The sequence below is a fragment of the Apteryx mantelli genome, chromosome 1 (genome assembly GCF_036417845.1).
Source record: "Apteryx mantelli isolate bAptMan1 chromosome 1, bAptMan1.hap1, whole genome shotgun sequence".
Classification (NCBI taxonomy): Eukaryota; Metazoa; Chordata; class Aves; order Apterygiformes; family Apterygidae; genus Apteryx; species Apteryx mantelli.
In genome coordinates this window covers 172012927-172085015 of record NC_089978.1, presented here as the reverse complement: position 1 = coordinate 172085015, position 72089 = coordinate 172012927, and the positions used below count along the sequence as shown (strand labels likewise).

The window sequence follows — 72089 nt, the reverse complement described above, 5'->3', positions numbered from 1 at the left end:
TACTGCTAAGGAAAACAAGTGGGCCTTTGCAGCATGTCCTAGAACTATTTTGGTATTGGGGGAAGTGCAGGTTCCAAAGCAGTGTGGAAAAATGCCCTGCCAGCTGCTCCTCTCTCATACAAATGAAGGCTTAAATGTCTTTCCTGATCAGCTAGTAGAGGAAGAGACTTTCAGAGAAGTTGGTTCTACATCATTACACCCATATCCACAAAGATATTTAGATGTCTGAAGGCTCAGAGGTACAAATACGTTGCTGGAAGGTAGTAAAGGATCACACCTCAGCTGTTCTACACTAATTCACTGTGCATACTCATAGTCTACAAAAAGTGCAAAGTAACACTCTGCTGCTCAGCCCTCCTTCACTATGGAACACAGTCACTCAAATTCCTTGCATTAGATACACATTAAGAGCACAGAGTGTATGAACATATTGAGGCACAGTAACTTCTTACCTCACATGAACTGGCTCTGGTCTGAGTAATATTTGTATTTATAAATCTAAATCTGCTTTCAAAGCTCTGGCACCTGAAAAGTCATCAGTGCTGAAATTTTCACCATTAAAGAGAGCTGGTTGCCAAAAGTTCTACAATTTTGCATACTAAGATCTTGGCCTAGCTGAGTATTTTAAGGGCCTATCTCATGCCTACAGCTACTTAAGATTCACAAGCTATCAGGCCTGTGCTTTGTCTACTGATCAGCCCAATAGAAATGCTTGTAGTACACGTGCCACACCAAGGAGATTAGACTAAAACACTGAGTATAATAAAACACACTTTCACTTAGAAGCACATCCAAGCAGAAGGTGGCATCACCCCCCTTTTACATAGCTATCTAGAGGCTGGAGTACTCAGGGAGGAAGAGGCTTCTCAGTTGATGATATTCAAACCATGGTGGTATTCTTGGAGCCATAAAAGCTTCAGCCTTTTAAGAAAGGATTTTTAATGGAGTCCTTGGCTCCTAAGGAAAAGTTTAAAAATGCAAACCTCCAGTGAGTCAATATGTTTGGAAACAAACAGAAGAAGTCAGGTGCATGAGGATTTATTCCAAATCTCATGATCACCTGCAACCTGATTCACATATGTGGCATTAACAGCAATAATGACAAGTGAGTTGCAAATCTCGCATTACTCTTGATTGCTGGGTGACTGTAGCTGACACAAAGCATGTTGAAACTGGTTTAGTCTGGAGGTTAAAAAGGCAAAGACAACAGTTAGATGGTATACATAAACTGCATATAAACACAGCTTCTTGGTCAAGCTGAGACCAAAAATACCTGGTCTGGCTACTGATGCTTCAACCTTAGTGCTCACCTGTCAAGCAAACAGTCAAAAGATGCAAGCAAGTAGTCATAAGACGCAACATAATCTCTTTCATCTTGGCTGTTTTTTTCTTCCAACAAAACAAATCCTTTTCATTAGTATTAGTATCTTCTCTTTCTTCAGGATGAGTTTCAGGCTACATGTAGGTTGCAATTCAAGGTAGGACTGAGGCTGAGTTATGCCAAAACTCATTAGCTTTAAGCCAAGTAACACTGCAGAGGCTCCAACTACCCAGATAGTACCAGGATACTGCCCAGGTTCATACAGCTGAAGCCAAATTCAGTGCTGTTGTAATTTCACTGCTATGACCTAGGCTAGCTAAGATCAATATTTGCAAAGCAATTTCTATACAGGCTGCAGTCACACCTTTAACTGCAATGTAGATATAGTCACAAGTAGCTGTCATCAAAGTTCTGAACTCACATAGACACTGTAATTGGTGATTTGCCTTCTTGACTATTTGAGACAACAAATTTGGGGGAGTAGACTAGATTTTATTAGAAGTTATGAATCACAGTTGGAAGGATATTGCAAAGGGATAAATGAGAACACAAAGCACAGGAGCAACCCAGGAATTAAATCTACTGTGCCAAAATTTCAAAACACTTTGATAACTAGTATTTCTAAATGAAGAACTTTCGACAAAAGAAGCTAGACATCCACTGTACCACATTTTGATTGCCTGACCTAATGCTCACATGAACTAAAATCACACTTAAATTTGAAGGGAAGGAGTTAAGCCATAAAAAACCACTAGTCTACCAAGATAAACTTTCCCTTTTGACACACACAATAGTCTTGATCTTTTTCTGAAAGTGACATATTCCATGATAGCAAGACACAACATTTTATTTTGCAGTGTAGGTATATATTTAAGGTGAACTATAGCATATTACATACACACCCACTCAGAAATTGTTTTCAAAAATATACGTTCATGATCCAAGCATCCAAGAAGGAACTGATGCTACTAATGCTAACAAAACATTTTAAAATGTCTTAGAATTTCTGGGATTTTCATACTCTACTCAGTTTCAGCTCTGATGCTTTTATAAGTAATAATCAAGAGGCCATATTGTGGACAGAGAGGACAGACACTAAAAGAGCATGGCAGCTCTCCTATCACCTAACCCTGAGCACAAATCCCATGCAGAATGGCACTGTTGGAAGAGCTGCTGCTTCTGTATCATCCCTCATATGTCCACAGCTGTTATAATCCAGATTTGTTTTAAATAAAGTCTGGGCTGTTCTCAAGGCTTTCTTTTCTTTTTTTTTCTGCCAATAAGCAAACTCTGTCCTCAGCTTCCACCTCAGAATAGAAGGTGAAGGCTGGGAGCTTGTCCTACAACTTCTATCTGCAGAACTGCAGATTTTTCTCTTGCAAGAAATTCTTCAAGACAGACTATAATTCTGAAGATATTCATGACCATGTTTGCACAATGGAGTGTGAGTAGATATAAACACTGCTTTAGTATGTTTTAGATTTGATTTCAGAACATTTAAACTATGTGCATCCAGAATCACAGAATCACAGAATGGTTGAGGTTGGAAGGGACCTTTGAGATCATCTAACCCAACCCCCCTGCTCAAGCTCAAGGACAACAGGTTGCCCAGGACCATGTACAGACGGCTTTTGAATATCTCCAAAGAAGGAGACTCCACAACCTCTCTGGGCAACCTCTTCCAGTGCTCTGTCACCCTCACAGTGAAGAAGTTCTTCCTCATGTTCAGATGGAACTTCCTGTGTTTCAGTTTGCATCCATTGCTTCTCATCCTGTCACTGGGCACCACTGAAAAGAGTCTGGCCCCACCCTCTTTACACCCTCTCTTTAAATATTTATGCACATTGATAAGATCCCCCCTCAGACTTCTCTTCTCCAGGCTGAACAGGCCCAGCTCTCGCAGCCTTTCCTCATATGAGAGATGCTCCAGTCCGTTAATCATCTTAGTAGCCCTTCACTGGACTCAGTCTAGTAGCTCTATGTCTCTCTTGTACTGATGAGACCAGAACTGGACACAGTATTCCAGATGTGGCCTCACCAGGGCTGAGTAGAGGGGGAGGATCACCTCCCTCGACCTGCTGGCAATGCTCTGCCTAATGCAACCCAGGATGCCATTGACCTTCTTTGCCACAAGAACACATTGCTGGCTCATGGTTAACTTGGTGCCCACCAGGACTCCCAGGTCCTTCTCCACAGAGTCGCTTTCCAGCAGGTCAGGCCCAAAGAATCACAGAATCACAGAATCGCTGAGGTTGGAAGGGACCTCTGGAGATCATCTAACCCAACCCCCCTGCTCAAGCAGGGTCACCTAGAGCACGTTGCACAGGATCACATCCAGGTGGGTTTTGAATATCTCCAGAGAAGGAGACTCCACAACCTCTCCGGGCAACCTCTTCCAGTGCTCTGTCACCCTCACAGGTGAAAAAGTTCATTCAGCAAAGGGCCCACATTTTCCCTAGTCTTCCTCTTGCTACTGATGTATTTGAAGAAGCCCTTCTTGTTGTCCTTGACATCTCTCGCTAGATTTAATTCCAAACGGGCCTTAGCCTTCCTCGTCACATCCCTGCATACTCTGACAACGTTCCTATATTCCTCCCAAGTGGCCTGTCCCCCTTTCCACTTTCTGTATACTTCCTTCTTCTGGTTGAGTTTTGAGGCTGAGAGGAGCTCTTATTAACGTGTACAAATATCTGAAGGGAGGGTGTCAAGAGGATGGAGCCAGACTCTTTTCAGTGGTGCCCAGAGACAGGACAAGAGGCAATGGGCACAAACTGAAACACAGGCAGTTCCATCTGAACATGAGGAAAAACTTTTTCCCTGTGAGGGTGACAGAGCACTAGAAGAGGTTGCCCGGAGAGGTTGTGGAGTCTCCTTCTCTGGAGATATTCAAAACCTGCCTGGATGTCATCCTGTGCAACATGCTCTAGGTGACCCTGCTTGAGCAGGGGGGTTGGACTAGATGATCTCCAGAGGTCCCTTCCAACCTCAGTGATTCTGTGATTCTGTGCTCAGCTCTGCAATAAAACTGGTAGGAAGTCTTACATCACAGCCCCCCAGCCATATCGCTAATAGGGCTGATGTGTTTTTTCACCCTGCTAACTAAGCTGAAATGATTAGACCAACATCACCCAAGACTCCATCTCTAGTACAAGACTAATAATTGTACTTCCATGTACAATCAAAATCACTGTGCTGTAATGTGTCTGGAAAAAACAGTGGATAAAAGCGGCCACATACATTTGCTATTGTTGGCTAAGGACAACTAGGGCAACAATATAAAATCCAACCATCTCATGAATAGCCACAAGTGCTCACAGACAAATCCAGGATTAGAAGCTTTATTTTCAGGGAGGGGAGGGGGAACATTCAGATTTAAATAGGCATTGCACACAAAAATAAAGTAAAACAAACAAGCAACACAAAGCTCTCCAAATTGTGGAATCCATCCCTTTCTTAAATAGAAATGCATAATATGTGCAATTGGTTGCAGAAAGGACTATCCTTCTAAGTTAAGAAGTGAGAAAACCTACATAACACACTGAGACAGCTGTGGCTGATGCAGGAATCAAAATAAGGAAAGACTACACACAGAAACTAAGGAGTCTTTGCTGTGGGCTACCGTCAATGGAAAGCTCAATCGGATTATCACAAAGAACAAGCTGTCTGCAAACTCATCTCTGATGGTGGTCTGCAGGTTGACCAGCATCGTTCAAACAGTGGGTAGGACTGACACGAGAATGGAAGTGGAACCTAAACATGCTGGTTGATCCTCTCAATGACGTGTAGCCTGGCCAGAAGTCAGACCCGCACTTGCAAGCGCCCTTCAGCACCCAATTCCTATTGATTTCAATGGAAATCAGGCTCCTAAATGCATTTGTCAGTCTGCGCTTTACTGCCTTTGCCCTCCAACAGCAGGGAAAAGCTCTGCTACCATACTGTTTCTGCCTCAATACCTTTCCAGGAGAAAAGGGGGAAAATAATACGTGTCTTAGGCATCAGTCAAGTCCTTTTTGCAAGATGACCATGTCACTACCACAAAAAGACATATCAAGAGACATATCATTGCATATGGGTTTTAATAGTATGTGACAGCACTGGTCGAATACCAGTGCATGAATTTGACTCTTTCAGGAACTATGACAGCATAGCCCAATGCTAAGGAAAGCTCTCGTTCTCCTGTTTCATCTTTCCTTCAGATACCTTTTGAAGACCATCTCTAAGGCTCTGCGTTTGTATTACATTTAGCAAAATGTAATAGGGTAACAAATGTATGGGGTACAGTTACCATGGCTGTCAATCAGTTTGTCTGCATCAGTTTATAATAACACAATGGAAGCTGCGGGAGTGTATTTAAGGCGACTCTTTTTAGAGTTATGTTCTGTTAGTATTCTACTTCCTTTATGAAAGGATATGTTTGAAGAAAAAAAAGAGAAATAGCATATGGCATCTATTACCAAAATGAACAAATAACATGTCTTTTTCTGAAACTCTGAATGCTATTCAAGTTACTGTAAGAGTAAAAAGAATTAAAAAATACATCAGTTCCATTTATTGCCTTCTGGGGTTTGGTTTTCTTTTTTTCTTGTTGCTGTTCTTTTGTCTTTGCCTAGCAATAGGACATCCTTGCTGGCCTTATGAAGATCTGATATTTATGAAGAAAAAATAAATGTGCTATAAATCATGAATGTCAAAGACAATTGAGAACGCTAGCACACTCTGAGGCTTGTCCTACAGCATATCAGCAGAAGTACATTCCAAAACCAGGTTCCAGCCTAAGAAAACTGATTTGGAGGAGTTTCTCATTACAGAGACACAGAGAATTGTGTAAAATGATAGACAGGACTCACATTACTTTTAATCCTTAAAGTCTTAAATCACTTATGGACAAACAACCATAGACACCATTTATTTTTACATGCCACACTGTCATCACAACTTTTCAGCAGAGACAGCTGACTGACTATGTCTCCTTTTGTATAAGGGGACACAGCTAGTGGTTGGACTATCCTGTTCCCATGGGCAAAGAATCAGAAAAATTCTTTCTTTCTAGCACAAGAAGCACTTGGAAAAAGTAGAACTTAAAAGATCATCTGGTCCATTCTAAACTCAAGACAGGACTCTAAGATTCTATACTATATTTTGGCATTTCGAATCTATATCTAAAACACTGTCTATCTGATGACTAAGAGATGCGTTGAAACCAAACCTCCCCCATCCCAGAATAGGTTTGCACCTCACAAACTAATTATGAAAACAATATGAAGCGTGATACTCTAGCAGTTGCACTTAAATTGCACGGTTTGATCTGTGGTAGGTTATTGTAAGCCATAGCGCTGCACTTCAGAAGTGAGGCTCTTAGTGTGAAAATTCCTGAACAAAGGAATGCCTGTGTCTGCAGACCTTGCCACTGGCTTACTGAGTGGAATACTGTAAACAAATCAGGACAGTTAACATTTCTGATAAAACAACACAGAAAAACACCTGCCTTATTTTATGCATCTATTAGAAATGTTGTGCCAGAGTATAGATAACATTAGACATATAAATTAGCTTACAAATAAGTAAAGATTCCTTCTTCAGCAATGGATAATGGGAATTGATATAGTTTAATCAACTAGGTGATAAAAATGTTATCTAAGTAATTGGATGTTTTATGTTCCTCTTGAAGACAATGTGATTTTAAACCTGTTTATATACAATGTGATTTTAAGCCTGTTTATGTACACTTTGCAGAATGAACTTGCTTCCCCTCTGAATAGTTTTATATTTTGTTGTTGCAACTCTACTGATGACTTCTGTGTAAAAAAAAACCCAGAGTGAATAAAAAATTTAAAGTTAAGCACATTTTCCAAGGCGTTCTTCTGTTTAGTCATCACTAGGGACAAAATGTGGGCTCCTTGTTAAGGGAAAATATCACAAATACCATATGTGGCAAAATGGTAGCTAGCAGCAGCAGAAAATATGCTTTCACTGATGCAAAGACCACAAATCTTAAACCAGAGGAGCAAATGAAATGCTGCACCATAAGAGCATCTTGGTTGTCTTACTCTTTTTTTGACCTTCTTACCTATGTTTCTGCTCCATCATACCTTTCTTTCCTTTCCGTTTATTTTCTTGAAGCTAACTCTTGTTAATTTTAGCTTTCAGGAATTCTTTCTACACTTCTACACTTCTGCTTCACCCTACTTTCAGAACACCCCAGAACTCACTGTCTACATACTATCCTCAAACAAGAATCTTTATTTTTTTTTCTGCAAAAGAGCCAAGGAGCAACAGCTAGCTAACTTACAACTATCTGAGCCCTCTTTTGCATAGCAGCAGGGAATTTGAGATGTTCCACTGCTGGAAGAGTTGAGTGGGGAACAGGGAAAGACACCTTATAAAGAAAGTTTAAAAATTAAGTTTTTTGTATACCATTTAAAAATGAAGTAAAAAGGATATTTTTACTTTGCCATTGAAAAATAATTGTTTAAGATTTACACAGGCCAATCTGGCCTGGGTTACTGTTTGAAAAATTTACTCATAAGTAAAATCAGTATCATATTTAATGTGAGTCTACATGATCTGCTAAAGTCATTTTGCAGCTCACTTCTAAGCAAGATTACCATTAAAGCCATAGAAATAAACATACCAGATAAGCCAGTGATTCTTCTGTTCTGTTGTTTCCACAAGCACTTGTAAAAAAAATGCTTCAAAGGAGGTTATAAGAAGCCCTGAAGTGACAAGGTCTAGAATAGTCTGCCCATATGGGAATTTTCTTTTTAATTACAGAGAATACTTTTACATGTATTTTCAGACTTGATTTCCATTATTCTATGTTTCCTCATCTATATCCATGAAGCAAGACATATTCTAGAAGAGATATGTGAGAATGGAAAACTTGATCTTACTTGAACTTTTATAAGTTACCCACTTTTAATTTACTGAGTAAAAACCCTTCTAAAACACAGATGCAGAAACAGTTTGCATAGCATAAAACAGAAAAAAAAATGGAAAAAAAAACCACTATGGGCCTAATCCTCTGGGTTTGTTACAGGTATGCTTCAATGTTGACAACAAAAAATACAGGGAGAGAACTAATTTATTTTGTAGTAGGAGGTGTGGAAGGGAAGGGTGTGACCAAATAGTGAATATTATTTTTAGGTGCAGTTAGAGATAAATTATACTTAGAATTTACATACATACAACATTTCTAGCTACATCCATTTAATTTCATACTTGGAAGACTTTATTCCCTTAAAAGCCACATATAGCCAATACTAAAGTATGTATTAGCACAATACTATCACATAAACATTTCAGTCAGTACTAATAAAGCTGTTGTACAGCCATGTACAGCATGATCATCAAGTTAAGGGTACTAGAAAGTCACAACAAAATACTGTCCCAGAAGTATGCCAAACACTTTTACAATTCACTGTGGGAGAGTTAAAACATTCCAATCAGGACTGATGCTCTTCAGTACAGCTACTGTCATCAATACATATAATTAGAGACCAATGCAAAAAGTAGCTCCTACTTACAACCTCTGGATTGCACACACATACAAAAATTAGCCTGGCTAAAATTTTAGCAGGGAGGACTCAGGCAAGAGTAAGTTTATTAAGCTGTATACCCCATCAAAATGAGCCAGCAAGGAAAGAAAACCATATGATTGCTTCTTCCTTTTTCCATCTAGGATTCAGCCTTCAGTTTTCCCTCCAAAGCTCACCAACATCCTTACACCATCCACTAGAGACATATGTCCTTAAAGATCTCCTAAAGGGGAGTGGACACCCTTTAACTCTGACAACCCTCACTAGGTAAGAGTTGTACTTATCAACATAGGATTGATGAGTCTTTCATAGGTGACACTCAGTAGAGCTCTGTATGTGTTTCTACATCAGAGTAATTTACAAATTAATTACATCAAGTAAATATACGGCAATTCAGTGTGTTAAGAAACTAGCTTGTGAGTGCAGAAAAAGAAAAGTAAAGTGGAAGTTTGCACTAGTAAGTGGCCTACAGAATGGAATCATCCAGTGGTTCACCAGGCAAACCAAAACAAGGCGGCACATCCTGTCTGAGTTTACATTATATTCACGTTTAACAGCTGCTCCACAGCATTCCTACAATGAAATAACATATCCAAATAGTAAATTCATATCCAGCTTGTATCTTCAAGTGAAATGAGTTTAGAAGTTTATTTCCTAGTTCATGTAAAAGAGAACTTAAAGACATGCCACTTTTTTATTAAGTCCTCACTATAAATTGAGTTTGCAGCACACTGGTAGCACAGCAGGGAAAGACTGCTGACCATTATACATATTCCACTGCTAGTTTCTCACAGTGAGTTGTCTTCATGCACATCAAAAATGCTGCTTTTATGGCTGGCTTATGCTCAGCTTCAACTGCTGAGCCATATATTTCTGGTTACTTTTTTCCTAAATATTTATCTCACAAAGCATCGACTCAAAAAGAAAAAACCTGAAAGCACATTTTCTTTATATCATTTTACATTTCAAATTGCTGTTAATATTATAACAATTTATTCCCTCAAATATAATGAGGTAATATACTGTACATCAAGTTACAGCTTGTACAGTGGCAAATGCTTAATAGCTATAGACATGTAAGATCTCTTCAGGTATCTGTAAAAGAGCAATATTATGATTTTATCTGTAAAAGTCCCTAACACAATCATGAATTTTATAGTACCTTTAGAAACGAGACTACTGAAGCAGTTTCTCAGCATGAATAACAGGGAAGTTGGTATACAATAACTACTCCTAATTACCTTAAAATAAACTAATACCTTGGCATGATGTACACATGTTATATTTAAAGACTGTTTAGGACATGCAGCATCAGCATGCTGCAGTGCACAGTGCACTTATGAAATATAAATATGCAGAGTGAAGTATTTGAACCACATGTTCATTCTTTGTAGCTTTGTCTTTATTACATAAGAGGCCTGTACATTGAGTCCAGCTGAGGACAAAGTGGATGACAGACAGCACTTCCAAGTTAAGTGGGACAGCTCCACTGTTGTTGAATCAAGAAACTGTATGACTGGAGTTCACATCATACAGTTAGTATGCCATTTTGCAGTGCTCTGGAATGAATTGGCCTTATGATCTCTAATATTGGGACAACAATTACATATCAAACTCACAGTACTGTTATGAAGCATAACCCTGATTCTATAACTGGATCAGTGCAGCACACTTTCACTTACATGAAGTCCAAGCAACTTCAGCAGATCTTTGTAAAGTCCATATGGCAGTAGCCTAGGTATGACATAAAACCAATACAAAGGGAAGAACACTTCTCAAAGACAAAAGATCAAAAGAAATGTTATTAGGGTAATCAAAGAAAATCAGAAAAGGAAGGAGAAGGTAAAGGCTAAGAAGCATACACTCAGTATTTATATTACTGCATTTTAATTCATGTGTTCAGTTTTAATTTACTTTATTGGACTACATTGGGAGCCACTTATGATGCAGCTTTAGAAAAGATTTAAGCTTAGGCTGTTATTCAACAATTTGGTCCTATTATCAGGGAAAAAACTATTAGTATCTAACTGCAAACTCCAAGGTTCCAATTGCAAATCTGATTCAAACTACATTCTAAGACAAGTATCTTTATTCTAATAGATGATTTCAAAGGACTTGTCATCACTTTGAAGAATGGCAATTTTGCAGGATCAACCAGTGTTTTAGCATTTCCATAAATGAGATATAAGTTGTGAAGCTCATGCCTTCTAACCATCTAAACTTGATTCAACCCCAGTCAAATTCTAAACCCTATTCTAAACTTAATTAAGATCAGAATATCTTCATTTCTTTTAAAACTCAAAATGACAAGATCTGTAGTAAAGCCCTGCCCTAAAGGTAGGTCTTTCTTACAAGTTTCCTGCTAATATTAACAAAATCTTAATAGATATATTTAATCCATGGGATTGTTAGTCTCTCCTTATATTAAGTCTTCATTATACCAGCAGGAAAGCAGTGCAATAAACAATGAATCAGAGATCAGGTCCTTTATTGCCATCAGGGGAAAAAAATGTGGTTGGTGAGTAATTTTGTGTTTCCGGTGATGCACTGCTGTTGTCAGAATTTTCTTTCTTACATACATAAAAGATGTTTTACCTAAACTCTTAAAAATAGTATCATTCAGAATCAGGAAACAATATAAAAATCAATAGAAGCCTCTTTCTTTTACAGTTATGTCTTCTATAGCCTGTGACAAATGTTAAAACTGGCTAAGAAAATAAGAGATAAGAAATAAGGTGCTTTCTAAGCTCTTGTCCCAGAGTTGTACTTTAGTATATAATTTGCATAAATGAATCTTAAGATCCAAGATATATTGGCTTTTAAAAAAAATAGAAGTTTTTTTACCTCACTCTTTGCCCATATTAAACACCCATTCAGAAGGATCAATTTCTTCAGAAATATTACTGATTTATCCCAGTAAAAGCAATACTAAAATCATGCTCCAGGCAAAATGGAAAAGAAAGCTTTCAAAGGCAAATTTTCCTGCCAATAACAAGATGCCTAAATGTTGAAACTTCAAGTTCTCTACACTCCCACTTGATCTGCTGAGAATGAGGTGGACCCAGTGCCATCCCTGAAAATTCACACATACACACACAAATAAAGAAGTCTTCGACTAAAACTGAAAACAATATTTTAGGAAGCCTTACGATAACCACAGAGCTATAGGGTCATAATATTAGTCAACTAAGATTTTATGGACACTTGTAGCTAAACTTATAAAGTCAGTGAGCTAAACTTATAAAGCTTGCACAAGCATGATGGAGTGTAGGAACTTGTTGTACTGTTTAATAAGACAGTAAAGGAAATAGTATAGCAGAAGTTAAAAAAAAAAAGAAGAAAAAGAAGCAATCTTCAAACAGCTGAAGGGACAATTACAATACAATGACAGTCACAAGCTATGCGCTGAAGAGACATACTTAGTCCATCAATGCTAGCAACACAGAGATCAGACAAATTCTAAAAAGATAATAAGACTTTCCTCTTCTTCCTGAGAGAGGCTTAATCTGTGCAGAAGAGAACATTTTTTCTGTGGAGAAGTCTGAATTTTGGATTTGTTCCAAAACTCAGAAATAGCAAACTTCAGTAAAACAATGGGCAGACCAACTCTTACGTGGTTCAGCTTTACAAACTGTAACAATGTACAAGATATTAATTTACACCATACTTACACTAAACACCACTCCCATCAATATTTTACCAGTTGTCATCATAAGAACAGTAAAACCAGAGCCTCATTAAACTAAGTGAAGCTGTTAACGCACATCTCAATAAGGAATTGGATTTCAGAATCAAACGCCCCCAGTCTCAACTTGAAATTGCCCACATTTGTTGGCTCTCAGGACATAGTCCAGGAACTGTTTACTCAGCCTTTGTTGGGAACGAGCAGTATTTTTGATAATGCAGTAATGTCTGACCCACTAACTTTGGGAGGAACTCTGAGAAGAAAGCATATTTTTGTTCTTTACAACTGCATTTTTTCATTTATCTTCCTAAAATTTAGGAGAGATGTTTTAAACGTTCATCTATTATTAAGAAAAAATACACCACTAATAAATGCATTCTAAAGACTGCTTACCTATATATACTGGACTCCTCTCATATTAGTTGTATGAGGAGAAAAAAGCAAATCTTTACTAAAAATAAAGAGGTATTTCCACAGATATGAATCAAAACATGCAATTTAAATAATTAAATATGGATTGTGCCATAAAGAAAAGCACTCACTTGCTGTTCTATATGTGACAGAAACAAGTAAAAGTTTCCCTCTTGGCTGTTCCTAATTTGAAGTTTCACTGGGTCTCAGTGCTCTAACCATTTGTGTATTCTGATGATCTTTTCCAAGCAGAAATTCTGTCTCAGAGGACTGGAAAGTTTTCCAAAGACAGTTTGTCAAAATGAATACATTTCTCAAAAAAAAAAAATTCCTTTTCTGAGGGGAAAAAAAAGTTGAAAGATTCCTAGCTAGCTCTAATAACACATTTTGGTTTGACTCCATCTCCCATATTAATGCCATTTTATTGTAAGCATACAAGGAAAACTTACTGCACCTGCTCAGAAACCTAGTGATTTCCAAGCATATGGAAATCACTAGGCTAAAATCAAGGCCCGCTTTAGTGATTTCCTGCTGCTATCAACATACCGGTTTACATGCAAATCTTCTGATTGCCTTTACACTGTCTTTGCACATTACGTGCAAAAACAAAACAGGTACATATCTGTGACTTTGACCCAAACAGAGCCTTTATGAACAGCTTAAATGCTACCTTGTGTTGGTCTTCTTAACACCAGTAGGTTGGACTGTTCTTAAGTTTCAAAACAGCCCTGATGCATATATTTAGTAACAGTAGCTAAACCACAATTTGAAACAAAGCACTGAAATAGAAGTGATAATACCAGGCCTCACAGTAATTTGGTTCCAAAGCTCATAACATATTCAGTCATCACATATCCTCTTTAAAAACACAGCAATGATCAGCTGTGTTTCTTTGTGTTTTCAGGTAGCCCATAATCAATCTTAAGCTCTTGTAAAAGGTCATAAAGATGATGATGACTAACTGTGATAAAAAAATTGGTGAGATACCAATTATGAGGCTTCTCCACCCACACTGATCTGTAGATCTGATCTTCTTTAAAGTTTGCTTCATATGAGAAAGGTTAAGCCTGACTAAACTAACAGGGTGAAAAGTCAGCATTTTGGAATGAAGCCTTCAGATGAACATAACAGAGAGGAACATTCAGATTTTTTTATTGCACTCTCTGCCACCACACCTTTGCAGTAATCACTTTTTCCAATAACTTGCTTGAAGCCTACAACGTAACAGCACTCAAAACGTCATTTAAATATCTATGAAATCACTGTGCTCTAATACCAAGATTTACCTTTCAAATTCAACTAGACTTACAAGAGTAAAATGTAATCACTGTTTACTTATACAGAATTACCTTCCCCTGTTAAAGAGTAATAGCCTTACACCATAGAGACCACTGCATGCCTCTGATTCTAGTGCTCAGCTACTGGCAAGAAGGTGTGGACAAAAAGAGGAGAGGACAGGGAATCATCACATCACATCACAAAAGTCATTAGGTTAAAAAAACATACAACACTAAATCAATATTTGGTGTCATTGGATTCAACTCAGTGATTTATTTCCTACACAAAATACTTTCACTCCTATTTAGCACAGTTCCTCATGAAGTATAGTTTGGCCAAGCTTCCAATGTTTTTCTGCCACAAATTACTATTTTTTCTACATAATCAGAAAAGAGGTTTGTTATCAGACAGACTCTTCTATTAGATTTATATAGCATCATATCAGAAACAGAGAGGCTCAAATAGTCAGTAACCTGGCTACACAAACATACCAAAATAAACATAATAAATAAATGACCTATTCTGTGGGAACTGAGTGCCAAGTCTAGCCAAGCAGATTTCAGTTAGTTTAGGAAGGAAGATTGCTTAAATAATAGGCTATCATTCCATTTTTAATTTAATAATATATTGCAACTATCACTTTATTATAAACTTGGCTTCTAACAAATAGGCTCTGGCAGAAAGAACTGCATAGTTTTGAGGTAATCCCACTACCAACTGTTTGATTCATCCCTACTGAAGACTACACTCCACAGCAGAATTAGCCAAAGGGAACATGTGCCCATATCTTGGTAACCCTATTTCACAGTCTGATTTCCTCAGTAGCTTAAACCAGGATTCTGGAACAGCTGATGTTTCGCACAGGCTTGCTTCTGATATGGGAGTAATAACATCATAACCACAAGCAGACTTCCAAAAAGATTCAGGTATTTTCTCAACTTCGAGTCAGTGAAGTCCTATTTTTCCAAGAAACTTAGATCTTCAAAACCTGAGCAGATTTTGCCCTATTTAATTCAGGAGACTGAAAGGGGACCAACACAGAGCCTTCTCTTACATGATCTTCATAGAACGTTACTAATGAGCTTAAATGTTTGCAGGTAAGGCAATATTTCAGTGTAATCAGTGCAGGGCATAACCTTTTTACTGAACAAGTCTAGTAGCTCATACAGTTTCCCCAAACCACATGTGCTTACAGCAAAAAAAGTCTACTATTAGAATTAACTCACAAATCTGGAATAATAAGAGTATTACCATGATGAACTCATAACTAAGAAGGAGAAAATACTAAAGACTCAATTGTGAAATACATTGTTCATGGGCAAAATATTTATGGACATAAGGCTAAACAATAGGACATCCCACTGACAATGCCCTGCAGGCTCAGCATCTTAAACCAAGTTTAAGATTACATAATCTCACAGAGAACCTAAAACACAAACCAATGGTCTTAATTCATACTTACGTATTTCACGAAGTCTGTCAAAATCCTTGAAGTTTTAGGTCGTCTCTATTAAAAATAAAAGAATTTTGCATCGTTTAAAAATTCTTCTTCCGGTACTTTTACTGAAGTTGAGTATCAACTTGGCTTTATTTTAGAAGTCCAATAAAATATGCTAAATAGTTCTCAAAAAACCCCACATTCTCTATTTTGCTAAAAGAAGTTCAGTTTTAAACAAATCCAAACCAACCACAATCTACTTTTGCTTTGCCTGAACCCATAAAAGCACACAAAAACATACAATACTTTAAATATATGACAATAAACATGCTCAGATTTGTACATTCAAATAAACACAGCTGTATTTAATTGATCACCATCTTTTTATTCACTAATGACTATCCCTATTTGCAAGTATTTAATGCAAAATCCTGTTTTTACTGGTAGGGTCAATCCTGTCAGGCATCAAAACAATGCTAACTATGCTTTCTCATAAAAGACAAGATTATAAAGCTGGATTGGCAGATAGTTTTAGTATAACTGCATACTGCTCATACAAGTTGTTCAACAGAAACAAATCAACTGAAAAGACATTTTTTGGCAGCTACAATGGTGCTGAAGGTTCACCTGAAAAGAGGGGAGCCCTGCAGACTAGGAATACAACCATTAATGTGGTGACCATGTATATTTATACTCTTTAAAGTTCATTTTCATATAGCAGATTCAGGTGAAGATCTGGCTCTAAGGGAAAACAGAATGGGGGACCTACTATAAAAGTTGCTTTTTGCAGCAATGTGATTTAGAAATAAACAAGTGTTCCATTTTTTAAAGTTAGTTCTCTGTGTTCAGGGTTTACAAAAAGACAGAGTGTGCATGTGAATGATTTGCCAAGCTTTTTGCATAGTTTTGGCACTTAAAAGTACTGTAAGACTAATGTTGGCATTTTCATAACTGCTAAATCACTAGATGACATTTTATGTTTGCAGGGAAGTTAGCTTGGCATTACTCTCATTTGCTTCCTTACAGCTAACCACAAAGTAGTACAAAATTTCAGAAGAATCACTGTCCCCTTGTACTGTAATTTGGGAAACTAAACTGCCTTAAATAAGAACTAACTTAATGAACACTTACCCTTTTCTTATACTGAACCTTCTTTTCTAGGCTTGGGAAAGAGATAAGAGGTGCCTGGACGGCTGTCAGGTTAACCTTGCTCTCCTCAATACTGTTAAGTTCAATACAATCATAGTTTAGTTCTGCTGAAATGATGATTAGGCCTAGAGCTGCAGGCAGCCTTTTACTGGGCTCCAGTACAGACGAATGAGGATTTACTGTTCTAAAAAAACACACAATGCACTATAGGGATGCACTCTAAATACACTGCTCTTGGATTTTTGGATTTCTGTGCTGGTTTAACTGTTGAATACTAAAGAAATGTTACAACCATGACAGAACAAATGATCATCTAGAATGATGATAATTAAAGACACTGATTTCCTTAATATAAAGTAATTAATCTGGCGTGCTGTTTGGGGAGGTAAGAAAAAATTTAAGTATGTACCTCTGTTCAGAATAAACGTCAAGCAGAGAACTGGAAGTACCTCCAAAGCAAATGTTTCATTTTTATTAACATTAATAAACTAAGAGAGGAAAAGAAACTTATACAAAACTTGCCAGAACATAGTCATTGAACTCTGCAATTTCTAGTCTGGGCAATAAATGTAGGTCAAGGGAACTGGAAAATTTAATTACTCTGTAAATTTTTAAACCTGGATCTTTCTTCTCAAGGAAAAAAAAATTGCTCCTTTGCATTTAGGCAGACTTTGCTTCACTCAAAACTATAACTGCAGCTAGGCAGAGAGCTATTTTTGTTTGAATATAGATGTTTTTGAACTTCCTTTAACAGTGTCTTTGTATCTTGCATTGTTTACTCAGCTGTGGTTCACACTTGTATTCAAGGTATCATCCATTACTTTACAATCATTATTGCTATTGTGTAAGTTCCAAGCAGAGGGACTCTTCACTAAAAGAAAAAAAAAAAAAAAAAAAGACCTTTGGTACAACACTGTAACAGTTCCTTCAGGTAATATAACTTATGTGATCCTAATTCAATACCTAGTGCTAATACAGTGTATTAACAAAATATGAGATGATGCATCATTACAAAACTACTGTGAATATGAATATGTGGTAGCATTATAAATGTTAATTACTTACTGATGGTTGTTGATTTGACTGTTCCACAAACAGCTGTTGCTGACTTCTGACTAAAGGCTAATCTGTGTATAAAAAGACCACAACTTAAATGAGGATCAAAAACCCAAATCTTGAAATTTTGAGCCTCCTGAATACTCTAAAACCAAGACCCATTTAAAAGTCCCATCTCCAGACAAAAAGACATCATTTCGGACATTTAAGATTAATTTCTAGCATGATGAAACTCAACCTTCCTCAAAAAAAAAAATCTCAAAAAAAAAAAATCCTCTCAAGATCCAAAACCCAAAAGGTCCTACTGCTTTGCTTTTTAGGATTCACTTGTCCTTACTTTACAGATTTTTCTATATTCATGAAATAAACACTTTTTTAAAAGTGTTTTTAAATAAAAGCCTAATTACATGTAGGCAGAAGTTGGAACTTCTAGGAAAACAAAGGGAGCCCCAATTCATTTATAGAGCTTTGAAGAATAAGCTGTTACTGCATTTGATATATGGACCAGAAAAGGTAACCATAGTCAGTCTATGCTTTTCACTGACCCCTTGATCTTGCAGGACTATCATTTCCTGCTCTCACCCTTGTAATACATTATTAAGAACCACAGAGTTTCACAAGAGAGAGAGGATTTGTGTGTTGTGTTCTGATTTGGCAGTCAAATGTTTTGTTTGTTTTTTGGGGGTGGAAGGAGTGAGTCGTACAAAAGTGGAAAACCTGGCCTGAGCTCATCTGATCTTTGGACGCTGCTCTTGTTAAGTATAAATCCTGCTTTCGAACTTCCTCCAATTGCATGGGGGTGAAGTCTCCCAAACAAAAATAATAATTCAAAAAGAAAGGCGAACTCCAAAACAGTAGCTCAAGAAACACCCCAAAGTAAAATGAGTTCCATTATAAGGGGAGAGAACAAGCAGACCAATGGCAAGAGTTTTTTTGCTATGTTGCATTAAATGAATATACACCTATGTTGTTTGCAAATATGTATCTTTAAAACTACATAGGAATATTGCAAAGGCTGTGAAGTCAAATACTTAGAAATGCTAAATCAAATGCTAAGAAATATTGGTACAAAACCTAACCGTGCAATCTTAATTTGGAGCCCTTAATTACAGCACACTACTTTTTCTGTATCATGAACATGCTTGTGAATATTGGTATCAAAAACATGTTTTTATCTTTTCTACAGTGCTCTCACAGGATTCCAATCTTAACCCTTTAAACTTTGAACAAAAAAGTTCAGATACTAATTGAGTATTAGCCATTCCCTTGCAAAGAATTTTTATTCGGATTAGGGAACCATGAAATAACTAGTAAATGTGTATGCAGCCTGAGATCTGACTAATGATGTGTAGTAAGTAAATAAAGACCTGGATTCGCACTGCAGAAGAAAAAGAATTCTGGCCTGTTAGCCCACTTGCTAAAAGAGGCAGGGGCCTCCTAGGGAAAAACACGTTACACAAGTAAAGCCATATGTATAGGCAAATTAAATTTGCAATTTATTAATATTTGGTGTTTTGACTTTGCAGCTTATTGTAACTTTAATATAATAATATAATTCAATATGATTGTGTTTTCCCTTCTTCAGCTTTTATGTTTTTTCAAGCGTGATATTGTACTGACTGATCATTTAGTTAAAGCTCTGAAATGAAGGTCCAAATTTTGCTGACAACCTGAGTAACTGGATGATAAACCCTTCTTTCAGTACATCAGTCACAAAAAACATACAAGTCTGACTTCTTGCAGACCAAGACGACTATACAAAACAGGAAGGTTCTTTGGATGGAAATACACAGGGCTTCTCGAACAACATGGAGCAAGCAGGACAAACTTTTAAAGCACATCAGCCTGCTCTAAAAAACACAAGGCAATCTACTGAACATCAAGGAAGAGTCTGATGAGGAAAAACGTTTATGGGACGATTTGGATGGGTGATTTGTACAAGCACAAGTGCGCCAGCACACGCTACCTTCCGTGTCCTGGGACAGCTTGTTGTGTTTAATCTTTCACCTGCAAGTAGTAAGTCTTTTGATGGCTACTTGCAACACACAGCTTCTAGAGCCATTGAAAAGAGAAGTCACACTAAAAATACTGGGGCTTTGTGCCTGTTAAATTATAATAAAAGCATAGGGATAGCAGGGCTTTTTCGGACCTGGAAGCAGCATGGGGAATGCCTTTTGTCCATCTTGATTTTTTAAATAATGTTATTACACAAACAGAGGAGCAGTGTAGGCAGAGTCTGCTTTCCTTACCTAAAAACACCGGTATGCTCTAAAAAAACAAGCTTTGGAAATGAATTAACTGATATCGGCAAAGCTGTACTCTCACTGCGGTATGTCACCCGCACGCATCCTCCGCCCACCCCACCTCGAGGCAAAAAAGCCGCATCCTACCGCCGCGCACATCTAAGCGCGGCTCCCCGCCAGGGTGACGGCCGAGAGAAGCGCGCATCCCCCCCCCCCCCCGCCGCTCAAAAAGCCGGGGCCGCGCCGCCGGGAGCCCTCCCCGAGGCCGGGCGCCGCTGCGAGGGCCGCCATGAACGGCCGCCGCCAACCGCCCTTCCCTCGGCCGCGGGGGGAGGGGCCTCCCCCGAGGGCCGTTACCGCGGCGCCCCACTGCCCCCGGGCAGGCCCCAGCCCCCCGCGGTGACTAAGCAAACGCGCCGCCACCACCGGCCTTTCTCCGCCCCGCCCCGCCCCGCCCCGGCCGCCCCGCGCCCGGCGCCTGCGCGGTGCTGCGCGGCGCCGGCGGGCGCAGGAATGCGCGTTACGGTTAAATAGTGGGCGCAGGGGCGGCCGCCGCGGCGCTCGGGGCCGGGCAGGCGGCGCGGGGCTGAGCCGAGCCGAGCCGAACCGGGCCGGGCCGGGCCGGGCCGGGCCAAGCCGCACCGCGGGCAGTCTCCTGTCCTCCTTCCCCGCTGCCTTTCCTCCATGGCGCGGCAGCGCTCGCGGGGCGGGCGCGGCGGCGCGGCGCGGCTGTGACGGGCGCGGGGCAGCCCGCGCTGGCCTTGCTGCTCGCGCTAGTGCCGAGCAGGAGCCGGCGTGCCCGGAGCGCGGAGCCGCGGCGGCGGCGGCGGCGGCCGGGCTGCCACCGCCTCTATGATGAAATTTAAGCCGAACCAGACGCGGACGTACGACCGGGAGGGCTACAAGAAGCGGGCGGCGTGCCTCTGCTTCCGCAGCGAGCGGGAGGACGAGGTGAGCCCGCCGCGGCCGCCTCGCACGTGGGGCGGCGGCGGGGAGGGGCGGGCGCCTCGCCGCGACCCTCGGCGCTGCCCGGCCCTTTGTCTCGCCGGGGCATGTCCGCGCGCGCGCGCGGGGGCTGCTTTCAGTTATTTTATTTATTTATTTACTTATTTTTCACGCTTTCTTTCGCTTTTCTCCCCGGGGGTGGGGGCGGCGGCGGCTCCGCGCCTCTCGCCCACCATCTTGGGGGCGCGGGGGCCCTGCGCGCTGCCGGGCGCGGCGCCGCCGCCGGGCGGCACCCCGCGGGGGGGGGGGGGGGGGGGAGTGCTGAAACTCCGCGGATTTTATTAAAAACCTTATTTGTGCACCTATTAAAAAAAAAAAAAGCCAAATCAATTAATGAAGAAGGGCGCGTTGAGAACAGAGCTAGTGCTGTGCTTAAAATGAGCCCTCCCTGCCATAGATAAGGGAGGGGGGGAACCTTGTCTTATTAAAAACCTGTTTTATGCTCTCCCCCCCTTTTTTTTTTTCCTTCCCTTTTCCCCAACCCAGGGGTGTAAAATTATACTTAAAAATATTTTGTGTAAGGAGCTGGGGGGGTGGGAAATGTTCTTGATTTTTAGAGGAAAGATGAATAGCACTAAGTGGTGGGTTTATGTTGCAGCAGAATTGGGAGATGGCAACAAAGTTGCCCTATATTCCTAGCCAAGGTCAGTTACCTTGGCAGTTACCTGAAAACTTCTCTGATGGTTTCATTGCACAACACGTTTAGATATTGTCTCAGGCTGGAACTGTGCCCTTTACTAATTTTTTGTTTTCATTTTGATTTTTAATGGTTATAAAATAGTCATAAATATTAGGGCTTATTTTCCCCCTTCACCTATTTGCTGGGAGAAGCTAGTGTCTTATCCAAGCTGTCAGTATGGCAAATTTCTTATGCATCTTTAAGTATCCAGTAAGAGACACAATGCAGTAGGGAGAGGCCTCTTCTCAAAGTGCTGGTCTTTGGGTACGGGCAAAAATTCTGTGTAGTCTTCTGGCATATGCTGTTCCCTGTATAGTATAAATACAGCCTTGTGAATGTACTAGTCAGTTTTTGCTGAACGTTATGAAGGAGAAAGGTGCTGTGCAGAAATGTTGCTAGCTCTGTTGGGGTAGCTTTGGTTTGGTTTCAGCAGCACCTCTGATACTCCGGCATGCTTCTCCATTTGTGTGGCTTCAGTGGTTGTCTTTGGATGCTGCTGCGTCTCAGGCTTGTTTGGGGTTCAAACACCCGTTTTGTGTAGCTGTGACAGCACTGAGGTGCTTTCTTGCAGCATTGGTAGCTGAAAATCCATGGTTCAGGTCAATTTGTCTGTAGTTTCCATTCATTCTTCATTTCCTGCTGCCACTTCTTGTTTTCTCTATGAATCTTACATCCAAATAAGACTACTGCAAATACTGCTTGTGCATTAGAATGGTCTCCACAGCTAAGGCTGGTGGTAGCTGCTTTGCCTGACTTTGCTTTGTGTAAGAAGGGTGGAGGAGGCTGCCAGATGATGTGCTGGAGCACTTTGGGGCATTTTGGGTGCAGCACCTGAAGGGCTGGCAGGAGCCTGGGCTTCAGTATTTGTGCAAGTGAACATGCTTGAGGATGAAATGAATGGGATAACACTGAGCCACGTTCTGGTCATAGATGTGGAAAGAGTTGAAATTAGCTTCAAAAGTCACTTCCAGAAAAGCAATGGTAGCATCTTAAATTAAACCAGTTTGTTCAGCAGTTCCCCAAGGGCTGACTCTACTTGCCTTGATACAGACCTATCCCTTACAAACTTGGTGTCTGATTATTATTAACTTGTATCACCAGCCACATCCCCCAGACTTGCTGGATGAGGGATGCTTCTGCTGTTCTTGAATACTGTTTTAATATATTTTTATGCAGGTTTACTTCATACTGCACATAAAGGTCTTGAGTGCTTCCCTTCTGCTTCTTCAGTGGTTGTACCACCATCTTTCAGCTAATTTACAACTCTGGGGATCTCTGGGTGCCAGGTAACTTCTGCTTTGAAGGAGCAGAAAAGCAGAACCGAGGTGACTGGTAGAGGCAGGGGAAACAGCAGATTTCTGTAGAAGCTATTGAAAATAGTTATTTTAATGTTCGACCCTGCAACCCACAAGGGTTATTACTGACCCATGACCGAGAACTGCTCTGCACTGGAGATGAGAAAATAGAGCTTGTTCCACCATTGCAGGCAACTGAAAAAAATACTTAGCAGTGTACTCCATTTTAGGAGTCTTAAAGCAAGAAAGCAAAATCTTGAGGTTTTTTAAATGGAGATACTGTCTGTAATACTCTCTTAATGGATCATGCTCTGACTTTAAGATGACTAGTTTCTGTCCAGAGGAATGAGTATTTGCTGCATTCTTCTGTTACAAATCTTAAAATTAACCTGTCTTCTAACTTCCATCCTGATTTTCTAAATGGCCAGTTCATATCTAGTTGTGCCTGTGCTTTAGCTTGGGGGTATTTTTGTTTTTTGGGTCTTTTGTTTTTTTTTCCCCTCTGCTTCCTTATACTTGGCCTTCTGATACATCTGTAGGCAGCAGTCATTTCCTTCTTAGCACTCTTTTTGATGGACTGAACAAAGCTTGCAACCTTTTCTTCTAAAATGGGTTCTCCTTTTCTCTGATCATCCTGGTAGCTCTTTTATCTCCCTCAGTTTGACTTTTTTTTTTTTTTTTTTTTTTTTTTGGAATGTGGGTGACAACTGTGGTCACTTTAGATGGAATCTCATTGTGTTGTGTAAAAAAGTTACTGATACTTCTCTATCCCTACTAGAAAAAACATGGTGATAGGACCTGTTTTTATCATGATTATAAAGCTGTCATGCAGTCAGTCATCTTGTAATTAGCACTAGCATCTAAGTCTCTAGTTGCTCCCACCTCGTGACCTCTCAGCTTGTAGCAGAAATTGTGAATCTAGTGCGCAGGACACTGTATGTTGTTCTTAACCAAATGTTATCCTTCTGCAGCTTTGGTACAAGATCATGGGCTTCCTCCATTGATATTCTCATCTTCTTTTATGGATGCTGCCTCCCAATTTGGAGACTTGCAAAACTCAGTAGTTGTTTGTTGTGATTATCACCAATGAAAACAAGTTTGATCTCTATTGTTAATCTTCTAGCAAAAGCTGCTATTACTGCTCCCTGGTCTGTCTCCCACCCATTTTGCGGTTCTTGTGCTACCTTTGTAGCTTTATAGCTGGAAACCTTATTGAAGCCTAGGTTACATCTGGGTTTTATAGATAATGAAGCAACACATCAGTTGAAAATTACATTGTTAATTGAAGTATTTTTGGTAAAGCCATATTGTATTTCACTTTGTTTATTTTATTTTTTGTTTCAAAACAGAGGTGGACTCTAGAATACAACTGAGGTCAAATTTGGTCAACTGGTCCCTGCAAACAGTTCAAATCCAGCAACTGAACTGCTGTTGTCCAGCTATGACACTGTGTCCAATTAGACTTACCAAATGTTTTTGCCACCAGATTTGAGATTTTTGAGCAAGTTCTCTTTGGTGTTATGGGATGGAAATTGGGCTTGCTCGCAGTCTTGTAACCTGTCAAAAGCTTCCGCTTAGCCTTCAGAGCTGGGATTGCAGCACAAAGCATATATTTCTGAGGCAGCTGGTGGTTGTCCAGATGAATCAGTGCAAAATCCTCCCTTCCTGTTTCTTTCATCCTCTTCGAAGGACTCCGTGTCAGTCAGTTTACTACTATAGTCCTTTCTGGTTTAGATTTCGTAGCCTTTATGTTGTGAGACTGTGATTTTAAAAAAAAAAAAAAAAAAACTGAAAATAGCCAAGCAATGCAGCTAGTTGCTTTGGATGCTTTTGAGTGCTTTAGAAGATTGTCTCTTGGACTTTCATTAAGAAGGGTTGCTGTGTGTTTTGGTCTTTTTCAATGCTGTTTGGGCTGAAGAGAGCAAGGTGGCTGGACATGAGATGAAGAGCTGGTTGCCTACTGGTGTAAGAGCAGGGACTGAAGAATAGGACTGAAGCAGTAATTGCAGGCACTAGCTGCCCTTAGAACGAAAAAGTTGAAAATGGAGCAGGAGAAAACCTGTGAAAAATAGAACAAGACCATGTAGGCTAGAGATGTTCTGGGGCTGCAGGCTTTGATGTTTAAGGCTAAGCAGACAACAAGCTGTTAGGTGCATGTGAAAGGCTGATGGTACTGAGCAGACGCTGGAATCGGGTGGCAGATTTGTGAATAAAGAAATGGGAGTTGCTTTTTTAGCAGCTGGGGGGGGAGGGTGGCAGCTGTACGGCGAGCCTGCAGGAGAACCTCTGTCAGTACTAGGAGGGCTGACTGCTTCCACGGGCGGGAATTGCCTATGCATGCAGTGCTCCTTGAACACTGCCTTTGCATAAAACGCCACTGCCTTAGGGTCTGGGTGGAGGACAGGCGAGGAAATTCTTACCTCTCCAAGCAGAGAACAAGGCAGGCCTTTAAGACTGCAAAAGCAAATAGTCATAAACGTTTTTTCTAGTAATTTGGTAACTAAAGCAATTTTAAAAGCTAATTTGATTACACTTCCGTCAACTACATTTTATATAAATAAATGAGCAGTTATTTTTAAATACCTTGAATATAAAACTTGAGTGTATTCTAGTTACTTTAGCATCTGTAAATGTTGCTTTCTGTAGTTGAATATAGCATTAAAAGCTCTACTTGAGTGTTCAGCCAGCAGTTTTTAGCAGCTGATCTAGAAGTATTCATGTGAATTTTCAGCAAAAAATCTCTTCTTCAGGTCTTCAAATTCTAATTTTCTGGTTGTATTATTCAGCCTTGTGTAAGAGATGAAAGTAGATGGAAAGGGAATCCTGTTACAGTTGAGACAGTACTAAGAACAACTGCTATTTTTATTGTCACACTCTTATAGAAAATGTAGATTCTTCTGTGCCAGTCATATGCTTGTGTATCAATTATAGCCTCTTCAACTTTGTGGGTTTAAAAAAACCCAAAAAACTCATATGTGTCTCCTTTTTGGTCTGATTTAATGATTTTATTTCTTGAGCTGTAAAATGTCAAGATTTAAGAAACCCTTGTAATGAGCCCAGAAGTATCACCTGACTAGGTAACAAAATAGGGTGTTCTGGGAATTATTTTAAGTAAACATTCAAAGTGATGAAAGCTCTTTCATATTTGACTCAGAGTTTATCATTTGGTTTCTTTATCCTTCACTGTAAGCTCTCAGGTGTAACCCACAGATAATGTGTGCTTTACAATATAACTTGGAGTGTGACCGTTACATACCATATTTAAGGTTGGCATGCTCCCCAAAATGGGGTAGGGAATGATGCAGGTAATCTAGCTTGCTCTATTATTGTCTAATAGCATATAGGCATATTTTAAAATATCAGAGACTATCCCTTTCAATATGCATTTCAGGTACACTGTGGTTTTTACTTGCTCTTTTTCATTTTTCTGCAGTGCTAACAGCCAGGAGGATTAATTGGCAGAGAAGGATTGCCTCCTTAGTTTTGCTTCAGTGTTTTCTGATAATTTGAACACCTTCATTTTTGTTGTGTAGGAAGGAATATAGCTCCTAAAATCAAGACCTACAAACAGCTTCCAAAATGATTCTCACTGAGTCCTAAATCTGTTCGGCTGTGGTGTGTCTACAGAGACAGCATCTGCTTAGTTGCATCCCTGTAGGCTCCTATGGGATTCTGATGTGGCTTAAACTTATATTAATGTAAAGAAAAATAATTGAATGTTAAGTCACTGGTAGGATTTATATCCAGCAACTAACTTAGCAAATGCAGATGCTTTGTTATCCACAGAAAACCAGCTTTCTGCAGTCACTGTATATACATCTCGCGCTGAGTGAGGATCTTCTTGACAAATTCTAACTGCTTGCTAGAGGCAAAAGTCTTAAAGTACTGGCAAGCTGCAGGAATTACAGGACTATCAACCATGGGAGGAAGCTTTAGTCTTAACTCATGCCTCTTGAGATACTGAAGTCAGTCAGCCATGAGTTGCTGTTTAGTGGGAAACCTGTTCGGGGGGTTGGGTTTTTTCCCTAATACTATGCCAATATGAACGTGTTTAATGGGGCAGGCACTCTTGCTCAAACTGGGCTGAGGGGAGAGGGCTCTGCCTGGCTGACATCAGGTTAACGTGTCTTGAAACAAAACATGTTTTATGTTTTGCCTCAGTTAGGAAGTGCTGACTTTTTTTGAACTAGTAATATTCGGAATTGTTTAGGTGCTTCAGAAAGTATTTTTTATAGCTTACTTTTCCCATCCTAAGCTTGCTTTGAGTGTTTACATGGCTAAAATGTAGACTTTCCCCTTGAATTGTCAGAATTAACTCAGTGGTGCTCAAATTTTCAAGTTATGAATCTCTATAAAATAATAGAGGGACAGACTTCAGAAGTTTCATGCTATTTATTGCTAGCTAGGATTTGTGGCCATGTTTTCTTAAACATCTCTTTTAGATATGTGAGCTCGCAGACCACAGGTTGATTTGTGTTTTCCATCTTGTTTGTAGAATATTTATAAACTTTATTTTCATTAAGTGGCTTTTTCGAGTTTTTTTGTCCTGAAGGAAGATGTTTTTGGCTTTGGCCAGACACTGATTTCATAGAACATTGCAATCTGATTTAGTGCTAAAACACTTCAGTGGAACCAGTCCTATAAATATAAATACTCAAAAAGTGAAGAAAAAAAAAAAAAAAAAAAAAAACTTTGAAGACAATATTTTAAAGTGTCTTAAAGACAGCAAAGGCTAAAATGTAGCTGGTACTTGTCAAGAAGTAATCTTGTCATGTCTTTTCCTACAACTGAATGGCTCTCAAAGATTGGGAGCTCTTGCTTCCGAAAAGTACTTGGAAGCTGATCCCTTAGTCAAATGGATTATGTTGCTGAGTAACCAGTAAAACTGAGTTCTGCTGCTCAAGATTAGGCCATGGTTTCAAGTTGCAAAGAAATGTGTAGAAGTAAAAGTTTTAGGCATTCCCCTATCTTCTACCACCTTCTGTGTTTTCTCCCTCAGACTGTATTTGCTGACATAAGGGGGAAGGGCTGTACTGTAAAGTGGATTGGGGACTGACCCAGCTTGAGAAGACAGACTTACTTTTATGGACGCTTCTGGGGTTTTCTTTTGTTTTGTTTGTGGTTTTTTTTTGGGGGGGGGGGCAGGCAGGAACTTAATCTGATACATGGATGCAAGAAATACACCCTTCATTGCACCATAAGTCCTGTCAAATCTGATTCTCAGAAACATCCTGAAGTTTAGGAAGGGATCGAATGCTATATGTGACTCGAGTACTTGTTGATGTGAGGAAAAGAGTTCTAACTTAAGTGCTACAGAAATAGTGCTGTCCCTTCCTGATATGCACGCTCTAGCCTAAGACCGAAACAAAGGACTTGAAGCAAGTCAGAGGAAAATACCCAGATTCTGAATCGCTATAACAAGCTGTTACCCAAATATGTGAATTTCATGTGAAAAGCTAAGTAATAGAATTTTAAGTGTCAAGGCAAAATGTTTCCTGAAAAAAAGCTGATGGCTTTCTCACTGATGTCATATAGCCTTAAAAATCATAAGATCTCAAAGGAAAAATCATTTGCAGATAAGATTTTGAAGTGTTGTAAAAATATACATGTATATCTTTCTCACAATTTATCTTTTGAATACCACCTAGTAAAGCTGCACTAATTGATGTCCAAGCATCATGGTATTGTTCTGAAAAGTGATCTTTAAAGTTTTTGTAGCTTGCTTTCAATAAAATTTTGATGGATTCAAGTGTCGTCTTTCACTTAATTTTCATTAGCTTGGTGCTTGTTTTGCACATTTTGAGCAGCTTTCTAATTACCCAGTGACTTCCAGAAAGCTGTGGATAAAACTTTGCTTTAAATACAGTAAGGAGGATATTTCAGACTTCCTTCATATATTGTACAGACAGAATCTGGTTTTCTGGGTTGCTTTCAACACACTGTGCTCAAGTTCTTCAGCTTTAGGACTAATGTGCTTCTAGTTATTATGCCACTTCTCTGTTCCTCTGCCAGTTTCTGTTAATTGAGACTGAATCTTCTTTTTAACTTGGCATATCTGAGCGCTGTGCTTTTCAGTATGTGGTCTGTCAAGTACTTTGTTAGAGGCTCTTGGATCAGCTTAGGTTGGTCTAAATACAAGCAGCTATGCTCTTGCGTTTCTGCCCCAGTTTGTACAGTCCTGACCTGTGTAGTGATCAGTGTTGAGTGTGGTCAGGCTGAAAACCAGCTTTATGCTACAAGCTAGTTCTCAGGCAGATCAGCTTCCAGGACTAACTCGTTGTGGCAGCCTAAGGGAAAAAGTGAAGATGTTGCAGCCTTGACTTGAATTGTTTTTTTTAATGCTGTGAAATCTCATCTTAAGAGTTTTTTTAATACTGTACAATAATTGCGTGCACATCACACCTAGGGTTTTTTAAGGCATTTTGAAAATGGTTGCTGCAAGGATCGAGGGCTACAAGCAGTCAGTCTACTGAGAATGTTGTCAGGAAGGGAAAAGTACTTTCCTTACTGAATGCTACGTGTGTGGCATCACTATCGCAAGTTGTAAAGCTTCATTGCATTTTCCAACTTTTTGGAGTCCAAAATGAGATGGTGATATTCTAGGACAAGGGTACCATGGTAACCTATAGGAGAACTGAGAAACTATTTTAGAGCTACTGAAATGAGGCAGTGATCCTTAAAATAGCAAGAAGTTTTAGATTAAGGAGATTTCTAAATACAGTAGCAGGTTGAAATGAGCTGTCTAATTTGAAATGTGTGCTTTTATCCAAAATTTCTACAGTGAATATTCCAAATGTGACCCAAATGTCTGTTTTAAAGGTTTGACAGGGTTTATAAGAAGTGCAAGTTTTTCCTTGCTGCTCAGTATTGTTCCTGTGTTGCAGCATTCAAAGTAATTTCCCAGTACTTCTAAGGGTGTTCCTGAGCTGAAAATAATTGGAGGCTGGAAGAGTGTTAGGGAGTATTATACTTTTTCCTGTTCTTACTTTTCTCTTATCATCTGCTTATGGACATTTTAAAACAAGCTACAGGGCTTGATTGGTGCTTTTGACTGTATTTGGGTTAAACCATCCTCGTGACTCTTTCTCAAGTGCTTAAACTTTCGCAGACTAACCACGTAAGCTGCAATTTTCCCTGTTGTGTGCTATGTTAGATTATATTAACTTCCATCAAAGTGGGTCCTGCTGTTTTCTCAGAATAGGGTGTTTTTTTCCTTTTAAGATGTTTCTGGCAACTGTGAGAACATACAGCACATCTGTGCTCTGTAATAGCAGTTTGACGCTATGTTTTTGTACTGAAAAGGTGCTTATTGCTACTGTTTTGAGTTTCTTATAATCTGACCAGTTTAAAACTTCTGGAATTATTAGCATATGCTCAACTTTATCGATCTGGGGGGTTAAATTCTTTGTCATCCCTGCACCTGCGTGTCCTTTCCTCCTCTGTGCAGTTCTTGGTTTGTACACCCCTGCCATGCCCACCTAGCACTGCCATGCTCTTTGAGTGTCTGCAGCTCAGCTCTGGTCTTCTGGGCGAGAGGTCTTTTTTTTTCCCCTCTAGAAAGTTATTCTTTTTAACTGTTGGTTTTTACTAGGTGCAGAGTGAAAAAGGGAAACTTCCAGCTATCTCCTTCTGGGAATTCAAACAGCAGGTTGGATGTGGTAGTGGGATTGACTAGCGGGAGGTGATGAGAGGGGAGAAGATGGGATGCACAGTGTGGAGGAGAGGAGTAGACATGATTAGGCTGCGAGGAGAGACAAGGACGTTAATTAGAAATAAATACTGTCTATGGAACAAGTGTGAAACCTCTTCAACTGCAAGTACACTTTTCCTTGCAAATAATGCATCTGCTGTGGGGAAAAAATCTAATCTTCTAGCTGGGTTATGGTGGCCTTCTGCTTCTCTTGCTTTGTTACTTCAAGTTGTGGACAGCTATGCCTTGAAGTCAGATTCCAGCCCTGAAGGTTTATTTTGTTCTGTCTAGCAAGATTCAACCTGAACTTTTTTTTTGTAATGTAAGCTGATTTTAACATAATCACTTTCATAAGCTGCAATGCCCCACAGTTAAGAAAGGTAAATAACTTTGTATAACCTTAAGTCACTTTCTACTTTTTGGAGTGCTCAATATGAAAAATATGAGGAGGAATGGCTTTTGGCAATAATTTGTATTACTCTGAGCTGTTGCATTTTAGTCTTCTGGATTATATGGCTGCTAACTGTTTCACAACTTTCTCTTGATTTGAGAACTTTAAACAGCAGTTCAAAACTTTGGCATCTTTTTCCTGAAATCTTCAGTTGTTTATCTGTAGACCTAGCATTTATAGTGAGCAAGTCCCATGATGCCACATGCTCTGTAATTACCTTTGGCTTTTTGGTTAACCATATCTTGGTTAAGCAGATTGATAGCTGCTTATTATGAGTAGGCTGGCTAGCAGTTTCTCTTCCTCGCTATGCTCAAAGGTCACTGCTATTTCTGGGCTTTAAATGAGGATAAAAACTTGGTCAATAAGTCTTAGTGGAAGAATCTTTCTTTTTTCATCTTAGCTGAATTGCAGCTCTACTGCCTAACTTGGTAGGTGGAAAATAATAACTCGTCCTCAGTCTTTGGAGTAAGAAACTTAAGACTATAACTAGGGAAGCAGATTTGATGCCATTACTCTGTACTTTGGAAATCTTCCTTTAAAGAGAATTTTTCATCAACAGTAGGACTTCTCAGAGACATGGGAAAGGCAGTGATCATTAGCAAGTAATAGGATGCAAGAAATCTCAATCCTTTATGTGCTTAGATGTGGTATACAGCTTTTCCATATACAGAAAGTACTGTCTTTATTTTCTTCCAAACCTAATGAAGCTTTTTTGTAAAACTTGCTATGAACAGCCCAGAAGAGATACAGATAGGTGAGTTATGTTCTGCACTCTTAATTTTTAACAGATTACTGTTATCTGCTTGAACACAAGCGTCCTCAGAAAAGATTCCTCTAGGATGTCCAGGTGACCTGGATCTCTGTTCTTCTATTTTGCTTCTCTTGAATTAAGGGAAGTTGAATTGCTGCTAGTTTTGCTACTGATTTTGCACTTCTGCCAAGTAACTGCATTCTGAAGCAGTCGCAGCTTTTTGGTGCCTTTAAGTGATCTGTATATTTACAGCCTAGTCATCCAGGCACTGAGAGATCTGTATGGCTGGTTATGGAAATACCTGAAAACTGCACCCTCTAGAAGGAGTCTAGAGAAAGGAGCAGCTGAGTCCAAGATTGCTTGCTACCTTAACTGAAAGAATCTCTCTTGGAGTACTTTTCAGCCTCACCACGCAATCTTGTAATTGGTAGCTATCAGCTGGCAGCTTTCCTAGTAAAATGTTCTAGGTGGTGGTGAACTGCTAGCATACCCCGAGGTGGGGGTCTCATGCCCTAGTGGCTTCAAATTTTCATATTATAGGGAGAAAACTGTGCAGCTGAAGGTTCCAGAGATGTACCTTAGTGTGATCCCTTGGTTTCACTCTGCAAGAGTGATGGCATCACAGGAGGAAAAGGCATAGAAATAAGGACGCTTGAGAAAATACTTCAGTTCTAAGGGTAGTGGGGTTTTGGATAGCTGCCAAAGAGAACTCCGAGGCCGCAACACTTCTGAGTTTATTGTATGTATAACTGTACAGCCTGTCTAGTGGAATGATGTATTTTAATGTTGATTACTTGCTGGATGTATTTGCCTATGCTTTTTTAAAGGATAATTTAAAACTCAGATACGCAATTCCAGCTCAACGGACTATTGATCAGGCTAGTGATAGTCAATTATATATATACAAAAACATTAAAAAAAAAAACCCCAAAACCTCTGACTTTATGCTACATTAGCAGGAGCAGCAACCTGATTTATCCCCTAGTAGTAATTAGGAAATTTATGCTCAGCCTTAACTAAACAATGAACACTGATTAAAATCATTCAACTAAGCTGAGAATGATTTAATGTGATAGAATCATCCTTTTGTTCATCATTGTTGCTAGCTTTCACATGACTGCAGTGAATGCTAGTTTGCTCAGCAGAAAATAATGCGTGATGCTCATGCTTGGAATCATCCCACAAGTGTATTCGTAACTTGGTTTTTACAAATGCTCTTCAAGCATTGTCCAAGTGGTTCCTCTTTGTAGTGATACGGATGCTCCACCTACATGTTCAAAAGCTTTTTGAAAACCATGTTTACTAGAACTGTGTACCTCTGCTGGAGCCTTCTGTTAATATCAAAGGATATTAGGAAACAACAATTGTCATAAGGATCAAATTGAGACACACTTGTGTCTAACCTTGTTGTCTTTGACTATCTCTAGGCCATTAGACAAGGTAGTTGAATAAATGCTTGAATTGACTGAAACACTGAACATCTAGGTCAGACGTTAGGAATGATTTTGTACTAAATGATGGTCTTTCCTCTGTTTCTTACTTAATGTAGGCAAAAGTTTTGGAAAGTAGTATAGTAATAGTATAGGACCCCCCCCCCCCAGAGTAGGACAAGCCTTGATTGCAAATAAAATAAACATTACAACCAGAAGATTTTTGTCAGATAGGCTTTTAGATGCATTTCAGTATGCACAAACACTGTTACGTTCACTAAGTTTAATTATACTTCTCAGTTTCTGTAGATGAGCCTACGCCATGTTTCAGCAAGTGCTGAAGGGACATGGTATATGCAACGTGCCGCCTCTTGTTGCCCTCATCAGGAAATCCTTTTCCTATTTAATCCAACAAGGAGATGAATTTAAAAATCATAAAGGTAGCTGGTGAGGCTTTGACTGTCAAGTTAGTCACCTGACACTGGTAAACATTTGAACCTTTAAACTGAGGTTCTTGTTGCTAGTGCTTTCTTAAGACTCAAGCACTGATCCTGTTCCTTCATTCCCTAGTATTGTCCCCTGACTTCAGGCAGGGTAGAGCTTATGTAAGTGTTGCCCAGAACATGAAGTGTGTTACTGCACAGGTGTTTTTTCCATGTGTTTCCTTAATCAAGGTCCTGTTTTCATAGTCTTCTACTGCAACTTACTCCAGTTATGAGGCATTGTAGTTTTCAGTATGTTGTAGAGGTGGCTAAAAATGTTTTTTTCACAGCTCTGAACATTATGGAAGATGGCTCCTCTAGACAGTGGTTATTAAATAAGTATATGTCAATGATATTACTAGGTTATGCACTTAAATTTTAGGTGGAATTAAAGTGTTTTGAATGAATTTGTCTTGTTATTATGTTTTAAAATCACTTAATTCAATTTGTCACAATTTTTCCTTTTAGAGAAATGTTATAAGTAACCAAATTGGACAAGAGCCAATGAAATACTCTCCTTATAGTTATGCAGTACTGTAAATGTGCTGTGCTAACATATAACTTCAGTTATTGAAAAGAAGCTTGTCTAAGGCTAAAAGTTACAAGTATTTTTAGAAGTCTTGTTCTCCAGCCAAAAGATGCCATTTCAGAAGAATTAAACTTGTGTGATGGAAATGTCTTAACTTTCACACTTTGCAATTTATATGATCCTAAAACTTACTTGATATTACAGAATTCCATTATGAAATTTTTGCTCTACACCTTCATTCTTGTGCATGTTGTGTCTTTCACATTGTGTTTAAGCATCTGAAGAAAGTATGCATGCAAAGAGACAACAGCACAAATGTCTTGACTTAGCAGTCTTGAAAAGGCTAGATAATAATTTCACTGATTGTAGTACTTCACAGAACTTCTGATTGCTATTAGGTTCATTTTTAAAAGTTATAATCAATCTTGCCAGGTGAACAAGTGCATTGCAGAAAGCTTACAACTAGTACCATGTTTAACAGCGATTTAATTTGCAATTATTTATAGGTGCTGTTGGTAAGCAGTAGCCGATACCCAGATCAGTGGATTGTACCAGGTGGAGGAATGGAACCAGAAGAAGAACCAGGGGGAGCAGCAGTCAGAGAAGTGTATGAAGAGGTAATAAAACCCAGCTTCCTTATGCTGCTAATACCTTCAGATGGGGATTGGGAAGAAAGAGGGAGGTCTACCTTCTGTATGCTGGATTTGGCTTAAACTTCCATGACTGAGAAATTCAAAGGTCTTGTACTACAATTCTCTGTGTTAGAATTGGGGGGTAGTGTGGTGAGGTGAACTAATTAGCTTGTGTCTCAACACTTTCTTTTCAAAGCTAAATTTCTGTCTGACTTTTATATAAACACTGAAAGTGCAACTATGACTTTATGCCAAATGAGATTCAATAGTAAAGTAGCAGTTCTGTGCTTGTGCAAAAAACGTTCAATGTTCCTCTCTTCTAGAAAAGACTTAAAGTGAACATACCATTAATAGATGTGCAGCCACTAAAGAAAGAAATGAGCAAAGCTCTGAGGAAATTCCAAGGTATGCTAAACAGATTGGAAACTGATACATCTGAGCAGTTGAGAATTCAATGGCAAAAAGTTCTTGTAAACATACTAAAGGCCGTTATCTATATGGAAAGCATCATAGATATGATCTGCTTTTCTATCCCTGCTCCAACCCCCAGTCAAAAGAGTTTTAAGTCTTGATGAATAAATGCAGTTTCCCTACTCTATGGTACTTACGTTCCATATTCAAAATTCAATTTTTATAACTTTGTTTATTTTTGAGGCAGACTGTTAACAATGTTAAATATTACTTAAATATGTAACAGCTGACACTGTAAGCCAAATGAATACTTCGAGAAAAATCATATTAAGTCACTTAAGCTTGTATCATTTTTTTGCTAAATTTAAGTGACCACAAATCAACTCAAATTCTTTACATTGTATTTCTTAAATAGAAAGTATAAGATTTTGCAGAAAGTGGATACAAGCTAGCAAGTGTGTGAGCTACATATTTGCTGCTAGTATTAGAGAGTTTTCCTATCCCAGTTTGACAACTACTACAAAATATATAAACATTGTCAATAGATAGTATGTATGAAGGTGTTTTGAATAGCTGTGCTACCTGCTGCTTTTGCTTGTTAACCTTTAAGGCTGGTTCTGCTGGGTTGTGGATGCTAGGGAGCTTTTCTGGAAAATTTCTGACACTTCCAGCTGTTGGGTATGATGGGGTGGGATTAAAAAACACAGGTCCACTGGCTCAGTGTTCCTCTGAACACTGGTAGTTTTAATCACTAGTGTGACCTAAGACACAGTCCAAGATGAGGGATAATAAAATCAAACTGAATCAACAATTCAGTTCAGCTCCTTGTGTCAAACAAGGAGCTGAACTGAATCAAAGGTTTTTTGGTTTTTGGTTTTTTTTCCTCCCTGTGATGAAGAATGGCTTGTCTTGATCTACAGTTAGTATGCTATAAAACTTGCTATGGGAGTTTGACCAACTAGCTGTTCAAAACTGCCAGTGGACCAGCTGCTCAGCTTGTAGACAACGTAAGTGATGCATACAAAGTTCTCAGGCTAACTTCATAACAAAGTAATACAGCGGTCAGAGTTGTGATATTGGGGCTGTAACTAGTTTTCCACTACACGTGCTTCTGCCCTGGGTATATTTGGAGGAATACTTTCAAGTATTCCTATTCCAAGGCCTAGTCACTTCGCCTTTGCTGGAGCTTTGCTCATGAATTTCTACAGAGATGCAGTGCGAAGGGAATGAGTGTTGGGGAAGGTCAAGCTGGGATAGGAAAGGAATTAGTATGAAATATCATTAGGTGGTATGTTGTATGGTATAAACATCTGTAGAAATTTCCCCATGCATGTAAAAGCCCAGAGTATGCACACTGTCTAGACATGGAGAACTTTATGGCTACTGCACACTGATACCAAAATGTCAGTTACTTTTGAATCATCTTTTTTTCTTGTGGACATGCTTTCATACCAGCAGGCAAAAAGGAGCAAGGCAGAAAGTGAGAAATAGTCATACCTGCTGTTATGATGTGGTGCAGTCCTGCTGTAGCTCGATTTTTATTCTTGCTTTCATCTCTTTGTCAGGGCAAAGCAGAAGGCTTTCTCATACATTGTGGTAGCTCTGGTCAAGGATTGCATCACTTGTCTATGGGATGATTCTGTGGTCAGGAGTAGCTTTTCCTCTTCCTTCCACCAGGCTTTCTCATTCTGGGATGAGGTTTTTCACATCAGCAGACTTGGAATGGATTCTTCTCCATGTATGTTGTCCCACCAGTCAAAGCGTAAGGAAGAAATCCATGTACAAACAAGGCAAAACTCAGCTAGGCAGATGCTTAGGAAAAAGCAGTATCCTGTCTTCCAGAATGCCGAGAACATCTACAGCCTACAGATTCAGGCTTGGGTCTTCAAAGTTGTCTTGTGCCTTTTAAAATTCATGATATGTTACCTTAATTGAAGATACTGCTGCAGTCATTTCAAATAGTGATTGGAAATGTTGTGCACTGAACTTCAGTACACTATAGGGGGAAAGTGTATATATGTATCTGAGACTCTGTAGCTAAATGGTGATACAGACTTTTACAGTCTACATTTACAGAGCACAATTTTTTTTTGCAAGTGATCCTTATCTTTAAATTCAGATTAAAGGTAGCGTATATCTAGTACTCTGAGCAACCACAGATTGTTTTGAATCCTGAAAACAGATGTCAGCCTCCTGCTCATATGCAAGCTCTCTTTTGGCCATGTTTTGTTCAAGTGCTATCACATGAAGGGGATCTTAAGAGCAGATACATATCAAACTACAGTTTAGGAAATGTTTCAAAGGCCTTTCTGTATATTGTATGTTATGCTCTTCTATAGCTGCTTAGAATATATGCATGTGGTGAGATTTTCACTATCAGAATTTTTAGTAAGAGGCTTCAGGATAGAAAAGCTGGGTTTTGTAAGTGACAGGAGGAATGGCAACGTCATCAGGGTTTATACACTACAAGACAGACTGTTCCTAAAGGTAAGGGAAAAAACAGCAAGTCTAAAGCTCTTGCAGAATTGGCTGAAGTTGTTACACAGTTGCATGTTGCTAGCAGGTTTTTTTTGCTCAGGGATTAGACAGATATTGGCTCACTCTTATTATGGTAATTACATTTTGTTCTTTCCAGAGAAAGACCCAAACTACCAGCCACGTTCAACTTTTAGCTGTGCTTAAATGTGTGTAAAGGTTTTTTGGAAGCTAGTGGCTTTAATCAAAAATTACTTGCAGACACTTGTTCTACAGCCTCAGATTTTTCTGTTTGATAGCTTGTGTAGCTGATGAACTTTGAAGTTCATGTCCTGCATTAAAATATTCTTAAGCTACAGCATGAGTCTTGTGCACTGCCATAAGACTGCAAAGAAAAATGCCTTTTTTTAAAGAAAAGCCAGAGTGGTGGTCACAGTTTTTACTTGAGCCATGGAAGTTCATTCTACCCTTTTTAGAAACAGATGTCCTTTCTATTTTTATACTAAGGTCAATGTCACCTTGCAAGATGGATAGAGTACAGTGAAGTGAACTGTTAAGAGTTTTGTGAATGAATAAACTTCAAAGGAGGCTCACTATGGCAGTTGTTTGAACTGTTTTTTCGGTATTGGGTCATGTACAAACTAATCTGCAGTTCCCATTAATTTATTAAAATGGAGAAATTAAGTCAGTGGGTGTTGTAATGGCATTTCCTAATGATAGGAGTGCTAATACTTCACAGTATGAAGCCCACTGGCTCTAAATAGCCCTCACTTTCCCACTAACAGTGCTGTATTTAAAATCCTTGTTTTAAAACCCAAGCAAAGATCCTTCTAGTCAAATATGCAAGCACTGCAGTTGCTCCGTAGTCTGCCTGTGTGCATGACTTTACTTTTGAAGTTCTGTTTAGTGTTGTGGGTTTTACCTCTAATAAATGTTTAATGTGAATTTCATTGTTTCTAATTCAGTATGGCTGTGTAACTGAGTATAAAGTGAATGCCTATCATTTGACAGGTTACAATAATTAAGATAGGCTGTCAAGTTCCTTAGGTACAACAGGGTTTTTTTGCAAACATGAAACTAGGATGCCAAAGTGAAGTTACAGTACAAAACAATCCCAGAAAGTTATTACACCTGATCTAAAGAGAACTGATCTAAACTGATTATTACAACTGATTATTACAACTGATTATTACAACTGATTATTACAACTGATTATTACAACTGATTTAAACAGCTACTCTGTTGATGAATTTGGAGTTTAATCTCTTAATTGGGTAGTATGAAAGATGGAAATGGGAATTGTCTGCACATGCAATTGTTGAAGGGAAATAAGACACAAATAAAGCTGGCAAGCTGATTATGCTCAGCCTCTCAGACTGAAGGAGCTTTCTCCCACTCCATTTTCATCTGCCCGCCCCTGAAAAAAAAAATTACTCTTGCTCTGTTTGTGCTTGTAGGATACTGAAATGCCAGCCATGAAAATGCATAATTCCTCAATGACCTGTGAGGATATAGCTCCTGAGAAGAGGAGACTGGTCCCGATGGTTAATCTGCTGCAACAGTGAAAATGCCAGTAACTTTATCTGAGAACTCTCACAGGAAATCAGGGAATCTGCTCCAGTGAGCATTTGATATTTGGAAAATGTTTGGGTGTTTCAGAGCTAGGACTCGGTATATACTTTAAAAAAACACCTTCCTTTGAAAGGAAAGATTGCAGCAGATACCCTTCAGGTTTTATGTAAGCCTTTGCAAGAAAGGGCAGGAATAGCCTTGCACTGTTTCTTCAGGAGAGTAGCTATTAAAGTACTGTCCAACAGTTCTCTCAATTAAAATAACTCTTAAATCTTCAAATTTTAAGCAACTTTCTGTCCTGGTAGACTGTTAGCCTAAAAATTAAACTACGGTGTGACTCTTGCTCCACCTACAGGAAACAAGAGGTAAGTCTGGCTGCATGTCTGGCCTTGCAGTACATCTCCATGTGTTGATACTGAATGGCTTCCAGGCCAGACAGATTATGGGATGAACTGGCAAGTTTTTCCTTCTGTGGTTGTATTTAGTCTTATGCTAAAATACGTGTAAATTCAGATTTAATACATTATCTACATGGTGCCCAAAGAACAATCCCCTCAGGAATTGTATGTGGGTGTCGTGCTTAATTCAACAGCTTTGTCTACTGAAGGAGATGCTGGTTTAACAGGCTTTTCTCCCAAACTGTAGTGTCTTGCTTGCTTGTTGTAGCCTATAGGATTCTCTTTACTTAAGGAACTGTGTTTTGTTTTGACAGCCTTGGGCGTATAATGGCTGAAGGGAGGAAAAAAAAAAAAAAAAAAAGATGTGTTTATTAGAGGCAAATGGTTCAAAGTCTAGAACTTTACGAGTGTCCTGGAGTAGAAGCTTGCAGTTGGGAAAATGGGGCTTTATTTGGCTTTCTAGGAAAATGCTGAAGCATTTCTTGGTCCTCTAGCACTTCACTTTTTACATGTTTTGAAGGAGCTACAATGAGGTAAAAATTTGGAGGAAATACTTTTACAGGAGTATTTTTTTAAGTGATCACTATCATTTTAATGATAGGTTTTAAATTATGAAGATGATGCAGTTGAGGTCAGAATAGCTTATTTTGAGAGAGAAATCATGACTCTAGTTTCTGCCTTTTTCCACTTTAGGCTATAGAGGTCTCAAAAGATGTAGTAGCATTCTTGTAGATAGTATCATTTTGGAAGCACTTCTTTGCCTAGAGAGTAACTAGAAATCGGTGGTAGTAATCCCTTATTTAGTGTAGCCACATCTAGTTGTGCAAACAAAAGCTTAGTTTTGGTTTGGGGATTTTTTTACACTTAATGTAATGGAGTGCTTCTAATTATTTCATTCAGAATTACTCAGTTAAGAATGTGTTTAAACCACTGATTTGCATGGAGGAAGAACAGAGAACATGCCTATGATGTGAGCTGATGTAACTGCTTTAACAAATCTTTGTGATCTAAATAAAGCCTTTGCCTGGACTTCTCAAAGGGATCTAAAATCTTGAAAGGTTTTTGGTTTTGTCTCCCTCCCGCCCCACATGCTCTCCTTCAGAGCAGCTCCTTGGTACTTGGAAGAGCTTTTCTTAATGGTCGAGAAGCCTGCAGAGTCCATATTGGGCTCCCTGTTATGCTGTTAAGCCATAGTTCTAAGGTTATCAAACAATCTTGTTCTAGGAATCTGCCATGACTTTAGGGAAGAAATGAGCAAATTACAAGGTTTGTGCAACTCAAACTGTACACTTGGGCAGCTGAAGCATTACAAAAATCTCTAATCTGCAGATGTGCAATATTTACATATAATGGAATAGCATCATGGAAAACCACTTTAGTTGTTTAGTCTGCCACAAACTAGAAACTTTAAACCAAAAGATGTGATTCCTTGGTATTGATGCATGAGGAGACAGGAAAAAAATGGGGACAAACATAAACTTCTAACCTTTTAGCTTCTGCTTCTCTTTTAAAAGATACTGTAATGTTATTGGGATTAGGTTTGATCAATAAAACTTCTTAAAAGCTGCTTGTGTGTGTTCCTTTAAGCTATTAAGTGCCTTCCCATTACCCAATGTAAATTACAAGGAATCTTTAGCACCTGTCCTGGTGTAGGTGATGGTTTCAGACCAAAATAGGGGTCTGTCATGGTTGTGATTAAAATGCTGCCTAATCACATATCCAATGTGTATTGCTATGTATTTCAGCATCATTCTGTATCACAACATAATTGCAATAGGAGATTGCTGAAGAACTCCGGTAACTGCTTCAGCCAAAATAGTTTTTAAAAAAAAAAAAAAAGAGGCAGGAAACATTTCTACATAATGAACCATTTTTTTTCCTACAAAGGCTATAGCTGACTGGTCTTAAGAGCATCAAAAATTGTTTATCAATTTACTTTCAACAGATCTGTGGAAATAAATGAAGTTATTTGCCAAGACTGTTGCTAATCTTGCAGTTTATATGCAGCATCACTGTTAGTGGTCAAATACAGTGATGTTGCTAGACAGAGAGGAGAGTGAGCACATGAACCCTAACGGGTGTCTTGTTCAGCACAACACATGACCAGTGTAATGATGTATGTGGCTTTGCATTAATGTTAGGCCTAGTTCTTACTCTAGATAAGCAGAATGCTGGTTGAGTTTCAGTGATAGAGATTAAACTTCATCAAAGCTGCTTAATGAATAACACCAGCCATCTGCTTTCTTTTTAAAGAAAGGCACAAAACATTCACTTGTAAGATCTTGATTAGGCTATTGCTAAGGCCTGCCCAGTTGTCTGTCAAAGTTGCTTACTAAAATGTAATTAAGATCCATATGGTCCTTTATATAAAGACATAAAACATCAGTGACTTTCTCTGGTTGAAGCTGGAAACAAAGACTGAAGGCTAGAAAATGTCATCCTAGTGCTAAAAAAGCCCTGTTTTAAATATCTTTAGACAAGACAAAAATGTAAATATGGCTTTGTCTACCAGGAGGCTACATATGTTTTCGTCTCAAGCAGACAGGCTCAGATTTTTTCAGAATACATAGATGATCATAAATGACTTGTGGTGGAAAAACTACTATTAATAGAAAGCCAAACCCTAAAATGTTAGTGGAGTACAATGACCAGCTTAACTCTATTGAAGAAAATTACTAAGTACAAGCTGATACACAGAGGGGTTGTTTAAAAGCTTAGAACAAAACCACTTCTGTGTGAAACAGCAGTGGAGTTTTAAAGATTCCTGCTCTAGGCTTATTACTATACTACTTTAAATTATCTCTTGCCCCATCTACTTTGTTAATTTCAGTATTGATGTCATTTAGCTCTTCAATAAAACATAACTCACAGAGAAGACTATAAGTAAAACAGTATTGTGGTCTGGATGGAAAACTTGAAGGATCTATGCAGTCTTTGATCTGCATGATAGGACAAGCTTTTGTATTGTAAAATATTCAAAATTTAAACTCTAGAGGCAATGCAGCACTCTCTAAATAAAACTTAGGTTTACTTAAATAACCTTAATAAGAGGTTCACTTTGCTTGTGTAGGAAGCTGGTACTACAGTATTTTAGTTTTTGAAATTACAAAACACATGTTAATACTTTTTCCTGTTTGTTTTGTAGGCTGGAGTAAAGGGAAAACTAGGCAGACTGCTTGGGGTATTTGAGGTGAGCTATTTCCTTTACCTTTAAAAAAAAAAAAAAAGTGTTCTTTTTTGTGAGAGCTGATGAACCACAGAAAGTAACTTCTATACAGTGCAGTCAAAATTTAAAGTTCTTATTACTTGCCTTTAATTTTACAAGGCAACTTTAATGCTAGTGGGTGAGACATTAGACAGACTTCAGTTCTTTTGTTGCTACATGGTGTGAAAATTTGAATAGGATGCTTTCAGTGTACTAGTAACTTTTCCTGGAAAGATTAATTTAGTACTTAGAGAACTGGAGTCAACATCTAGAATCAAAACATTAGCAGTTTTACATAGTTCAAAACTTGTATTTTTTAGTGTAGATATCAGACTTTGAATATCTACTGACAACACTAGCATGCTAGATAAAACTTCTTTAGTGTTGGCACTGTGGTAAACTGCACAAGTTCCAGACAAGAGTCCATGTGTTCAGGATTGTAGACACGAGTCTTCATAATACCTCCGATGTATTATGGTGCGCTGTATGGTGCATGAGATTGGAAGTCCCTTAATCTAGTAGTTAGGCATGAATCTTTACAGTTTCCAATAATTTTGAAACCAGCTTTCAGATAGATTTCTCATGACTTTCTTGCATGAACGAATTTTCTTCAATTTCATGGTTAAATCATGCTGCTTCAGATATTCTCACAGGTTCCTGAAGTAGCTTTGCCATTCAGTAGAATTCAAGGATTGTTGCAGTTCAAATTCATAAGATAAAAACTAGATCTTAAACTAAGACTTGCATGTTATGCTGTCTTTAAAATATTTTCTTCAGCTACAGCAAGGGAATGAAAGCCCCTTTCATAACTAGTACTTCTAGATAATCAAGCTACATGAGCTCATAGTTGAATGTAAAGTCGAATGTAATTGAACTGGTGGCTGTCTAAGTGAGCAGACTGAGCACCAGGCTAGTCATCACCAATCCTCCCCCTTCAGGGTAACAAAGAAACCTTGATTTAACTAAAATATAACTGATAAATCGATGCGATTCTGTGTTGCAGCTGCAGGAGAACTTGTAACTTTTCTTCTCGCTCCTCCCATATGTAGTGTACAACCCCAGCTTTTTAAAGGGGTTTAAAGAGGTAAGGAGATTCTGCCAAACAGAAAGGGAATGATGTCTGCTGAGCTGGAGAAAGGTGCTTGAAGTTTAACTTCGTTTTTAGGTTTTCAGATAATTAAACACAGCAGTCCTAGACTGTGGAGTAGTTGGCGCAGTTGGAAGCGTTCCGCTTATTGCCTGATCAGTCCTTCCACCAGCCTGGTTGAGGTTTCTTCCCAGATCATTTCCAACTGTAGTCAAAATTTGATGTGCAGAATAGTGACTAAGGAGGAAAGTAAAACTCCCTGGAAATAATCTCATCACAGGTGGTAATCTGTGTGCTTACTATATAATGCCAAAGTAATGGTGAATACAATGAAATGTGTTAGAAGCTGCTGCTAACACAATGAGATCAAAGACTTTTTCTGTTAAATATGCATGATGGGACACCATGCAGCCTTTGGAATCTCTTGTACTTGCTTTTATAGGAAATGTTATTTAGTCGTATATATGACTAAAGATATATATGACTAGTTTATACAGTGTTAAAGGTGATTGCATTGTGAAGCATGGAAACATTGACTGAAGCAGAGAAGTTTGCTTGGAGTTAGTAGCATTTGCTGTACCTCTGCCCTCTTTCTGATTTGTTTTGGGTTACGAGTACACCTGAATGCCCTGCACAGTAAAAATTTATCTGTCTTTTACCTCTACTGGTTAGTCTACAAAAGTATTCTCTATTTTCCAGCTCAGACCAAAAAAAGTTAGAATACCTGTCACCTTGTGGCCTTAAGACAGTGGCTAATGAATGATTCCTTGGTAATTCAGGTGTCTGTTTCTCTGAAGCCACTCACCACCACCTAGACAAGGGATAAATCTGTGTTGAAAGTGGCATTTTCCTAGGTTACTTTTAACCTAGGTCAAGTCCCTAATCCGGTTTCACAACATGGCCCTACAAATAGTTGTCATTACAACTGAGGGGGCTGCATGTTGCAGCAGAGGAATGGAAGTGAAGTGAGAACAGAAATTATATTGCTGCTGTGTCCTCATTTTCTAGAACTACAGCCAGAAAGGATATTTCACATCCATGTATTCTCTTTCTTTAACAGCAATATTGGCAAAAAATGCTATGAATTTTGTATTTGTCATGATTGCAGATACAGGCTATTTAACTTGCTTTACTTACTCTGAATGAAATTTTATAACCAGCATTACATAAGTGATTAGACCACTTAAAGGTAATGGCTCCATCTTGACCTTTTTTTTTTTATAACCTTTCATCTAGGAACGTGAGTTGTGAAAACAGTTTTAGCAAATGCACTCTACTATGAAAACTTAAAACATATGTCAAGGAGAAGTAATGAGCAGTAGTAATGGATAACTGCTAATATTAAACTGGATGACTGAGAACATAGTTTAGTTCCAGCTTCATAACCTTCAACTTTGTCTGCATGGGTTTTTATAAGCCTGATAAAATAGGAAAGCTGCTTTTCAAGTAAAACTTCAAATTTCCCATACTTCTGGGTCTACTCAGTACAGATGTTTAGTCAGTGAAAATAAAAGCCAGGTTTTGCTGGGATAAATAACTTCAGGGCAAATAACTTCTAATCTTACAGTTGTGGTAAGCCTGCAAGTTATTTACAATTTCTGATGTGAATTAAAACCTCTATTTCTAATATTCAAGCAGAACCAAGATCGGAAGCATAGGACATACGTTTATGTTCTTATTGTGACGGAAATACTGGAAGACTGGGAGGATTCAGTTAACATAGGTAAACCCGTTCTCTGTCCTGGCGTACTATGCTTGCAGTTTACAGAAGCCATAATAGTGTTCAAGTATAATATCTGTATGACATCTAACATTGTAAAGCCAAATGAAAAATGGGACTAATTCCACTTTTCAGAACACTATCCTTGTCTATAAGCATTTTCAGAGGCCTCTAGTGTTAAAGAGCTTATTTGTGTGTCTTAGAACTTATTTACCTAAACATTTCTCTAGTATAAGGTGTATTATTTTTGAAAACATACAGCTAACCTGAGTATCCCCATACATGAATGTCCTGAGTATAGAATGCTGCTTTCTAAATTAGACCAAGCCATTCTTATTTTGTAACTTTACGCATGCATGTTCATTCTTCATATATGGTTCTGTGCAAGGCAGTATTAAGTCACTTAAATATTATTTCTTTCTGTAAGAACTAGATGTAGCTTTTTCCCACAGTTACTGCTTGAAGGGGGTCCTTTATCTGAAATGCTTTATTATGAACTTCATTTCAGTAAACTTGAAAGAACTGATGAACACAAGATTCACTCAGCATTTCTTCAGTCTGTATCTTATGCCTGACAACATGAATTTCTAAAGTAAAAGAAATAAGAAAAATCAAATTTTTGAATAGCAACAAATGGTGCCTTTGAAAGTTTGTAACTCTCTCTTTTTCTTTGTGAATTATACTCCTTCAGGAAGGAAAAGAGAATGGTTTAAAGTAGAAGATGCAATCAAGGTCCTTCAGTGTCACAAGCCTGTTCATGCAGAGTATTTGGAAAAACTGAAACTGAGCTGTTCACCCACTAATGGAAACTCTGTGGTTCCCCCTCTTCCAGATAATAACTCCTTATATGTCACTTCTGCACAGACTTCTGGGTTGCCCTCTACTGTGAGATAAACATTTGGATTACCTTTTTATTCGTGTCATCACAAGGGGAGAGACATCTGTGTTCACATGTTAGGCATCTGTATAACTGTCAGTTCTAAGTAAAATATTTGAATGTGTTATAATGTCAAATTTGTTTGAACATGTTTTTCCTTTTTAACAATGTAAAATAGTATTTCAGCAAACCAAAGCCATATATGGATTTTTTTAAGATGCCTTAATAGGCCATTTTTTAAAAAAGAAAATGAAACTTGAGTATATAAATTTCCATATCTGCTAAAATAAAATATGCATCTTGATTGTGTTCAGCTTATTCAAGACCTGTCAGTTCTAGTCAATAGTTCTGCAAGAGTACTTACCTAGAGAACGGCTTGAGTGAATAGTCTTAAACTATACTCCTACTTGGTATCCACAAATGAAATGCTAAGATGATAGCACCATTTGGGGAAAACAAGTGTGGTGAAGGCAGAGATGCATGTGACTATAATGAAGCATTAAAACATATTCAGCCTATTGCAGCAAAGGATACCAACACTAAGCAACGCTTGCCTCAGTCCTCCAAAAGGTTGCCTTGTCCTATGCAATCTTCATGTAATGTAGAGAACTAGAACAGGAAGAATAAATTCATGTCTTGCACCTACCAAAACCATTCAGCATACTTCTGTTACTTGGCCAGCTGATAAACTATCTGATGTACATGAAGAGTGCTGCAGATTCCCTCATCCCTTTGTTACTCCTGCTAACATCAATGTTCATTTTGTTCACGGTGTAATTACATTACAAAATCTTCTTGTAGTGTTCCTGCAGTCCTTGATGGTTTAAAAAAATGTTTAGGAAAAAGCAAGACTTACCTAAGGTACCCCTTGGGTTACAGAGGTGTCTAGTTCCTGCTGAGCAAGATGCCTCAACACATGCTTGCTAATAGACTGGTACTTTCTAGGCTTGGAGGCAGGTGAGTTGATACTTACACTAAAGGAGGAATAATATTTCTTTGTTTTATTCATAAGCCATGCTGAAAGCCCCAGTATTCAGTTAGTTCTTAAATACTTTAATTTTACTCTTTTAACAGCTATTGCTTTAGCTTTTTGAAGTGAAAGCTGACCTCTTGGTAAAACTTAGCTGGAATAAATGAGGTACAGCTGACAACTTTCCTGTTCTTCATTATTTTCTTCTCTTTGTGAGCCAAAAAGATGAAACCTAAATCCACTGTAGGTCTTAATATGTTCTTACTGTAGGGTTTGCGTGCGTGTGTGGTTTTCTTCAAGAACACAGTCTAACTTATATGGACATTCTAACTCTGCATTTTTTTCCTAGAATCTAAACATTATTACTAACAGTACCTCCTCTCCAGTCAGCCAAAACAGGTTGAGGTAGAACATTGCCTCACATGTGAAGTTTATTCTGGGTAAAGCTCATTCTCTTGCATCATTTGAACGTTTGTAAATAGTCCAACTAGTAAATAGTGAGTGTAAAATGAAAAATAAATGTAATTTAAACCTTTTGTTACTCAATACACAAATGGTTAACTTCTACTTTTTTAACACAAATTGTGTAAAATGCTGCTATAAATTAAACTTTTTTGTGCTGTTACACTTTTTTAGGAAAAAAATGTTGCTGCCACAAGTTACTCTTCTGGGAAACCAATCCTGTGCCATATGTAAATGCAGTGAAACTAGGGAGACAAATGTTCCAATCTCTTAATGCTGCTGTCTTTGAAGAGGCATAAATACTACTGATGAGAGAGGCATGAGCCACAATGTGGAAGAATTCTGAAATTTGGGGTAGGACACATCTTTTCCATCCCTGTAACTGTTATTCCTGGTCTCTTCCAGAACTGGAAAGAACATGCAGCTCTGTTCAGGTGCATCTAAAGGTGGCAGAAGTATTGCAGGTGGCTTAGTTTTACTTCCAGTCAGGTGGTGGCTGGAGGGGAAGTGTGTGATATTTCAGTAGCTCACAAGAGTGTATGCAAACTTCCCACTGAACCTAATCCAGATTGGGACACCATTGGCTCAGCCCATTTCTGTGAACTGAATTGTCTGTCAAAAGAGCTTTTGCTAGACAGAACAGAGGAGTCAGGCATTTTAAAGAATGTTTAATCTCTGTTAAAATCACTGAACCACTGTATGTAAGGGTACCTCTGGCTCTAAAGCTGCCTTTAAAAGAGTGAAGAATTTAGCTCCCTTTTTTGGTCACTTACAGCTGATGCTTTTTTGTTCAGTAGTCATTTTAACACTTTAAATTGAGCAAACTTGTACAGGCTTTCTTGTAACAAGATTATATAGGATCTGTGAAACTTAAACCAAGAATCCAGAGTTCAAGTTCTTATTCATAAAAATGCTTCTGTCTCTGTTTCAAATTCTTGGAATGAAACCAATCCAAGCTTGTATGAAATTTAGTGGTAATGCATGATCTTATTTTGTAACTCTTGAATTATGTATTTGATAATAATGTAAAAATGTACAGTATTGCTGTTGCTAACAAACTCAGAGTTGATTGCCTATAAATATTTCAGGTTTTTGGTCACATACATTTGAGCTGTTTTGTAGTGCCAGATGGATTTTTTTTTTTAACAGCATTCATTGTATAAATCTCTTCAGTCTCTATGCAACCTTCAGAATGAAGCTCAATATTGTTAAGCTTGACTTCTGCCTTTCAAAGATAAATGTTCTATGAACTGTATAAACCTGACAGTGAAGGTAAATTGAAAATACTTCACTTATGCTACAGGAACCTACTGCAGTAAGTGGGCAATGAGCATGTCATGTCTTGGGTCTTGAGTTTAGTGAAGACTAAACTTCAACAGAAATGGCCTGTGTAAAAGTTGGGATAGGAAGGCTAAAGTTTGTCCTAGTACCTATGAAAGTGTTTTCTATGCATCTTTATTTAGGTGGACCAAACCTATTTGGTACAGAGCAGATACTGGATGGCTCTTATACCATAGAGCCTGTGTAATATCCACATTCAATTCTTCAGTGGAGAAGGGGAATAGACCTGGTCACAGCTGCAAGTTTCAGAAAGTCTACTTTGCACCACTGCTTTTCCTGGCTGTTAGGTTGTGAGATTGTGACTATGAGATTATGGTATCAAACAGAAATACCTTAATCTTTAAACCCAGGTGGAGCTGGAATTAAGTGAAATGGATATGTTTTGAACACTGCAAGAAATACTGAGGTATTGCACAGAGGCTGTTAAAGTGAGAAATCTTATTTTGGTGCTTATTGCACCACTGACTTAGCCTAGTCTGTTAACAATGTGCTGTGAAAAAAAAATTGAGAGGAAAACAGTTGGTTTACTTACCAACATGGTTTGTGAAGTGAAAACTGAAGGGAAGGGGGTGGGGGGGCAATTTTAAGTTGTAAACATTTTGACCTGCTTGCATGGATTTTCTTTAAGGATTGATGTAAGAATTTTGACTTTTTATATTTGAGATATACCAAAATAAAATCTAAATTAGTCCTGTGGATGGTGTAGTCACTCCATCTCAAATACAGCAAATGAAGTATTTGTGCAAAAGGCTTAGAGCCCATCTAAAATATACTTTAGTAGTTCTATCTTTTCTGCTTGCCTCATCCTTGCAGTCTTTAGCTTCATGGGGTGCTGAGAAAGCCTTCTGAAAAGTTTATATTAGCACAACTCTTCTGGTTTCTTGTGCTCCTCTTTCCTGTATAACCCACAGCAATTAGATGAACTGTAACCCTCTACTTCCTCCTGTTAACCCTCATGCCTGCCAGCTGCAGCTAGATGTGCATTTAACATCTGTACAATGACCATTAAGAGAGCTGCACTAGATCAGACCAATCGGCCATACAGCCCTGTGCTTCATTTTCAGCAGTGTCTAGAAAAACTGGTAAGAGCAGGACAGTAAGTCTTTACCTCAAGGTTCCTCCAAGCATACAACTATTTGTAGCTCAAGGTCTTACCAAGCAAGCCAGACATCATTCATTCCTTTGTATTCAGTTACCATCAGTGGATTTCTTTCCCCTGAACTCATCCCCCCACTTAGAACACATAAGCTTTACTATCCAACCCCCCCCGTGATAGCACTTCCAAGCTAAAACCATGCTCACCCTAAGCTGTGTAAGAAAAAAAACTGCCTCCTTCCAGGTTCTTTTAACAGTGAGCTATTAGCCTTTTCTCCCTCACAGTGTGATTTCTGACCACCAGCCCATTATCACCCAACCATCCAGATTTAGAGGGGCTCTAACTTGCATCTGGCACAGACCAGAACATACCCCAAGCATACACATACAAAGCTGAAGCACACCCAAGGAGGAGCAAAGTGTTTGTAAAAGCACAAGATGCAGCAAGAGAAGCAGAATGATTGCATTTTCCAAGAGTTGGAAAGAATATGAAAAGAGGCTTCTGGCTTTAAGAGTGGGGTGTTTTTTTTCGGGGGGGGGGGGTGCTTGTTTTTTTGTTTGTTTGTTTTTAAAGCTGTAGCTGTTACTTTCAACACCCTATGAAGCCAACAGCTGAATGCTATTATGGCCTCAGTATTGCTGTGGCCTTAAGCTGGGCACAAAACACCCATGTCAAGGTACAAAGCCAGCACTGTGTGTCCACATTAGGAAGATAACATGCCATGTAGACTGGCATCGCCTCCTAACCTGCAAACACAGCAGCTACAACACTTCACACTCCAATTGTCACACACAGGAGCGCATTCTGGGCTCTGTGCAATCTGGAAAGATGCTGTCAGGCAGTTTTCCCCACTCCTTTCCTGTCCCTAAATAAGCACAAAATGCTGTTCAAAGAGCTAGGTTAGTAAGGACAGAGGCCACTGAGCAAGCCTACAGCATAGTTAGCTGCTCCTTGCCTGGTGGCCCAAGCTGAAGTTCCCCAAGTAACAGCTACCACTGGTCACACTTTTCAGATAGCTTTCCTTCATCACCTAGATGGACAGTATTAAGAAACACATACTGAAAAACACACTACTGGGCATCTTATGCACTTATTCTCATGTTGGCTTACCTGGGGCTGGCACCTGTTACATCCAGCCAGGCCTTACAACAAGGGCCTTGGTGCAAGTTCCTTTCTGAGGCACTTCCGCTCCCATTCAATGCAACTTACTTACTGCACTTCCTGCTTTCCAGCTACACCACTAAAAGAACCTGCCTTTGAATGAGGCAGGCACAAACCCACAGCAACAGAAGGAGAAATACTGTTAGAACCGCTTCACTATGCTTTAGTCTTCTGACTAAATATCTTCTGATGTTTATCCATGGAGCTGGAAAGCACCACAGACACCCCTCCATAAATCTGTCAGTACCCATCTTAAGCCTTCAGTGACCTATAATGAGAGAGGAACAATCACAGTATCAGTGCTTCTAATGGCACAGCAGGGACGCAGGCTGAGATGAGCCCATCTGGTATAGCAAGCAACAGCTTAATGCCTCAGATGACATGTTTAGGTTTTACCCTGGACCCTGCAAATCTGACTCTACAGAAGTTATGGATATCCAAGTTCAGGTATCTGTCATAGTGGGAGGTGCAGATTAGGCCAGAGCAGAAGAGTCCTTCACAGCTCTGAAGGAGAGAAGCCAACACAGACTAACAGGGAGTTTCTGGCACACAGTCCAGCAGCTAGCCCTCCAGTTAGGAGTTTCCTGTGTGAAACAATTTTATTTTCCATTTTTTATGAATCTGGTCCATTCACATGTCACACTTGCATCAACCCCTTATCTGGGCAGGCTGGTGATTGCTTGATATATAGGAACTTTAAGTATTGTACCACCAAGTTCCCTCTAACTTGAAGAGGATCCTTGAGTATTCAGTGTCTCAGTGACAGGCTAATCAAAAAGGTAACAACTTCCTAGCAACAAACTGAGCTATCAAGGAGATATTAGTTATCTCAGGGTATAAGTCCCTTTGCCAACAGCTGTCATCCAGTAAGCAGTGCTCAGCTAAGAGCCCTTGGTTAAGAACTCTTGAGAGCGAGCAGTTTTTAGCCTTAGCTTTTTGTCCTGTAGGCAAAGGTAAAATAGTCTGCTTGCTCATCCTGAACCACTTCTGGCTTTAGCCTACAAGTTTGAGGCTATATTATCAAGGCAAATAAGGATAAAGCAGTTAAGCTGGCATGATGCCACTTCTCTCATATAATTCAGTGCAAAATAACACTTAAATATTCACTTTAAGATCTTCCTGCACACTTTCGACAGAAGATGTAATACATGGTATGAAATCAGTTACACAAAGCAGCCATGAAATTAGTAACATTAACATGCATGCTAATAATGTTATGTATTGATAAGCCATGTTACAATACATCTGTTTATCAATTTGATAGCACTAGAAAGCATCCCAACTGTGCACTTAAGTAGTAAAGTCTTATACTAAAACATCCCACCAAAACCCACACAACAGCAACTGAAAAGTGAGTTATGAGATTAAGTTATCAACAGTTATCATCCTTATTTTAAGGGATGTTAAGAACTGTTAAAAACTAAATAGCATAGTAATGGCATCCCACTACAGTCAAATGAAGCTCAGTGTCTATGCAATGAATAATCACTCTTCCTTTTATTTCAGTGTCATATTACATTACAGTCAAGACATGTTATTGACAAAACCTACCAGACATTTTACTTGAAAGTAACCCTCAAAAAATCCCAAGAAGGAATGTACATAAATTGAGAGATGTCACAGTTTTTGATGTTACTAGTCCATTAAGATGTTTTACAATAATCTTGATGTGTTGGAAATACACTTTCTTGAAAGCTATAGAAGCAACATTTCACTTGTATTAGACTAAAGTCAGCTAACACACAAAAAGCCTTTTTCATCAGTTCCCAGTGACAATACACTTCACACCCATGAAAGAACATGCCTAAATGCTTAAAGATGACCACTGATATTCTTCAGAGTGTTTATGCAAAAATAAGCCTCCCGAATCCTTATTCTTGATCTGAAGGAAATTACTGCAAAGTTTTGCAGGTGTGGTTTTAGAGTCCATTTGATAATCCAGGCTCTACAGCTATAGAGTTATTATCCAGAAACTAAAATACAAAATGCAATGTCAACACCCTTGTTCAGGATTTCAGAATATTTGACACTTAGCACCAGTAACATTATAGGAAACCCCTTTACTGTGGATTTATCCAATGAATATCCATTAAAAATGCAGATAAAAACTAATGCTCACTAGAAGAAAACTACATTTGCTAGCCAGCTGTAATGCTAGATGTTACAGAAGTAAGCAAGTTTCAGATAATGGCTGTGAATATTCACCTGCTTAACTGGGTGCAGGGAGTTATATTTAATCAGCTTCAGAAAATTTGGTCTAAAATTTTCAGATTCCCAAATACAATATATAGCATGGAATTCCCAGCTTTGCTTTATACAGGGCCTTGAAGTCAGGCTCAAAGATTAAATACATACTATATATATATATATATATATATATATACACACACACACACACACGCACACCTTCCTGTCATTAGAACTATCATTTGAGTTGTATTTCTCTAAAAAGTTTTGAAACACAGTATTTAACCTTTTTACACCATTATTTTCAGACATACCAGAACTATGGATTTATACGTTCAAATGCAGCCAGTATGGACCTCTCTAGGTTCTGAGCTCATTGAGATACTTGGGGGAAAAAGGAAAAAAAAAAAAAAAATCACAAAGACAAAAAACAAGACACACACATACCCCAAACACACATACTGGCTACTGCATACTCCAACCGTACTATAATCCACTTCATTCAATCACTATCAAATGGGAAACAGAATTTTTTTTCTATTTATATATTAAGAATGTTCCATCAAGAACTTACCAATAAAGTAGTTGTGTGTGAACTCTAGCTGAGTTTTAGTCCTGAATATACAAAGTATAGAGCCATCCGCTAAATGCTCTTTGGTCTGGATTCATCCCACCTAATTCTAAGTTAAATTCTGTTAAGTGCCAATTCAGATCCTGCTTCTCATCTACAGTTAATTTCGGGGAGAAGGAAGAGAGACACTTTCAGAGGGGATCCCAAAGCAGGTTTGTCTGGCCTCTGGAGGTGCCACTCTTTCCCTGACTACAGGCAGAGCTGAGGAAAGCTGTATACTTAAAGTAGCATCCATTCAAAGTTTTAAGAGGTAGGTGAAGTGAATCCAGGGGCTACTGCACGGCTCATGTATTCTCAGCTGCCTACCATGGAAGCTGTCCACATTAATAGCGTATACGGGATCTATGCCAACTAAACCCAAACATATATTCATTAGTAACAAGAAACTGGGGTTAATGGCGCTTACCCATTCTGAATAACAAATGATCTGTTACAAGCCCTGAATGCAACTTTGGCTTACATTCAACATAGAAACTACTCTTAATTTTTGCAGCTTAATCTTGTGAAAAAGTTGAATTCTGAGCCAAGATGCAACTGTGTTACAACACAGTACTTTGAGGGACAATACCAGTTACTAACCGCTGAAAAGCGCTGTGTGTTGAAAATGTAGTTTTAATAGATATTCTTCATCTTACAGAAGACCACAATAAATACACCACATTCTATAGAGATTTCCAGATGATACTAGAGTAAGAGGTGAAAGAGGGAAGAGAATACTGATGGGCTGCATAACCATAACCCTGAATTGCATGACAAAACACTCCCCACTGCAACTACTGCAAGCTGTCATCTATACACTTCAGGCTGGCCACACCAAAAGCGTAAAAGCTCTTTTTTTTGTTTGTTTGGTTTTTTTGGGGGGGAGGGGAAGGTGTTGGTGTTATGGGCAGAAAATAAGGGATACAAGAAGTTAAAGGGAGGCAATAAGATGGGTTCCCAGAAAAAGATGCTCGGCTCCCAGGAGAGATGCGTACACACAAAAACAAGGATGAGAAGGAAGTTTTTAATCAAACTTGCCTTCCCTCCAGCAAGGAAGCTTTGTTGCTATTTAAGCAGACCGGTTGTTCTAGCAAGTAGATTAATAAGGCTCGCAGATAAGACCAGTGGTATGAGGCGCTAGCTGTAAGTGGTTAAGCAAACATCAGTTGATTTACAAGCTGGCTGTAACAGTGGTTCTACACACTGGTATTTTATAGGTTAATAGAGGGAAAGAGTTGAAGAAATTAGGAGTGTGCGTAGCCTAATACCCAATGATAATCAGCAAAGATAAGTTACACAGATACTCACAATTAGTGCTGTCATTTGCTTTCAACCTCCTACTGGATGCTTGACTTCCAAAAAACGCATATCAATGCATTACTAAAATCAGATTATGATTACAATGCTTACACCAGAGACTTGTTTCAGAAAAGTCACTCCAAATGTAATGTCATATTAAATTGGCCAGGTAAGGTCACCCATATAACAAACTACTAACAAAGTCATCAAACAGAAGCAAAAAAAATCTTGTGAATTCCACTTCTTTACTGTTTAATCTGTCAGACTGGTGAAGACAAATTGTCAACTCTGGTTTCCATTTTTAAATATGATTGTCACATTAGAGAAATGAAAACACAGCAAAATAAACTGTACAAAGGCAAAGTAGAATAACAAAAAATATTTTACTAAAACATAAGATTTACAGGAGATTTTCCAGACAAGCCATACAAAATGGTCACAAGCTTTTTCTTGGAGGGATTTTTCTACACTTGACAGCAGAATCACAATATTATTAGTGAAGGTGATGGATGTTTGTTTAATGTTCCCACTTTTGTTCAAACAATGAAGCTTGTCCATCTACAGCGTCTAAGTTAGACTGGGCTAGAGGGTATATTCTAAAGTATAACTGGTTAGCTGCTTTAACCAATGCAATTAGCATCACCATAAAAAGGGAGGAGGAGCCCACAAAATTAAAACAAAAAGCCCCGCAGCTAACCCTGCCTACCTTCATTCACAGTGCTTATACTTAAACCATGATGGGAAAAATGATTAAAAGCAGAGAGGTGCTGCTGCTTTTAAACAATTTCACAACAATCCAGATGATACTTCTAGCCTCTGCTCATGCGTTACAATAGTGAATTAGGACAAGACACAGATTTGCTAATGTGCATTTAATCACCAAAGGACTGAAGATGTCTGGGCTTTTATTCTGTAATGTTTCTAAGACTGTGTCCATTAAATGCAAACAAAAAAGGAAGAGGTCTTGGCAGAACAGGAGAAGTGATGCACACTTGATGTTCAAAGCGCATTTAAATATTATTCATGGCATATAGCCTAGTCCATGCTCTGGCTGCAAAGAGAGAGACAGAGAGACATTTAGAAAAATTTGTAATTTTTTTTTCAAGCTTTATTAAAATCATTTAAAGTAAAATATAGTATATTTTTATACAACTGCTGCATATATATCAGTTCTGAGATTTTAAGTGTAATTCTGACACCCTAAGATATACAAGAATTGACAGTTGCTGAAATGGCCTGACTACAGTGGATGCAGAAGTGAAGAGGCATAATGTAATAATTCTTTCAACCCATTACAGCCTCCAATAGAAGCAGGTATGGAAGCAATGTACTTTCTGAAACTAATCATCTGCATGCTAAACTCCACAGGAAAGGCAAAAATATATACTTTTATTCTGCCAGGAGTCCAAATTAGTCACCCTTGCAACTTCATGCACCCTTGCATGAAAACTGAAGATTAAACAGATCAAGAGCTTTCTTTTTTTCCAAGAGACCTCACTTACAGACTTGAAAGCGGACCACTGCAGGCACATTCAGGGTACTTAGACTATGACTGCATGCAATAATTGTTCCTGCAAGTTGCCAGCATAAAACAAGAGGTCAGGATTTAAAAATGCCCTAACCCATTAGTAATCAGCTTAATACATGTCCTAAAGGTGTGGTGGGGGCAGGGGGGGGAAGCAAGCAATACACCACCTGTTTCTATGGCTTGGGCTTCATTGGTCTTCCATTGCTCAGCTACATCATTTGCTAATGGATCGTCTGGATTGGGAGCACTTAACAAAGCCTGGATTGATAGCAGAACTGTACGAATCTGCAAAGCTGGGGACCATTTATCTGAAGAGACAATGATAGTAGTATGAAACACCACATTCATTATAATCCACACAAATAAAACAATGTGTCCCTCTCCCAGATTAAAGAATAAGTAACCTCCTGTTGCAAACAAATGAAATCTCTCTTTAAAGTAACCTCCTGTTGCAAACAAATGAAATCTCTCTTTAGAGTCAATCTACAAATTTCTATACTTGATAAAGACAAAAAGAAAGAAAATAAGGTAACGCTTACCTTTCAAAATATCTAAACATATTCTTCCCAGCTTGTCTACATTAGGATGATAAATTTTGGTCATGAAACGTACTTTAGGAGCTGCCATTGGATATTCTTCTGGAAGGAATAGTTCAAGTTTAAATGTCCCACCCTCAAAGGGGGAATCCTGTGGACCTGCAATGACCACATGAAAATAACGTGCGTTGCTTTCATCTGGCTCCGCTTTTATCCCAGGAACTGGCTCTGCCAGCAAGCGCTGGGTTTCCTAGAAGAAGGAGAAAGGACAGTGTAAAAAATACAAGCTATTTTAAATAATTTAGACAGGTTGTAATTATAAATGACAAATAGTCGTTATGATTGATTTGCCCTTATCCACAAAAGATATCATGTTAAATTAACAGCTTAAAGTTAAAAGAACATCTGCAGAGAGAAGATCAGGATGTGGTAAACTGGCATGTGCCTCCTCCCAGATGCCTCAACTACGGAGCTATTGTTATCTATTACCTTACACTACAGAGGCACACAATTAAGCCGCCTTGACAAATTTCTTAACTTTTGATTACATGACTGTCAAAATGTAATTTTTTCAATATACATAAAAACTCCTTAAAGAACACCGCAGTGTCATGATACCAAAATCATTTCCTTTTCTACCTTAAATAGAAAAGAATCCACAAGTGAATAATCAAAAGGCTCTATTGCTCCGCACACTGTGTTCAAGATTTACTCTAACAAGAGTGAATTGGTTTACTAAAATGAGTGTTTTGCATTGGAATCAGATCAAGCTTTGAAGAATTCACAGTACTACTCTGCTGCAATACCAAGGGTATCATTAAGGGTATAAGCATATGGCTTTGGTTTGAGCACTTCCAGCCTACACATAACCACATTCAAAGTTACTGTAACAAACAGTAAGAGACAAACAAGTTGCTCTGTAAGCAGCAAAACTGGGGAAGCCTGGTTTCTTACATGGATTTGTGTTCTGCATTACTCAATTCTCCTGCCTGCAGCCCTCAATATACCTCCTGTCACCAGCAGGAAGAAGCCAGAGACAACACGACCGCGACAACTGTCCAGAGCTGCCCATGTTGTGGTCAGGCGGCCCACTAGCACGCTGAACGAAGAGACCACAGCTAAATCCTGCGCATCTCCCCCTCCTCTCTGCTGCCAGGTTTCACAAGTCTTGTGGGCACCATTCTGCTCACTCTTACAAAAGCAGAGGCTGAATCTTGCCAAAGGGCACTAGGCAGGGACATGCAGACTAAAGAAGCCTCATTTCCGCAGGTATTTTTAAGCCCTACTTTTCCTCTAGCTTGTTTTCACTGGGTACAGTTTATTTCGTCATTGCTTTTTGCTGTTCTTTTCATAAAGAATAATTTTCCTGTCTCTAATGAAGAAAAATGGCAACTTGTGGGTACAATATTAATTTGATTTATTATTCTATTTTTATAGCATATTACAGGTGTCCAGAATAGCACTAATACAACCACAAAATAGACAGATCACCTCTACTTGGATTAACACTCTTTTCAAACATAATTGGACCATGACAATATAAGCATTTTATTAAAATAAATTCACACAGCATTTAAATGATGTGCCTGTCTCGACACAATTAAATAGCACCTAATTTTAGCAAAAATATAATCAAAATATATAAAGCAGGGAATTAATTGTAATTAATACCAATATACCAATTATTCATCCCTGTAGTATTTGTTGCTACAAATCATAATATTTGATTTATAAGTATGCATACTTATACACATAAAGATAAATATATACGGTTTAGCTCCTTGTTATGGTTAAGTATTATTTACTTACTGTCATTAGCTGCCAATGCCACTTATACACCTTACTGGAAGGCTATCCAAGCTGCTCGAAACTGCCTACACTCACTTATGTAGATATATTTTAAAGTACACACACAACTTCATAACCTACTCAGAATTTGCATTCTGCTGACCATTTATTTGTACAGTAACTCTGTAGAGGAGTAGTTATAAATAATGCTTGAAGCTTTAATTCAGTGGTATGAAAGTCAGTGACTAAGAAACAGATTCTCTCTGTAAAGTTATAAAACATTTCCTATTTCTTTTAGCAAGTTTTCCATACTAGTGCCACTAGTGACAGGTATGCAGGACAGTCCAGCTCTCTAGCTATGAAGGGTCATATACTTATTACTGTTTGACGGTTTTGGCAAAGGAGACAGTACCTTATGCTAAATACAAACTATTACAACAAACCAACTAAATTTAAATTAGAAAGAGTGAGAGCCTAATGAAAACACCCAATTTTTAAACTTCATCACAGCTATTACCACTGGGACTCTGCCAGACACATGGTAGTAGGTAAATCAGGTGGTTTTAGTTCTTAGGAGCATATTCAAATTTAAAGTTGTGCCAAGGCTGTCAAACTCTGGGTTTTTTTGTTTTTAAGGTAACACTTTTCAATAACTGGGCTGATCTCAGCAGTTCTTAGGCCCTACTCACTCACTCTGATCCCCACACTGCCTCCCTCGTTATGGCAGTATGCAGACTGTAACCCTGCTGGGGAGCTGATTCTGGCTAAAAATAACCCAGAATCAGCAGTCATCTGCAGCATCATCCACGTTTCTACCTGCCAGCATAACTGAGGGAGCAGTGCTGGACTGTGAGCTACATATACTACCAACGGAAACCATTTATCAAGAAAAAAATGTAAGAACCCAAGTATCAGGAAAGAGGAGTCTTTTAATCAGGATGTAGGATTATATCAATGTGGCTATACAACTGCCAAAACATTATCCCATCCAGGTAGCACTTCATATCATGTGGACACAGTCATTCTGCCCTAAAACAATATCCAAAAGGTGCAAGCAGAGAGGAGTATTTACAGTGGCATACACCTACACCAGTGCTAAGGTTAATCAGAACCCATACAGACCCCGCACGGATACATTAGTATTAGAGGAAAGATGCTCTAAACAAGCGTGCGCTGCACAAGGAGATTTACCACTATCAGCACATTTTAAGCAATTTCCAAACAGAGGTGAAGAAGAATACTCACAGGAAATCTGCGAGGGAACTGTTTGGTACCATCTTTTTATACCTGCCAGGCTCCAATACAACCATCACGCCAAGACAGCAAGCACTAGGCTAAACATCTCAAAGGCAGACAAAAATCATAGGTAATCACTCCCACAAACACACATCACCACTATTTTATGCAAGAGTTGAGAGGTACCTCCTGTCCAAACAAGGTACCTTTCTCAGACAATACAACAGAGACCAGCTTGTTAGACTATGATGAAAGCAATAAAGATGATACTATTTATTAAGAGACTGTATAATGTTTTACTTAAATATATAAAATCCATCTGTTAGATTCTGACAGGGAAAAAAAAAAAAAAAAAAGCTTTTGACCTTCAGTTATGAAGAAAGTTGCAGCAGCCTTGATATATTTTGGAGGGAACCATGGAATAAGAATGAAAGGGGGAAATGAATCAAATAAGGTTAAGTTTTAAGGCCTAAGCATATAAAAGGCTTAAACATATAAGTAGCTCTGGTTATAAAGCCAAATCAATGAAGTTACTTTCATGTTTTAAATGGTCAACTGAAGATACGTTGATACTAAAATTAATTTGATTAGGCATAAGACAGAAATAATTCATATTTGAAATAAAGTTGTCAGCACACAGGGCTACACTGAACCATCAAGAAACTCAACCAGCTTTAAGGGTTTTTGTTTGTTTTGTTTTTAAAGTGTAGCATTACCCCAAAAAAGCCCCAACATATCACCCACAAAAAAGTCACCAGATGTGGTTCAAGTCTACAAAAAGGAAGTTCTTATTTAACATGTTAATCTTGGTTTGTAATTTTATGACACTATTTTCCCCAGAGAATGGTTGCCCAATGAAAACCACTCTTTCAAACACACACACAAAAAAAATCAGTTCCAATTAAACCTTTAACTTTCTACATTTTCCAACTAAGCAGAAAGATCAAGTGTATGCAATACTGCACTTTCCAGTATCTTGTTAGCTGATATCTTTCAAATACCTTTTTAGCTGAGGAAGTGAGTCTTGTGCAAGCTGTTGCTTCCTGCTTCCTCCCAAAATAACTTCTCAGCCCTTTGCCCACTTTCAACTGGTTTCTCTAAGTTTTGTACAAAAATATTGTAGATATTAGAACTTAAATATTTAGGCTTCTAAAATGCCTCAATACTCCTTCTTTATTTATGCAAAGTCTCAGGAGAATTATTCTTTCCTTATATTTTCAGCAGCACATGTATTAGTTCAATTTTCTGTGCAGCAGTCAAGTAATTTACCATTATCAACATCCACTAGAATAGAGGTTACACCCCCACAACCATGTCAGAGCAAGGCATGGTACAAACCCTCTCTAATCTACTTCAGAGAGTGAAACAGTTCAGCTAATATCCATCCACGTTCATCCGTGCATTTAACTAATCCTCGCTGACTTTACTCAGAACAGAGTGAAGGGAGCATAGACTATGGGTGAATCTTTCTCTTAATAAGACTTAACCTGCAAGAGAAATTACAGCCCCCTCACTAGAAATTACCATCCCTCAAGTCTGCTGAGAAAGCAAACCCTGTGAACATTGGCAATTCGGTTCAGTTAAAGTGAAATGGGATTTCTTAACTAGATCTTTGCTAATGTGAATAATTTTGACTGACAGCAAACTCTGCTGCCATCTAGCAGAGGACAGTAACATCCAGCAGCAGTGATGAATAGTTGGCAGGGCCTATAGACAAAAGCTTCTTCCACCAGTATGAATGACTGAAACCTGCATGTCTCAATGTGTTGTTTCCTCCCCAAGTTCCCCTCTACTAACACAGGTCTCCAAACAGCTGAATGCAAAACCATCTTGAACAGCCTTAGCCTTCTATAAAGAAAAAACTGGAGTGCAAGCACACACAGACAATCTGAAACTGGCTTAAAAGAAAATCACAGGTAAAATGAAAGAGGCACCCAGACTGAAATACACACTAGATTGCATCGCTTCTTTGGGGACGTATAACTCGGGTTTGAACACAGCCTAAGTTAGGTGCACAACTGTCCCAGCCTAAGTCACAAAGTAACTTATCTGAAATGTGTTTAAATTGTTGCGTGCAGAAGCACTTTACAGAGGGTATGCTACAGAGTTTCAGATTTTTCAGATGGTATTGCAAGTTTAAACTTCAAAAGAAAAAAGGGGGGGGAACTGACTTAAAATGAAAACCACTTGTTCCATTTTCTGCTATAGAGAGGATGATGAGATTTACCACTTAGAGGGTAACACATGTACCAATTTATGTGGAAGACAGGATGAGAAAAAAATATATATAAAATATAGAATATTATATATATATATCTTTCAGTTTAAGTGATTGCTGATCAGTGTCTTTTCGATATTTGCTTCCTAGTAGAGATCTGATATTTGCTGCCAAGTTCTCCAGAAAGATTGCTAAAGGAGATGAAAAAGCAGCAATTAAGTCCTTACCAACAAAAAAAAGCTGAGATCATTTCAAAGTAGTAAATTATACCAAGCTCCCCTCAGAATGACTAAAAGTAAGTACAAATCATTTTTCATTCTTTATTGTCTTCAGTTTTTGGCTTCACAATTGAGTCAAACTGCTCTTCTCCCCACCATGTCAGTCTGATTTCCAGTTCTTCTTGGCCAGTTTAACCTTTAAACTCCCAGTTTAACCCAGTTTATGCCTTTATCTCTGCCTTTTCCATTCTACTATTTTCTCACAAAATATCAGGGTTTTGTCTGAATGGGAAGCCATAGCCTCCACGTAGCAGTGTTAGTTTATACAATCACTGTTCCATGCATCCACTTGATCAGACCAAGCATCTTGTACAGCCAAAACGCAAACCAGATCATGGAATTGATCTGGCTTAAGAAATAACCTTTTTTGTAGAGTTCTCTAACCCAGATCAGTTCCTCAGTCCAAGTTTACTGTAGCTGAACAAAAACTTTCAACAGTAAGGCTGCTGAACATGAACCACAGGATAATCATCTTGAGAACTTCTAGTCAATCTAACTTAATTCAGTGATAACTTTTCTGTCTTGAGCTGGCTATTGGCAAACAATCCTCAGAGTAGTACACTGACTTTAGCACTTCAGTTCAGAGTACCTATGGCATACATTCGTTTCATATTCTTATTCTGATAGCAGAAAACCTATGCCAGCTACCAGCCCCATTATGTTCAAACTACATCTAATAGTTCAGATTCACTTTTGGATATATGAAATAGAAGCTAAGTATTTTAGCTGTATACGGCTAACCTTAAACAGCATATTGGCGCACAGACAAGTTATAATCAGTTGCTGAGTGGCAATTCCTTCATATTCTGTTAGAGTAGGATGAGAAGGAAGATCACACTAACCTCCTTCACCAAGAGCTGATAAGTTGCATACAACAAGGTGAAGTGCATGCATGTTTTTGCTTTGATTTTTGAGGGGAAAGTAGTAGGAGAAAGATATATATCAACAAATTGTCCTCTGCACACAGGGATAAAGCAGCATCAGAAAACCAAAGACTTAATGCAATGACTTATTATAACAGTACCTCACGTTGGCACAAATTCTTCTAGGGTCTATCAATTCATTAGCTACAGCTATGTAAAGAACCAGCTATAGCCAGCATTATGGAAATTGAAGCATATGCATAAGCATATGTCATAGTCAGACAGATTTCAGAATGCTTAGATTAAAATCATTATAGCTTTGTAGAACAAGTACATTGGAGAAAGTTTTCTGAGCATAATGTTTACCTTTTAGGAAAAAGAATTAGCATAAAAGCCCATTAAATTGCAAAGCAAAGGTCAGACATCATAAATAGCAGGCTGCACTTCGTGGTCTCCAATAGCTGACCTCTGCAGGAATTCCTTATTCCTTGCCATATAATCCCCGAACGTCAACATCCCACATGCTTCTGTTTCCTGGACCCATTACCGGGCCAACATCCCTGCTTGCGCACAAGTGGCTGTGGATAAGTTTCCACCACCCCAAGGGTCCAGGACCCCACCATCGATCTCGACCGTATCTACCCAACAAAACCAAAGAGTGTTCGGAGCATCAACACGCCCAATACACCCAGTGAAGAGAAGAAAGAATTTAACACTGGTATAGTAGTTTTAGAAGCTATTAACTTGTACGGCAATCCTTGTACGGCAATCCTTGGACAACTGCACAGCTATTTGAGACTGTAGCTCTGCTAAACAGCCAGCGTGAGCTCTGGATTGCTTACGTTCCTCCCATCACACGCATTTCTGGTTTGCTGATTCTCACCACGACACCAGCAATTTTAACAGTCGCAAAGCCATGGACAGCAAGAAGAAGATGAGTGTACTCCAGGTAGCAGCACCTTCCTAGAGAAGGATCCAAAATCTAGTCACTCGTTGAGGAGGATCTTGTTGCCAAACAACCATAACATGAAAGGGTTTTTTCTAGGGTCAGTATCACTCTTGCCTGAAAACAGCTATATTCTGGAATTTTCCACAGCAGATTATAGGATTTTAGGAACCGCGAAGCTGAGATCCTATGCAAATTCCTAGAGGATCATCTATATACTAACACAGATCAAGCTTTTTTACAGTGCATCTCCACCTATAGTAAAGTGAGGCCTAACTAAGTTCAGTAAGCTAATAGTACACACCATTCCTGCAGTTTCTCCAATGGACCATGTTTGCATTTGATAGAGCATGTTTGCATTAGGGCCTTGCATTAATATACAGTGCAGAGCCAGCTATCCAAGTGTAATTAAAGCAAAGAATAATTCATACAGAGCTTTTGTCCAAATGCTAAGGCAAAATTTGCCACTAGTTCTCTTGCTCATCCTATGCTATTCACTCATCATTCACATGTAACACTGAATACATATTTTTGTTTTGTGCTATTAGACAAAAATATTGCTGATATATAAATAACCAGTGGAAACAGACAAGTACAGAATAAAAAAAGAGTGTGCAAAGTGATAAAAAGCCATTATCATCACTCCTAAGAAGGTTTAGTTTATCATAGATCTGTGTCCCAAAGTTGCCCAAGTATTATGAGAGAAGGTGCTCCAAACAAACTTTTTGCCTCTAGTTGGATTGTTTGCTGTTCCTTCCCATTTTTAATCTCTAGAGTCCAATAAAAACTTCTTTGAGCAAGAGACTGTGGAAAGTTAGAGTGTCCTCTTTAAGACCTCCTATTAAGGCTCCACGTTTTCCTTTTAAAACTGGCATCTTGGCTAAGATTTTTCTTATTCTCTGGACCCGAGTTTCCTTCTCAGCCTCCCTCCCATATCTCCACAAAAGCCATCTGTCCTGCCAAAACCTTAGGCTTCTAGTCCCTGCCCACACACCCTTCATGCTATCACAGCCACCCTGTGCTACACCAGAAGCCCAGCAAGAAGGCTCTAAGGGCAGGGGGGGTGGAAAGTGTCACAAAATAGAGAGCATATTATCTTCCTACAGTTTTGGAGGACAGAAAGTCTCTGGAACTTTCATCCTTATGTCAAATTTAAGTTATCCACAAGACTAAAACAGCACACAAGGGACAAAAAGGCATTACAAAGACCAAATATGCAGCTTCTCTGATAAATGCTAAGGAACTGCACTGACCAAAAGTGATCCGTTTTCTATGCCTAACCGCCATTCAAACAAATTGTATAGACATGAAAAGATATTAAACAAAAAAGACTGGAAGTAAATTTAAAGGATTTATCCAGGAAACAAAGAGATGCCCAGAAATGGTAGAGCAAGCAAAAAGTAATGACAACCTAAGTTTTAATGTGAAGGCAGATGTTCATGCCAGAGCTGCCATTAACTTCTAGGGTGAAGACAGAAACTTCTAGGCAGCTAGTTTGCTGCCAATAGGTTTAAGAACTTCCAGAAAGTTTCAGAAACTACAAACTAAATACCTGATTTATATTAAAAAAATACTTCATATAAAGCTGATGCAACGGGCCTCCAAAATAGAATTTTATACAAGCCTATCACCACACAAGCTATGAGAAACTCCATAAAGCCTCCCATAAAATGTTGCCTCAAACTGTAACATTTTTTAACTCTGCAGTCCAAATGTTACCAAGATCCTCAACAAACACCACAAGGAGCTGCTCACTGGCAACAACGAGGAAATGGCTTCTTACAGTGAAGATAGAGCAAGGAAGGAATTTCTCAGACAACAAAACACTACTGTGCAGGGGAGGAAATCAAAGCCTCAACAGGTTAATGCTGATAAATCCTTTAATTAAAAAAAAAAAAAAATGAGGAAGCCTCAGATATTGATTCATATGGTTTGCTTCATCATATGAGCAACTGCAATAACTGTAACAAAAGTGCTATTAACTGGCTATATGGTTAACACATAGACCTGGATATCAAATCATGAATGAGATCACTGCAGCAATGAAAACAGCAGAAGAAAAACATTTCTAAAAGATGACACAAGGCAGCATTGCCCATCCCATTCAGATACACTGACTGCACTTGACACAGCAGTGAGGTGGCTTGAATGTCAGCCAAAAAAAAAAAATTCAAATGCAATTCAACTCCTTACTCTACTGGAGCTACGTGACTTTGCAACACAGAAAAGAATCAGCGTAATAAATAAATGCTTGAAACTACAAATTTCTAGATTTCTTTTTACTATTGTGCAATAAGAAAAAAAAAATTAAGAGTTCAACAAAAAGGCTCCTCTATGCAAGTGTACCATACGCATTTTTATTTTTCTCTTACATTTACAGATGTATTGGACTGATTCTCTGAGCACCCTTGTTTTTGGATTATTCAAGAAAAAAAAGTATTTTATATATATATACACCTTTGATTTAAAGATTCAAAACTAGATTGTTATTTTCTATTCACCATTTGTGACATTCTAACACCATTAAGTCATATCTCTAAAGCAAGTCATCTCTTGAGCTAACAGATCATTCACTCCAGTTGCTTAAACCCTATGTTCCTAAGTAACTAATCTGAGGACAGAAAACCAGGCACAACTCGGCATCCTCCATTCCAAATGCTTTGCAGCACCTATATTGTCACCCTTTTAATTGAATTTGGGAAAGGACTGAAAATACAGAGCTCTCTGTCGAGACAGGGAAAGCTACTGCTCTCCTACTGGGCTAGACCACGGTTTGCACATAACTAAGATACAGGCTGAAGAGCACAGGGCTGCTAGTCAACCTGAGAGCCCAGCCAACCGCCAGCAGTCGGTCAAGAAGAGGAATGCCAACCTCATTTCAAGCAGTTGGCTAGATTCTGTATTTCATTATGGTCTGAATATACGCACATGGTTCCCTATTCCCAATAAGCCGTAGCTAGTCTCTCTCAGATGACAATACAAAGCCTGCACTCAGATCAAAGGGAAAAGGTCTTTTCCTATTTTTCTAAAGCCATTTACTTGTGTATAATCACATTTGTTACTATGCATAAAGAAAATGGGATCTTCCGATTCTAGAGTTATTTCAGCCTTCTATGGCTCTTCCATTTCCTCTGACCTATCTTTCTCTCTTCTATTTCCTTTCCTGATCTTTCAAATTCCCACTAGAAGTGAAGTTGACTCATTCCCTTCCACTTAAGGCAACCAGCAACAGAATATTTAACATTAAAGTTAGCAGGATAGCAAAGGTCAAAACAATTCTCATTCAAGGTGCCTAAAGACTGAAGCAGAGAGATTTTTAAGTTTGCAACTCTGCAGCTGCAATATTTCAAAATAGTACTCTGCATATTTTTGAGACCATAATAATCAGTCATTCAAATCCTAGAGTGTATGTGCATCTAGCAACCTACAGCAAGCACGGTGCAGGAGTTACAGATTGGTCCTCATAACACAACTAATCCAGGATTCAAAAGCTCTAGACTGCCTGCAGACAATATACAACACATACAGAAATAAACAACCCACATCACCCGACCATAGAAAATAATCCTGTAAGAGTCTAAGGGGGATTCCCCTTAGACCCCCATGAAAACTGGAGTTTCTAGGTCTCTTTTCTGCTGCCCTCCCGCTCTTTCCCCAGGGCAAGAGAAAGCATTCCCAAGCCACCACATATCTTGGAAATGAGTTGCATGTATTGCTCTAGGTTTTTTCAAAAGAGGCTGAAGAAATAAGTGCCAAGGAACTTATGTGCCAGCTTACAAGTGGGTGCATTTCTTGATTGTGTTCAGGAGAATTATCAAAAACTATGAAAAAAAACTAGTATGGATATCAGCTTTATGACCATGCTCTTACCACATCTCCATGATGAATACCAGTTCCAACATAATATGAAACAGTGTTCTCTCTCACACCTGAAATATGTTCAGCATTATATGCTGTGCACCATGCAGCTGGATGAGCAAATTCATTCATTCTGTAAGATTTGTCTTCATTTCTACTGCTTACCTTTCTGAGCAGTAAGCATAATTAGTCATTTCCACAGAGGATAAGGGAAAAATAAGGCAAGAGGAGCATTTATCTCCTCTATTCACCTATTATATAACTTTATGTTTTAAAGACAATCCAGTGCTATCTTTGATTCGACTATTTAGCATATTCTGTGTGCTGGTGTTTTACAATGGTAGCCAACTTTCAGCATGCTCAACCAAGAAGAGCTTCACAGTGTTATAAATTATTTATGACATTCATTCACTTGAACAAGAAACAATGGTGCTATTATTTCCAGTGAAGACTAATGAATCTTACCAGGATAGCTTAATAACTTTTACAAAAGTACTGAACACTGATTTGAAAGTTTCAATTCACATTACTGCAAACAGAGCAGGAGTTATCAGCCCAGCACAAACATCCACACTAGCTACAGGACCAAGCCATGAAAAAGGCTCACATTGGCACTGCAGCTAACAGCATTGCCTTGAGTGACTCCAGACCAAGTCATTCAAGTCTTAAGGTGATACAGCACTCAGAGGGTCAGCTAAAACTACCCCAAAGTTGACAGTTCTTGCAAAGTTTGACAAGTCAAAGGAATACAATGAACCCCCGGCACTAACACGCAGATATTATAAAAACTGATAACTCTGAGTGTGTTAAGTACCCACCAGGTTAGCATAACTTACACTAGTAAGAGCACCTTCCTCCGTACACCTCAGGGGGCGATTTCACTGCTCGCACGCCTCAGCCCTCCTCGCACACGCGGCAAAACGCTGCACCGTGAGGCCCCCCGCGCTCCCTGCAGCTCCGCGCGTCGCCCAGGCAGCCGCAGCTCTGCGGCGAGCCCGCACCGAGCCCCCCGGTACGGCCGCCGGGCTCCCGCCGCCGCGGCAGCGGCACCAAGGGGAGGATTACCGGGGGGAGGCCCCGCGCGTTAAGCGCAGCGGCAGCACCCGGGCCCCGGCGCGGCGCAGGCCCAGCCCCGCGCGCCCATTCATTCCCGCCGCGCCGCCAGGCCGCGCCCGAGCCCGGGCCCGGCGGCCGCTGGCCCGCCGCGGCGGGGGGGGGAGCCGAGAGGGCCAAGGCAGCCCGGCCCGGCCCGGCCCGACCCGGCCCGGCGGCGCCTCCGCCCCTCCCCCCGCGCGGCCCCGCTCCCGGGCGCCGGAAGCGGCGCGCCCTGCCCTGCACTGCCCTGCCCGCGGCGCGAGCCCCGGCCGCCCCCTCCCCCCCCGCGCGGAGCGGCAGCGGCGGGCAGCGGCGGCACCTTGATGATCCTGCGGGGCAGCCCGGCCATCTTGTCGCGTCGCGTCACGGTGCAGCTCCGTGGGTCTCGCCTCCGCTCGGGGCTCACGCGCAGCCGGAAGTAGCCCGCGTCGCGCTTCCGTTAGCGCCGCCCTCCCCCGACGCCGCCCGCGGCATGCCGGGTAGTGTAGGCCGGGCCCTGCCGCCACTGCCGCCGCCGGGGCGGGAGCTTCCCGCCGCCGCCGCTGCCGCCGCCCGCGGCTGCCGCCCGGGGAGGACCCGGCCTCGGCGCGCCGTGCCCGCGGCTCGCCCGGCGCGGGGGCCGGCGGGAGGCAGGGGGCCATCAGCGGAGGCGCCGCCGCCGCCGGGCGCCCGTTAGCAACGGGCCGCGCGAGGCGGGTGTAAAATGGCGGTGGAGCGCGGGGCGCGAGGCGCGCGGGCCCAACGGCCACCCCGCGGCCCGAGGCGCCCGCGCTTCCCCGCCATTTTACACCCGCCTCGCGCGGCCCGTTGTTAACGGGGACTGGATGTGTCAGGCCACCGAACCAGCCCATGTTTGGGGGATGGATAAGCAGGCCCTCACAGGGGGCCACGGCCTCCTCCTGTGCCCTGAGAGGCGGCCAGGGTCCCCGCCAGAGCTGCTTAGGGCACCTGCGAGAGCCGTCCCCGGGTTGGGACATGGGCCAAGTGCCCACTGAGGCAGCAGCCTGTTTGCAATGAGTGTACAGGCTCATCACTCAACGCTGACAGGGTCAAGATTTCATCAGCACGTGCTGCGCATCATCATGCTGGGACGCATGCTGTTTCCTGTGTTTAGGCAGTAAGAGTGTCCCTAAACTCCACAGTCATGGAGACATCTTAGAACATTGTAACTTTGTGTTAATAAAGCCTCATGAGTGCATTTCCTTCTTTTTGGCAGAAAGAGAAAGATTCGTTGTAGAAGTTAGAGATCGTTTGGATACATGTATCACATGAGCATCCTATGACATAATACTAGAGTTGCACAGTATTAGTAGCATCTAGTACTTCATTATTGGTGCTGTACTGATGGGAAATAGAGATAAAGCCATTTGCTGTAGGTTACCAGGCAGGCTAGCAGCACAGGTAGGAACAGGACCTGGGTGTGTGATTCCCTGTCGAGTGTTTTCTCCTGGTTTCTGAATAGGACTTCTAGGTGATCTATACCATTTTTGTACACTCTGGTAGAATGGAAAGTGCTCTGAGGCTGGGAAATCTGTGGCGTGTAATTGCTGACAGACTTATCACAGTCTGTATGACTACAGACACTTTATAATTTTTTTGCCATTATATTACATGGTGGTTACGATAACATGAAGCATGTGTCAGAAGAGTGGTGTGTCTTCTTCCTTCACCCTCCCCCCAATATTTCCCAACAACAGACCTAGTTTTTCTTCTTTGTCCTTCTCACTAAGCCAACTAACAAGTACAGAGTTGTTCTTCACTGTTTGGTATCCTCAACTTGTTGAACACACCAGTAACGTCAAATTTCACTCA

General features: G+C 39.5%; 2 protein-coding genes across 3 annotated transcripts; one reads left to right on the top strand and one right to left on the bottom strand.

Annotated features, from left to right (window-relative positions):
- Nucleotides 1-20654: 20654 nt before the first annotated feature.
- On the top strand, nt 20655-50274 carry NUDT4 (nudix hydrolase 4). 2 transcript variants are annotated; one of them, XM_067312605.1, is made up of 5 exons: nt 20655-21067; nt 34935-35045; nt 43062-43106; nt 45844-45931; nt 46620-50274. In XM_067312605.1, exons 1-5 carry the CDS (start codon nt 20969-20971, stop codon nt 46820-46822), a joined length of 546 nt encoding a protein of 181 aa, XP_067168706.1. In that variant the 5' UTR covers nt 20655-20968; the 3' UTR covers nt 46823-50274. The 2 variants fall into 2 exon arrangements, with proteins under 2 accessions (XP_067168706.1, XP_067168714.1); XM_067312613.1 differs by having other exon boundaries at nt 20658-21067; nt 45847-45931.
- A 6021-nt stretch (nt 50275-56295) lies between these two features.
- UBE2N (ubiquitin conjugating enzyme E2 N) lies at nt 56296-70705 on the bottom strand. Its single transcript, XM_067312594.1, has 4 exons — nt 70597-70705; nt 57999-58245; nt 57627-57767; nt 56296-56982 (listed from the first exon to the last, which is right to left on the bottom strand). Exons 1-4 carry the CDS (start codon nt 70624-70626, stop codon nt 56942-56944), a joined length of 459 nt encoding a protein of 152 aa, XP_067168695.1. The 5' UTR covers nt 70627-70705; the 3' UTR covers nt 56296-56941.
- Between the last annotated feature and the right edge of the window lie 1384 nt (nt 70706-72089).

What these genes read in the sequence shown, in the direction of transcription:
- NUDT4 (XM_067312605.1), top strand. Translation starts at nt 20,969, where the DNA reads ATGATGAAATTTAAGCCGAACCAGACGCGGACGTACGACCGGGAGGGC. An exon ending in GCAGCGAGCGGGAGGACGAG is followed by an intron (nt 21,068 to 34,934) that starts GTGAGCCCGCCG and finishes AATTATTTATAG; the next exon opens with GTGCTGTTGGTAAGCAGTAG. An exon ending in TCAGAGAAGTGTATGAAGAG is followed by an intron (nt 35,046 to 43,061) that starts GTAATAAAACCC and finishes TTTGTTTTGTAG; the next exon opens with GCTGGAGTAAAGGGAAAACT.
- UBE2N (XM_067312594.1), bottom strand. Translation starts at nt 70,626, where the DNA reads ATGGCCGGGCTGCCCCGCAGGATCATCAAG. An exon ending in ATGTTTAGATATTTTGAAAG is followed by an intron (nt 57,768 to 57,998) that starts GTAAGCGTTACC and finishes TTGTCTCTTCAG; the next exon opens with ATAAATGGTCCCCAGCTTTG. An exon ending in AGCCCAAGCCATAGAAACAG is followed by an intron (nt 56,983 to 57,626) that starts GTGGTGTATTGC and finishes CTCTCTTTGCAG; the next exon opens with CCAGAGCATGGACTAGGCTA.